Raw genomic sequence first — 59033 nt, forward strand, 5'->3', positions numbered from 1 at the left:
AGAGAAGCAGAAACTCACTGAAATTAATCTAGCTCCAATCCAGATGCGTTTGAATGAAGGAAATGGAAGTAATAGACGGCCAACACCATATATTGCGACAGCAAAGAAATGAAGAACTAAGCTCAATGGGCTTGGCGACTGGCGAATCGGCGACAACGGAGAATGGAGAACCATAGCGGCGGTCGCAGTGCAGTCGCTGTAGTGTCAAACGAAGACTCGAAGAGGAAGGTTGAAGACCGACTTGGGCTCGGCGACTGGCGAATCCACGACACCGGAGAATGAAGAACCACAGCGGTGGTCGCGGCGCAGTCGCCGTAGTGTCAAACGAAGACTCGAAGAGGAAGGTTGAAGACCGACTTGGGCTCGGCGACTGGAGAATCAATGACACCGGAGAATGGAGAACCACAGCGGTGGTCGCGACTAGCGATGCAGTCGCCGCAGTGTCAAACGAAGACTCGAAGAGGAAGGTTGAAGACCAACTTGGGCTTGGCGAGTGGGGAATCGATGACAACGAAGACCACAGTGGTGGCCGCAGCAGTGTTAAACGAAGAGAAAGGTTGAAGACCAAGGGACTAGGGTTTTTGGTTTCTTTGTTTATTTTTTCTTTTTAACTCTTTCATATTGGGGTAAAATAGGTATCTTACAACCGGGCCGGGCCAGGCCGGTGCAAAATAGACCGGTCTCGGTCGGGTATTAATTGGTCGGTCTCGGTCGGGTGCCCGACGGTCCAAGTATCAGGACTGAGACCGATCGTTTATAAATGGGCCGGGCTCAAGCCCGACACGTTTAATAAACGGGCCGGATTGGGCCGGGCTTTAAACGGTCGGTTCTATCGGGTCGGGCCACGAATTGACACCCCTAGGTCTCTTGTTAGCCAACTGAGCAGTTACATTAAATGGGGCTTTCACTTTAGGTGGTGTATGAGAATCACGGGTATGTGGTTGTGATTGGGTATCCATAGCCAACAGCCTTACATTTAGTTCAGTCCACAAAGCTTGCTGTTCAGCCTTCAGTTCAGTTCCCATATTCTGTAGCATCTCCATAATAGAAACTAGGGAGGGGTGTTGTTCTCAGCCATGCTCTAATACCACTTAATGTAGGATTAGATTTGACAAACCAAACTAGACCCAAACTGTAGGAAAATTTAAACCAAAGAACAACCACATAACGTCCACAACAATCCACAACAGACTAATATTAAGCTGATATAACAGAGTAGAATTCTGATAGTTGAAATCAACAGTTGCAGAAACACTATAATGAACTAACAGCCAAGGAAATACTGTCGCAATCCACCAAATTAAGAGGCCAAAAACTAGGTTATATAGTCAACAGATTCCAGCAAAAACAAAACAGAAATCAGAATTCAAATCTGGGCAGAATTCATAATCGGCCAGAACTGAAGAACGGTCCACATCAGCTGAACCAGTGGTCTGATTGGCCTAAAAACTGGATTGAATCCCCTTCTGAGTAAAACTAACCTTCGACCAGAATTATAAGGCCATCGGGTTTGCCAGAACTCCCAAAACAGATAAGCCGACAGAAGAGAAAACAGAGAACCTTAACCCAGAAATTCTGCAGACAGATTAGAGTACTTACCTGACTAGCTGAATGAGATTCAGAACAATAAGAATAGCAAAAAATATGAAGATCCACTTGGACTTCTCGCCACAGAGTGTCGACTGGATCAAACACCAGTCTCTTGTTCTGTGATCAGACACACAGAGAAACCAGTAGAAGCATAGCAGCGACCAACAGCAACTTTTTTTCAATATTCAAAATCGTGGGGCTTAATGGGAGCCCTCTTTTTTATTTATAATACTGATTGAGGGGGGTGATTACAATTTAGTAACTTTAAAGTTACTAAAAAACTGAAATAAAGATTACTAACATCTGGTCACTAAATCTAGAAAAGTAAACTATGAAATAAAACAACTGGAATTAGAAACTAACTTATGACTGAAAATTAGAAACTAACTAAGTACTGAAATTAGAAACTAATTAACCCCACCAAAGCCCAACTAAAAAGGAAACTAATGAAAATAGAAAATTAACTAGTAATTCCGTACTTAATCTTAAAGCCCCTCTTTTAGACCCAAAAAAGTGACCAATACACTCCAAACCACATGGACTGAAGGCCCAACACATATACAGCCCAACCCTATACTTATTCCTAATAAAACAAGCCTAGTTTGGTGAAGAATCTGCATCACACAATGGCTGTCTCTCTAAAGTCAACTTCAGTGCTGACCTTTTAACCACTTTCACTTACTTTTTATTCTTCTAGATTAAATCTTTCCACTTAATAATGTTGAATATCATCAGGAAGATCTCCTATCACTCCTAGAACCAGCCCAATTTGCGTTGTCCTTCATCTTCACGTGGTTGTATTGAGTGACCAAAAGTCTTTTTCTAGTGATGGTAATATACTTGAGAATCTTGTCAGCTGCCTCCAAATGAGAAATTTTTGGAGCATGCATGAACTAGCACACTACACTGTTTTGCATATGCAGTGTGTGGTGGAGTGAGAGATAGAGAAACGGCTCCTAGAAAACCTAAATGAGAGGCTTTCCAAATGCTTCGTTTCAAACATCCATTTTAATCGACTTGGCCATACAGCTACTGACATCAGTTGTACAGCCAGATGACACAGCTAGCTCCTTATTTCTTCAAAATTGAAAAGATCAAGGTCTGCCAAATCATATGATCTAATATTAAGTTAGCTTTAAGATCAGTTAGCCTCCAATGTAAGATGAGAAGCCAGTTGAGGGGGGGGGGGGGGGGGGGGGAGAGAGAAGTAGATGTGAACCTTTGGTGCTTTTTGAAGACAGTGCCCTCAATAAGTGACATGAATGAGCAGAAAATACAAATTCATATTATATGAAATCTACACCCCTCAAATGTGGTAGTATTTTCTCATAAATCAAGTAATCAACACCAAAAAAAAAAAAAAATTTTTCATGAATTTGAAACAGTTTGTCGTTACCCATAAAAAAGAAAAGGATGGGAAGGGGGGAATCAATCTTAATTCACCTGTCAGAAGGAGGAAAATCAGTCCATTGTCACCCAACAGTACCAACTGGACCTGTCTCTCCATTACATAAAGACCTTGTAATCTTAGAATTTTCAATGATGAGTTGGTTAAAATTTTCTTCCAGTTCCCTAGAAAGGAAATGTTTGTTTGTTATAATTTTGCTATCAAATAATTGTCAATTAGCTAGATACCTTTTAAATACTGAAATGTATATCAAGCATCACTATTTTGTTAGGGCTAAAGTACTTATATCTCTCCCCAGACCCTGCAGTGGTTGGAGCCTCACATGCATTGGTTTTATGATTTGTGGCAGTTTCATGTTTTTTCAAGGAAACAATCATGGTTATCAATTCCATGGATGTGCTTGTGAACATTATTTATGTTTATAAAGGACACAAGTATCACTACTACAGAAAACTTTTGAAAAAAATGTTAAATTCTTACATGTTCTTATATTCTTTTCCTCTATTGGATATTGGGGCCTTCTCAGATTTTTCTATATTTGTCCATTTACCAATGTTATGGTGATTGTAGGTAGGACTTGAGGGGAGTTCGATTGGGCAGTCATGGCTTGATGCAATAGGAAAGACCTTAGATGAGGGATCAACTTTTGAACGTGTTGGCTCGAGGCAGTTAGCAGGCTTGATCATAGCTGTGTGGTAAAAATATGAAGCACACAATATATCTTCTTTTCTTTCTTTCTATTTTTTTTTTTTTTTATTAATAGGAATTTGTTTGTGGTTGTTCCTTTTTTTTTTTAAACCTGCTAATTGATATAATGGAACAGTGTTGCTTCCTTTCTCCCTGTAGCAATAAATATAATTTATTCTACAAGTTTTCCAGGGTTGTAATTCTTGTTAGTATTTTGTCTGTGAGTTTGCAATTTTTTTTTTCAGGATCAGAAAAAGACTTAGACCGCATGTTGGGGATGTTGATGCTGCTGCAGTTCCTTGTGGTTTTGGACGTGCTATTGGTAATAAGGTATGGTTTTTTTTAGAACTCATGATTTTGGATAATTGTAGCCAAGCTCATATAGTTGAGACAAAATTTAGTAATGGATTTTAATGCTAATACTCAAAATTTAAATTGGGGTTAATGAATTACACTTTGGGAATCTCTCTTGTAAAATATAGCACATATATACAGAACACTTTTCTGTTATTGGTAGGATAAGTTTTCTGTTATATATATATATATATATATATTTATTTTGGTCTGTTTAAGATAATTAGTTTAATATGGTTGCCATGTTAGACTTCTTGTCTTGTTAGTAAAGTTAGTATGTATAGCTGTCCAAGAATCTAAGTGTCCATCATGTTAGCTAGAACAGTTCTATATCTACTGGTAATTTGTTTTTTAGTTATTTATTTCTTATAATTATACAACCACACCCGCAAAAATGATGGATTGAGCTGAATGGATTTAATTTGAGATTGTTTCCCTGCTGGCCTAGTTACCTCTCTTTAGCCTAAATAACTGTAAATAGTTTTCTTGGACATCTAGACATACTTTTGGACCCACAACTAACCAATAAAATTCCTAATGTGCTCCCCCTTTACACCTAATTTATGGGCTTCGTGTTTCAGCCCATTACTATAAAAAATTCCAAAACTAACACCCAAACAAAACTATTATTAACATCAAGCCCTTTTTTGAGCCAAGACTGCATCATGGCATGATTTACATCGTAAAAGGTTGTTTGAGCAGGGGGCTGTAGCTTTGAGGATGAGAGTTTATGATCGGATAATGTGCTTTGTGAACTGTCACTTCGCAGCGCATTTGGATGCAGTTAATCGCCGCAATGCTGACTTTGATCATGTATATCGAACAATGGTGTTCAATCGACCAAATACTTCAGCTGGTATGGTGATGTTCTTGTTTTTGTGTTTCTCTCTTGCGTGCTCCACATATTTATTTTGGCTGCTTTATTCTTCTGGCTTGCCACTGGTCCTCTCTGTTGCAGCTGGTGTCTCGTCTGCCACTCAGTTGCTTCGAGCTACAAATGTATGTATTGTTTTCTAATTGCTATTATGGAAATATAAAATTTTCAAGGATACTCTTTCAGTGCTTTAATCTCCAGAATCACAAAGAATTGCTGATTTTACAGTTTGTGGGTGCCAACTCTGAAGACGGTAGACCTGAGTTATCTGAAGCAGACATGGTTGTCTTTCTTGGTGATTTCAATTATCGGCTTCATGGAATTTCTTATGATGAGGCAAGAGACTTTGTTTCACAAAGATGCTTTGACTGGCTCAGAGAAAGGGACCAGCTTCGAGCAGAAATGAAAGCTGGGAAAGTCTTTCAAGGAATGCGTGAAGGGATCATCAGATTTCCTCCCACATATAAGTTTGAACGGCACCAAGCTGGTTTAGCAGGTATATGTTAATTAGCATACATGAGCTTTTTGTTAGATTTCTTGTTACTCTGATTTAAAATTAGGGTTTGAGTCCTCTGGTGATTCTCTCATGTATGCATTTTATGAACTGAATGTGCTAAGGACCCTTGTGTAGATCTCATAGGAATATGCTGATGTGTGCATGTGGATTATGTTTGTTGTGTTTTTCATGAAAGTGTTGAATTGTGAAATGTTTTCTAGGGTATGATTCTGGTGAGAAGAAGCGGATACCTGCCTGGTGTGACAGAATTTTGTACCGTGACACCCGTTCAGCTTCAGTATCTGAATGCAGTTTGGAGTGCCCTGTAGTCTCTTCAATTTCACAGTGTGTTGACTTTTTTCTTCTTTTTTTTGGTTTATTTCCTGTTAAACTCTTGTACCCTTTGTATGACTTTGGGTCTCTTTCTTTAATCAGGTATGAGGCTTGCATGGATGTCACTGACAGTGACCACAAGCCCGTACGGTGCATGTTTAATGTTGATATTGCTCGTGTAGATGAGTCAATAAAGAGACAGGAGTTTGGGGAAATCATGGTATCTAATGAGACAATAAGGTCTATGCTTGAAGAATTATATGATGTTCCAGAGACTATTGTTAGCACCAACAACATAATTCTACAAAACCAGGACACATCCATTCTGCGAATCACCAACAAATGCTTGAACGACAAAGCTATGTTTGAAATCATTTGTGAAGGACAGTCAACAGTCAAGGAGGATGGGCAAGCATCTGAACATCATCCTAGAGGTTCCTTAGGCTTTCCCCACTGGCTGGAGGTAACTTCCATTTCTTTCGATATAAATACTGATGCACTTTGTGTTCACTTCTTGTGCACTTTGTTCTTCATTTGCATGCATTTATTTAAGTTGTCTAGTTATTTTGTTCAGTTTCATGCTCATCTCGGATTAGGAGGATGAGTCTTATGTCAGTTTCAAAGCCTCTTGTTTTCATATCTATCTTTCGTGTTTATTGTTGTAATGGTGCTTTTTTTTGCCCCCGACTTTGTTATTAGGTTTCTCTTTTAGTTAGCAAGGATAAAAGTTGTATCAATGTCAGAGAGAAAAGGATGAACATGACAAAGCTTCTCGAGTATTGCAAACTTCATAGATACAACTAATGTCCTTTTAATGATGCATTTGTAATGATTTGCATGCATTGTGCACCATCATGCAGTTGTAAACCATTGACCAATTCACCAAATCAACTGAGTCTTGTTCTTTACAGTGTGTTTTCTTTGGACAAAGGAAGAGTAACTGCAGTAGAATAATGATCCATGGATAAAAAACTCGCCTTGGTAGATCCTTGGGAATAGAGAAAATCTTTGAACATAGTTGACTGGTACAATTTTGGCCTTGCAGTCCTCGAATTGATGGAACTATGTTGGAGGATGCATTCTTGACAGAGTAAGCTTACCATTGGCTATCGAACTTGGGTTGTGTGGAATCCAGGGATGTACTATGATGTAAAGAAAAGATAGAACTTGGTTTATTTAAGTTTTTATAGGAAAATATGTTGCTAACATATATAAATTGTCTACCACAAAAACTAGTAGGGGAAAACGTGTAGAAACGTTAGGATGAGCTTGCCAAGCTTAGGGAAGATGCCCAGAAAAGATAGTGCGATTTTTTTTTTTTTTTGAGGGGGGGTGGTGTGGGGTGGGATGAATAAATAATTAATAAAAGAAGAAAATACAAGGGACCCAGAGGGAAAACAAGACCACACAACCAAAGCAACTAGGGGGGATCAAAATAGAAGAGGGCAAACCCCAGGAGACAACAATAAGCATGTTCCTTGAGGAATCCTTTATAGTGTGATGGGGGAGCATAGCAAGCTTAGACTGACATAATAAAAAATGTATTTCCAAATGTGGTTGACAGGGGTGCAAAAAGCAAGCTTACCAGTGGAGTCACACATAGAGCTACCTACAAAAGTCATGGCGACCCAAATCCACTCTCTTAGTAGGGGAAGAACAAGCCTTCTTAGAAAGCCAAGGCCAATGCCAATGAAGGACATGCTTCTAGACGGAAGAGGCAAAAGGACAAGAAAAGAAAAGGTGATCAGCATTTTCAGTACCATTCCAACAGAGACAACAAGCAGGAGGAACCTACATGTGTCTGTGGATTAAGACTGAGTGGGAAGACAGTTAAAGAGAGCATGCCAAGCAGTGAAGGAGTGGCGCGAGATGTGGCCTTTGAACCAAACAATATTCCTCCACAGGAGTATGGGGCCTCTAGGTCTAACCAGGTCCTAGGCAGAGGAGCTAAAAGTCCAATCCTTAAGGATCTTGTGTTACCTTAACATTTTGATGTTGGAGCAGAATGTGTGCCTGACTCAGGTGGACGCAGTACATGGGGTGGGCATAACTACTACTATTACCACCACCACCATCACTTCTAACTACCCGTCAATGCATAACAAGGCACAGGTGCCCGTACTACTGTTACACAACCAGAGATAACTATTACTTATATAATTATTCATGTGGTATTAAATGTAAATTTGAACCACCGTTAAACTAAGTAAACTATGTAATGGCAATACAAATAACCTAGTTAAGCCCTCACATAATTGTTTTTTTGAGGGTTTTGTTGGGGCTGGGGGGACCAGAGAGAAGTGAAGGAGGGATTCAAGCATTAGACTTTACTAGCAGGACAAACTGGCACCTTTCTTTCATAACTGATCTCTTCTATCACTTACAGAACCTTTTGTATGATATAAAAATATTTCTAGGTCACCTTCTCTAAAGATTTTAAAGACTTCACAGTCACAGATATGAGTTATTGTATTAATTAAACATAAAAAAATAAATTCTTAAATTATTTAAAATAGATTTGACGGATACCCCTCGAGTCACCAAACCTATTTTTGGGTTTTTTGTGGGGTCTACCATCGCATGTCCATTTTTTTATTCTACCACCTGTACCCATATCCATGTAAAATAGGAAGAAACAACCTCTTACTTGAGGCTCCAATGTCCATGAATGAATCCATCCCCAATATAGTTATTTTATTTTTCCAGAGTTCCATCCCATATAAGAAGACCGAAGATGGCAGAAATGAGTGATTCAAATGGAAATGGGGGAGGAAAAAGCTAGATAAGATTTCAATTGAAGTAGTGAACAAAGAATGGAGAACAGGAAAGCATATTGTGTAGAGTGGAAATGCAGGGCAAGTTTTATGTAGCTAATGTTCTCCCCACTCTAGACTGTGTTTTCCAATTAAAATGGTAAAACTAAATTATGTGGTGTATTCTTTACTCCAAGGGTCTCATGCAGGTTATGTTTTCCAATGAAAATGTTAAACTAGTAAACCTGGATTATGTGGTGTACTCATCATGTCAAAGTCTCCTTTTATTAAACAACAGAAAAGAGGTTAAAACAATGCATATAATGAATTGATTAATGGGTCATTGTAAGACTTACTACATATTTATGCAAACTTCTGCATATTTCCAGTATTTTCTTTCATAATGCTTCTCTCATTGTATCAACCCATTGCTTTTAGCTCTGTTTTTGAACAGTAGTGTCGCATCTCTCCCTCTCTCTCTCACTGCATCCCAAACTTCTGCTATTTACAACTTTTGTGGTTCAGGTAACTCCAGCAGCTGGCATAATAAAACCTGGCCAAATTGCTGAAGTATCAGTCCTTCATGAGGAGTTCCATACCCTCGAAGAGTTTGTTGATAGTGTTCCACGGAACTGGTGGTGTGAAGACACAAGAGACAAGGAAGTGATACTAGTTGTGAATGTACGAGGCAGTTGCACCACTGACAGAAGATGCCACCGGATTCGTGTGCGACATTGCTTGTCATCTAAGACTCTACATATTGATTCAAGGTCTGGTGACTCTAGGAGATTTCAAGGAAATGTTCTTCATAGAGCTGACTTCCGACACCTCAGCGGTTCCTCTGATGTGGCTGATGACGTATGCTATTTGCATATCCATGATGTGGCCAAAGACTGAAACTGGGAAAGAAACCCACTCATCAGTTGAGGAGTGACCAAGGCAACCATCCACCCGATGCCGAAGGCATCCTTCTCGAGACTGCATCTATACATGCATCTTGATGTAAATACCAGAGGCCTGATCATGATTTTTATGCATCATGGAGCAGGTTCAATTTGTCTGCAAGCAATTTTATTCAATACTCCTATTTAATTTCATTACGCAGAATCGATTCTTTGACCCAAAATGTTTACTCTTTTTCTTCCTTTTTTGAGTCCAATACATTGTATTCTAGACTGACCAATCATTCAGATTTGTGTAGAAAAGAAATACTGCAGGCTGCAGGAGTGGTTGATTTTAGTGTATTCTTAGTAGAGGTTTTCTGAATAATTGTTGTGTCCATCAGCAGCTATCAGAAGGGGAACATGGAGAGTTGTTTTACATTAGCAATTGGCTTTCAAGAAATATTGTTCTGGTCCTAATTTTGTATATCATCTAGCTTCTTTTTCTTGTGCTCTTTCTTCCAAGGTATTTGCCAGATGATCCCAAATTTCTAGTTTTTGTGCTTTCCTACCAAAAGAAACATCTTCACAATTTTTTTTGATAAGAAATAAACTATTATCAACAGCTAGAAACAGAGCCAAGCAAAATCAGAACTAGACATAGACTTCCTACTTCTGTTTAGATGGGCATAAATAGCTAAATGATGATATCTTATACCTACAGTGTTTAACAGCATTAACAGCCTTATAAGTGCTTTTAAACAGACATCGAATATCTCATACAATTGTAAACTTGACTAAATCTTTGCTAACAGTCCAAATGATTGCAGTTACGAGCTTCGATCGCCATGCTTGTGGTAGACAAATCTGTGAGTTTCGGATTCTTGTGTGTTCCCTGAAAAACCATCGGAGTTAAAGAAAACTCAGTCCTTGCAACAATTCAGTTGCCAATCCATTTCTCTTTCATCGTCACAGAGTCAACTCATATCATCATTGTTTAAAAATCTGCAAAGCTCCCTTAGTGGTAATTTTCCATAGGAAAACTTTGAATTTTGGGTGCATTTTGGATTTCCACAATAATAAACATATGGAGGAAAAGGGAGAGTGGTGGAGAGCATTGATACATGTTGAGAGATGACCAGGCACATTATTGATGAAGAAATGAGTTGTAGCCTTCAGGAAACAGTCTCCATAATGCGGGGGTAAACCTAACCAGCTGGGTACGTTATGACCCTCCCCAATCTCCGTAGTGGTGGGAAACCAAAAAAAATCCTCATTTCTACATGAGGCAAGAGGAATAGAAACAATCCTTGATGCCACATCTTGACTAAAAAGTGACAAAATGAGTGGAACATTCTAAAGTTCTATCAATTATAAGGTTTGAGACTATTATATAAAGAAAGACTGGTTAGAATTTCTTGAATCAATAAAACACCAGGGGGGGATTAGGCAATCAGGGATAATTATCCATGAGTCTCTTTTTTTACTTTAAAGTCTTTCGATAACATATTATTATTGGGGAAATATTTTGCCTTCAAAACTGTAATCCAAAGTCCAAAGTGATGGAGGTCCCTGATTTCAGATCCTGTTGACGACTCCTTAGTCCTTGTCTAATTCGTGTATGACAATTTAGCTCCTTTCCTCTCCGTGGTTGATGGATCCTATAATCTTTCTACTATGTGTACTGCACGATCTAATGAATAGACTCGTTTTCACCACCAAAAAAAAAGAAAAAAAAAAAGAAGAGAGATACCAGATCTTGTTGACAACTCCTTAGTTCGGAAGGCCTTCTCTAATTCGTGTAAGACAATTTAGCAACTTTCCTCTCCTTGGTTGACAAATCCTATAATCTTTCCACTCTGCGTGCACTACACGATCTAATGAATAGACTCGTTTCTACCAAAAAGAAAAAAAGAGAGATACCAGATCCTGTTGACAACTCCTTAGTTTGGATGGCCTTGTCCAATTCGTGGCTTGTTAGGTAGAGCCCAAACTTTAGGCTTAGGCTATGTTGGTAGCCAAGTGAAGAAAAGAAAAGAAAAGAAAAGAAAAAAAGTATTTTTTCCTAAGTTTAAGAATCTCTTATTTGTGTGTGACATGTCCTGATCCAAAAGAAAATTCAGTTTTTTAATTTCAAAATTTCCACTGGGAACTGTGAAGTTTTCTTTTGTTAAAAAAAAAAAAAAAAAAATCTAGATTCAATACAAAAATTGTACTCTTTTCTAGATTCTTTTTTCTTTTCTTTTCTTTTCTTTTATTCTCTTGACTACCCAACATAGCCTTAGGGACATATAGGCCATGCCCAGCCTATATGCCAAGTTTGAGTCCAATCTAACTTTTCAACGTTGATAATGTGAAGAGCCTTAGAAAAACACAAAAAGTTCCTTGTTTGGTTGCATAGTGTATGCTAATGTTTCCTTATGTCTATCTCTCTCCTCTCACAATAGAAGCAAATATGTCATTTCATAAAAGGGAAGAGAGAGAGAGACACATAGAGATGCTAGTGTACGCTATGCAAACTAACATTATTTTTTCTCCTATAATAAATTGGGGAAGGATTGGCTAAGCCTAAGGCAGCACGCATTCCCTATAATATGATGACACATTATATTATGGGCACAAAATGCTACCTACTCGCCTGGCCCCTACACCTGCAATGGGGCCAATGAGAACGTGTTTTTGAGCATCAATATAGATGGGGATTCTTAATTGCAATGGGGAAAGAATGGTAATTTCGTAAACTTCTGTGTCTAGGGATAAGAATCACAACCAGGTAGTGTTCCTTTTACTTTCTTTTTTTTATTAATTTTTTTCTAACTACCAAAAAAATAGTAAAACAATTTAGACCTATGAAATGAGATTTATAATCCCTATTAAAAGAGAGTCCCTTTCTTTTGGTAATAGGGTCCTTTTAGTTCTAACTAATTCCCAAGGAATAGTCGAAGTGCATGTAAGCTGGCCCGAACATCTTTATTAACAAAAAAAAAAAAAAAAAAAGGCTCTAACTAATTATTTCCGAAGGGAAGAGATTCTACTATAAGGGGAACCTACGCAGCAGAGGGTCTGATTCTCCAAACGTGAATGACTTGTTGCAAATGATAACTATGCTGTACAAAAAGATTTCTTGAGTCGTGCACTGAAATCACCGTGTGGATTCAATGGAGGAGACCTCATGTGTGCATTTCTTATCCCTAAACAGCATAATGCTCCATAATAAACGGATTATCATTCACCGTGGATACAAGGAAACTGGATCCTTATGCCCTATCCACGATGGGTCATATATTCGAGCCACCATATCAAGAGTCTCCAGCGCCATATGGTTAATAGGCTAGAATTTTAGAGAAAAAAATAGCCAAAATAGCTCCAAAAGAAACACAGAAGTTCACGTGAAAAGCTAGACAAGCTTAAAAAAAATAAAAAATTAAAGGAATCACCTCTCTCTCTCTCTCTCTCTCTCTCTCTCTCTCTCTAGGCTTCAATTGCTTTCAATGAGCAGTGGAGCATGTTATGGGATGTGTCGCTACTGAAATTAGAATTAACATGACATCCCCCTTCTCACAAAAACGCCAAATTGGATATTGTTGAATTTGGAAGATTCTCACCCCGTGAAGCCTATCAGTAGCGTTGACTTTTATTTGACTTTTTCTGATCTACAAGTACTGAAGAACATGATAGGATAAGGGTTCTGATTGAAGGGACCTAATACAAGGTAACATTAATGACTGCGTAATTGTTGAAAAATGTTTCAAAACAAATTCATGTTTTAAAAAAGTGATTTTTTTTATTTTTTTAAAACAAAATTTTTCTTCACCGCTTTGTGGACTAGGAGAGGGTCCTGATGTGACCCTTCCTCTCTCTCTCTTTCTCTCTCCCTCTCTCTCTCTCTTGCTCTCTACATCTCTCCCTCCTACTGGACATGTAGATGGCTCATGGTAAATGGATGCTTATTCATCGGTATATTTTAGAGAGAGAGAGAGAGAGAGAGAGAGAACCTTGATAGTCTGTTATAAGTAACACCAATGTGCGGGGCCAATGGAAGGCTCGCAAGAGCATCTTTAGCTCATGGGGTTGGGGACATCGTGGTCTTTTCATGCCCGCCTATGTCTAGGCATAAACAACACTAGACTGGCAGAGTTCCTTCTCCCATATAAAGGATGTGGTTCTTTAAGGGTGTAGACCCTTAGCAAGAGAGACTCTCTATTCTCTAGTGTCGAGGTCTGGAGTGCTTTTTCACATGCACTATGCATGTGGGGTGAAAAATTATACTCTTATAAATTTCATTATTATAATAATTTGTCAAATGTTTTTTTCTAAAATGATTAGCATTTAATTTGTCAAATGTTTTTTCCTAAAATGATTAGCATTTTTTTCATATAAGTGATTTTGCAGCAAACAAAAATCTATTATAAATAATTTCCAGGAAAATGAGGGTTCATTTCAACAAAGTTTTCCTTTGTCGGTGGCTGAACAATGGAACAGTCCAGATATGACTCCCTCTCTTCTCACCTCTCTCTCCTTATTGTTTACGGTCGCGATGGGCCACAGTGAATGGATTTCCATTCACCATAACCTTGGGAAAATTCAGTCCGATCATTTAAGATTGATTATTTTTTTATGATGTTTGACAAGAGTGAAAAGAACCATTATGTAGAATAAAATTTACATTGAAGAAAAAAAATTACATTGAACAAGATTATGACAAAAAGGCAAAGCTCTACAGAATCAAAACAAGATCGATCCAAATATGTGACTACTCTAGTTTCTAAATCAGTGGAAGTAATGAAACAATTAGGTTTTGGTTCAATTCCCTTGGAAGGTTAAAAGAGTGAATCATTTCCACAGTAGTTTACCATCAAGGATTGCTAATCTCAACTGGTTGAATTAAGCAGGCCACTCAATTTCTTTAATGATCATGGTTTTTAAAATTGGATCATATTTGCCACTTTGAAGCTTCTACAAATAAATTGGTTTGAAACAAGAATTTGCATCCCCAGTTGGAAGAAAAACTTAAGAAAAATAAAATTTTATAAAAGATTTATCCAGAAAAGAAAAATTGTTACAAGAAAAACCTTTAAGAATAAAGATTTTATCTGGGTAAGCGCAGATTCAGTTGTTAAATGCTCTAGCTAAGCTTCTGTTCTATCTCAGAAAAGTAATGATTTCGTAGAAAAGGAAAATCGTTCAAGTTAGATTCTCGGAAGAGTGGAAATTTTTTCATTGTCAAATCTTTATTGGGTTGGTGTATATATGGTCTCACCGCATATAACCATCAACTTGCTACCTTAAGTTAATATTTATTCGTATGATCTAGAGCATTCTTTTTTCATCAATAACATTTAATTCTGTTGGTGTACGATGTCTTGTATTCTGTCACAGTTTATCTCGAGAGTACTGGGCAAGCACCTCGAAAATACTGAGAGGTGTGAGGGCGAGCGTTATAACCTTATTCTCCATTGATATTGAAGCAGGATCTCATCTCACTGAGGACATAGACAATCTTGTCGTACCTCGTAAATCTGTGTGCATTATCTGTTCTTGTTTTTTCATTATCTTCTGCATCGTTTTAGGGTTGTGTTTCTACACAATTCTTCATATTTTCTCCTAAGCCATTCTGCTTCAAGGATCTGACTTTCCACGAGGACCCTTCGTTAGAAAAATTAAATTCCGAATAAAAAACAAATTTATGTTAAGATCGAAATAAATGAATTGATCCTATAAAAATATGCAAGTAATTAACACTGGGGAGCTATTCTTAAACCAAAATTGATTGCTAAAAAGAACGAATTACTTTGTAATTATACTTATATAAAATTTAAACCAAATGAATTAAATCATATCGCCAATGGGAAAGAGCTTTTAGGTGTAAAAAAAAAAAAAAAAAAGAATTATATTATTTCATATTTGTTTTACCCTAGAATTTAATTTTTTTTTAATGAAATAAATAATTAGGCTGTTCAAAATTTTATTAAATCTAAAAAATGTAAAGAAAATCCAAGAAAACAGTTAGATGGTATTATTTTATTTTGTCAATATTCATATGGTATAATTTTATTTTGTCAATATTCATTTAATGTTGAACATATGAAGTGTACTAACTATTTTTTACTTGGTTATCTAAGCAAGAACCCATAATAGACTTTTGTCATGTCCAAAGAAGAGGATGAACAACCCTGAATTATTATGAAGAAATCATCTGAACAAGAAGATATTTCATCAGCTTAGCAATAGCCTATAAACGTAGAATTGCTACTAAAAAATAAACAAAGAATTTCTAGCCAAGGAATGACTCAAATGATGTGTCAAGATAGGCGAAATCAAACACCCCCCTTCACGGTGGGTTGCTACGCTAGTCTTCTCCAGGATTAGTCGAGGTGCGCAAAAGTTGGCCCGGACACCTTAGTTAACAAAAAAAAAAAAAAAAAACCCTTCACGTGTAGAATGATCTTGATCCAGCTACAAATGGATGTAATTGAAAAGGGGAGGACAGAACCGAAAAGACCCCACTCTGATACCTTGTAAATTTCCTTCTTAAATGACTCATCAGATAAGAGGTGGTGTTCACATGTATACGAGAAAAAGGATTTTTTTCACTCAGAATGAATGTCGGACTAACAAGTTAACAAAAGGAACACTATGCAAAAATTAATATAACTTGAAAAACACATGTTCTTGAAAAGAGAAAGCTTTTCAAACGACATATGGCAAGATTGGCAAAAATACTAGCCCAGTGTGCTATGAAACAAAAGCATTTCAAAAAGCTTGTTTTCTAGTGATCCCTAACAATTTTTTGTTGTGGCCTTGGCTCACTATATCTCATCGTGTTGAACTAGAAGACCTATTATTCAAACCAACTTTTGTTGTAAAAAAATGGTAATGAGTACTCAAGAACGTAGCAGCTAAGGTGTTAACTAAAAAAACTGTGATCATAGACAAGTTTGATGTCCTCAATCATGTAACTAGTTTGTAACTTTTTATTTATTTTCTTCGAAAAAAAAACTTGTTTTCTAAATTATTGTTTTCTTCCATCTAATTCTTAGAATGTTTATGAACCGCTTTCCATCTTTTTCTGTTTCCATGATAGGCATTGTTACTGCCGAAAATCAGTATGAGGCTGAGAGTTGATCCTGCACAAGCACAGAAGGCAGAGGCCCGTAGGTGTCTCCGGGATTAGTCCTCCGACGCCCAAGTTAGAGATCGGCAAAACGGTTTTTTCACAAGAGTAATAGTGTGTGTGTATCAACTTACCTACTCTGTCTTTTAGGGTTCCCTCTTATAGGACTACACCTTTTCCCGGTCCTACTGAAATACGTCTTCCTTCCTTTGCGGGAAATATTCCCTATATGGGTATCTCCTCCTTGGCACGTAGTTAGAGTCCTCGCGGCCTCAATGAGTTGAGGGGGGCTCTAGTCTCCCTCTCCTCCTGGTCTCTGGGGTTATGGTCATAGTGGATACCCCTCGGTCGGGCGCTACGTGTCCTTCCCTTAGATGCTATATGTTCTTACTTCACTGAGTGACTAATTTGAGCATATCAACTGCCCCCTTACTCCCACTAGGAGGCTCTTCCAGTGGAAGTAACCACGTCTTCCATCATTTTTCTTCTCTTTCATATGCTCCTTAGGCCTTCTTCCTTCAGCTTTGGCTTTTCTCTTATCCGAGACAAATACATTCGATCATGTCTACTCGACCTTGACCCGAGCCCCCAATTAAGGTGGGGATCTTCGGTCAGGTTCGCTCAGCCTTGGGCTGAGCTTCCAACAGAGGATTGGACCTTCGGTCAGGTCAGCTCGGCTTTGGCCCGAGCTCCCACTCTGAGGTGGGGACCTTCGGTTAGGTCTATTCTGCCTTGGCCTGAGCCCCCAACCGAGGTTTGGACCTTCGATCAGGTCCACTCGGCCTTGGCCTGAGCTCCCAACCAAGGTAGGGACCTTCGGTCAGGTCTGCTAGACTTTAGCTTGAGCTCCCAACTGAGGTGGGGACCTTTGGTCAGGTCCGCTCGGCTTTGACTTGAGCCCCCAACCGAGGATTAGACCTTCGATCAGGTCTGCTCAGCCTTGTCCTGAGCTCCCAACCGAGGTGGAAACCTTTGATCAGGTCGGCTCAGTTTTGGCCTGAGCTCCCAAATGAGGTGGGGACCTTCAATCAGGTCCGCTCGGCCTTGGCCTGAGCTCCCAACCAAGGTGGGAACCTTTGGTCAGGTCCGCTCGGCCTTGGCATGAGCTCCCAACCGAGGTGGGGACCTTCGATCAGGTCCACTCGGCCTTATCCTGAGCCCCCAACCGAAGATTGGACCTTCGGTTAGGTCTGCTTGGCCTTCCTTAGCTCCAACAGAGGTGGGAACCTTCGGTCAGGTTAGCTCGGCCTTGTCCTGAGCTCCCAACTAGGTTCGGACCTTCGATCAGGTCCTCTAGGCCTTGGCCTGAGCTCCCAACCGAGGTGGGGACCTTTGATCAGGTCCGCTCGGCTTTGGCTTGAGCCCCCAATCTAGGTGGGGATCTTCAACTTAGTTCACGATTGATACAAACCTCAAGAGTAGTTATTGATAAGTGGCGATGCCATTAATGCTAGGGTAGTCGTACCGTATTTCTTCCTTTTATAAGGAGTGGGGGTCTATTTGTGTGCCACTTTTGTTTTTTCCTTCGAAGTGCCTTCCTTTGGTTTCTGTGTACCCTTCCGAGAGCTTCCCCTCGATCCCAGTTTCTTTTTCCTTAGCGTCTCGTCTGGTTCAAAAGTAAGTACCCATGTCCAGTTCATCTGGGTATAGTCCCTCGTCCTCCGAGAGGATAATGTCCAACCAAAGGGGTTGAAGCCCCAGGGGGATCTAGGGGATGTCATCGAGCTCGTCCCCTAACTCGTCCTAGTCCCACGACTCGTCGTCCGTGGCCTCGCCGTCTGGGTCCGAGGGTGGCTCAAATGGTGAGGGGTTCCGAGAGAGGGTGCTTGAGTCCTATGCCCGAACCCAGGACTCCCTTAAGGTGGAAGCTCTCAACATCGTTTCCACTATGGACAAGCTGGAGTTAGGAGAGCTAAGGGCCTTGGATGCCTTCGTGCTCCGACTATCAAAATCGACAGACCGAGCCAGCTATCGGAACCCCGAAGAGCTGTGCTTATACAAGGAGGCTTTTAAGGCAGGCCTTCGGCTTCCTTTTCACCCCTTTTTCACCCCAGTGTTTTGGCACTATGGGATTTGTCCAACCCAGCTGATGCCGAATGGATGGTGGCAGATGCTAAGTTTTGTCGTCCTCTTCTCCAGGCATCAAAGTCCCCTTACCCTCCCCCTCTTCGTCAATTTCTTCCTCCTCCAGGCCAGTAAAGGGCTTTCGGGCTAGTACTACTTCTGCCCTTGGAAAGACCTTTGGCTGCTGAATGGTTACCCCATGTCGATCCACGGTTGGAAGGAAAAATTCTTCTTCGTGAGGTCATACAAGTGGGTGCCCTTCAGCACAGTCTGAGACATCCCCGATCTGAGGATGGTGAACTCTACTCCTGCCCTTCTTGGGATAGACGCAGAGTCGATGGCGATGGCTAGGCGTCAGGATACTTGTCCTCCTGTTGAGTCTGACAGTCTTAAGTCGGACGCCATCTTATTCAGATTTGGGCTTAGCCCGGGTGAGTCTTAGGCCTGTCCAAGTACATTTGGCATCGGAGCTTCGTCCTTTGTACTAACTTTCATTGTGTCCTTTTGCAGTGCAAATCTCTAGGGCCGAAGCTAGGGCCGCTGTAGCAAAGAGGCAGGCCCAAATAAGGGAGGCCAGGGCAAGGGACAAGTAGCAGTAGCAGAAAAGGAAGGAGATGAAGAAGGGGACTCCCACCTCTAAGGCTCTCCCTTCCAAGAAGAGGGCTAGGGTCAAAGGACCCAGCACCGATGTAGTCCAGGCCCTCGTCGCTTCGGGCCATAATGTATCGTCTGCCCAAGATGCTTCTCCGGTGACCAACTTTCAAAGTCCGAGGGTCACCCAGGTCCTAGCCAAGGTTGGATTCGTCCGCCGTTGGTTAGTCAAAGAGGACGACACTCCGTCCATTAGACGTGTAGCCCGGGAGTTGGTACAGAAGGGCAGCCTTCCTCGAGATGCTACTAAAGCTCAACGCCAGGGGATAGCAGCTATGATAACTAGCACCTGCATCATTATGGTGGGGGTAAGCTTTGGCTTTTGGCCTCTCATTTATTATAATTGGGATGTTCTGACCATCGGTGTCTTATGCAGGCTTAGAACTAAGTGGGTTAGCCGACGATCCAGGGTGAGGCCTTGGCCCGAGACCTCAAGGCTTCCAACGTGAGAAGTCTACCCTTGAGAATGAGCATTCGGTCCTCCTCAAGAAGGTGGAGCACCTGGAGGCTGATCTTCTTCACATTCACTAGGAATGCAATCAGAAGCTTACGGAGCTGAAGGTGCAAATAGTTTAGAAGGCCGAGGTCCGAGGGGCTAATAGGTACAAGGCCTCTAAGGACTTTCGGGGGAAGTCAGGCATGCCATCGCTCCCTAGTTTATGATGGGTGCTACCGAGGTCTGAGACTGGGTCCTCGAGCATTACCCAGTTGTCTCCTTTAAGGACAGCGGGCTCATTTTTTAGGAGGAGGGTGGTGAGGCTGCCCCAACTGCTATCGAGGTGGCTGACGATGAGGGCGGTAGCGAGGAAGAAGAGGTTCAGCTACAACGCAAGGTGCCTCTGACTCCTGGCCACGATGGCTTCGATCACTCTCCACCATGTTGAGGACAAGGCTCTGAACTCGACGGACGCCCCATGAGGCTGCCTCTTCTCTGTTCCTTCCAACCTTCGGGCTCAGCTTCATATCTTGGGGCTTCTCCTTTTTGTTCGTGGCCTTCAGGCCTTTTCTTATGTAGTTTTAGCCTTAGGGCTTTTTTGGTGTAATTTCAACCTTCGGGCTTTCTGATATAATCTCAGCCTTTAGGCTTTTTGATGAATGAATGCTCAAACTCCTTCGGTTCCCTTTACTCCTCACCTTGTGTCTTTCTTTTTTCTTTTTGAAGTCCACTAAGGGATCTTTAGCCCACCGGTTGGTGCACGAGGGCCGAGAGCCCTTATGCCAGTATTTTCTTCCAAGTGTAATATGTGCCTAGGCCTGTCTTAGTATAAGGCTTGGTCCTATTGTGTCGGCCGGCCTGAGGGTAGGAGCCTTGGAGGGAAGCCTTACACAAGTAGGATTTCACCAAGTGTTAGTGTTTCCCCTCAGCTCCAATCGAGGGATCTTTCCTTATGTATGGAGATTGGGGGGTGCCGTTGACCTATTCGGCCCTGGGCCGAACTCCCAACCGAGGTAATGACCTTTGGGATAATGGCTTTCGATCATGTTCGCTCGGCTTTGGCCTGAGTCCCCAACCAAGGTGAGTGCCTTCGGTTGGGTTCCTTGACCTTAGCCTGAGTCCCCAACCGAGGTAATGACCTTCAGGGTAATGGCCTTTGATCGTGTTCGACCTTTGATCGTATTCCCCCGGCCTCTACCCTAGTCCACAACCCAGGTATAGACCTTCGATTGGGTCCCCTAGCCTTAGCATGAGCCCCCATCCAAGGAATATTTCTTAGAGACTTGTTTAAAATCAATTACTGTAAACCAGCTTATACAATTTTTGAAATAAAAATCCTCCGAAGCGCTTGGCGGCGGAAAACTACAAACTGAGGCTGTTTTAAGAAGCGAAAACAAAAACTAAGTAAATGTGCATACTACGACTACTAATAAAGTTTCCTCAGGTTCTTCAAGTTCCATAATCGGGGTACCCTTTCGCCCCCCGTAGTCTCCAGGTGATAGAACCCTGATCGTATTATCCTGTTGACTCTGTAAGGTCTTTTCCAATTTGGAGTTAACTTTCCTTAATGCTTCGGGTCTGATATCTTTGCCCTTCTGAGGATGAGGTCACCCATTCTGAACTCGTTTCTTTGAACTTTAGAATTGTAATGCCTCGCAACCTTTCACTGGTAGGCAGTGATCCTTTCTTGTGAGGCTTCTCGTACTTTATTCAGGAGGTCTAAATTAGCTCGAAGCACTTTATCATTTTCCTTTTCATCATAGTACTGAAATCGATGGGTCGTGGCTCCTACCTCCACTGGGAGCACAGCTTCGGTGCTATAAGTTAAATTGAAGGATGTTCTCTGGTGGTAGACCTTTCAGTCGTGCGGTAAGCCCAAAGGATGCTGTGTAGCTCTTCTGCCCATAACCCCTTAGTAACATCTAGCCTTTCTTTATTCCTTGAAGCAAGGTATGATTGGTTACCTCTGTTAATCCATTGGTTGATAGGTAACCGACGGATGTTTTCTTGTGATCGATGCCAAGGGCTTGTTAGGTTAGCGAACTGAGTTCCATTATCCGTTACCACCACCCAGGGGATCTTGAATCGATGACTACCACCCTCTCGAAGAAGTTCCTTATATTCCTTTTGGATATCGTAGCCAGTACTTCGACTTCTGCCCACTTCGTGAAGTAGTCTACCGCCACCACAGCAAACATTTTTTGTCTCGTGGCTAGGGAGAACGGGCCCAGGATGTTCATTCCCTACATGACAAATGGTGTCGGGCTTGACAGGGAGGAAAGCTCAGTAGCATGCTGTCTAGGGACGAGAGCGAACATTTGACACTTAACGCACTTCCTGACGAACTCCTCTGCATGTTTCCTTATTGTCGGCCAAAATAGGCATTGCCTCAGTACTTTGTGGGCCAAAGCCCGGGCTCTCATATGTTAGCCACATATCCCTTCGTGTACTTCTCGGAGTGTATATTCGGTGTCAACAAGATTCAGACACTTAAGGTATGGTGTGATGAACCCTATCTTGTACAAAGTCTCGTCTTTCAGTAGGAACCGTGCTGACCACATTCGTACCTTCCTCGCCTCATCCCTATCTCCGGGGAACACTCCCTCCTTTAAGTACTTGATTATGGCGTCCATCCAGCTAGGGTTGTTCTCACCAATGGGTAATGCCTCTTGGGCACTTTCGGTGCTTGGTTGAGGTAACAATTTAAAATACACCGATCGTCCGAGGTCCATGAAGTCAGAGGTAGCCAACTGCGACAATGCATCTGTGCTGATATTCTCCATCCACGGCACCTGCCTTACCTCGAACTCTTTAAAGGCTGCCACTTTCTCTAGCTCTGTCTTCAAGTATTCGGCCATCCTTTGTTCCTTTGCTTCATAGTCTCCATTCACTTGTTGAACCAAGAGTTACGAGTCATTGTGCACCACTAACTCTTGTACCATCAAAGCCCGTGCCAGATTAATTCTGGCTATCAGTGCTTTATACTTAGCTTCATTGTTGGAGGCACTGAAGTCGAATTGTAGGGTGTACTCGACCTTGAATCCTTTGAGGCTGACTAGTATGATCCTTGCGCTGCTTCTCGCTCGGTTGGATGCACCATCCATATATAATGTCCAAGTCTTCCCTACTCGAGCCATAACAATCTCCTGGGGTTCATCTGGGAGTGTTGTCTCGACTATGAAGTAGGCTAGGGCCTGTGCTTTTATCGTAGTTCTCGATTTGTATTGGATGTCGAATTCTTCCAACTCAATCGCCTAGTTTATCAGGCAGCAAGACATATTCGACCTCCGTAGTATCTTTTTCAGGGGTTGGTTCGTGAGCATGCATGCTGTGTGTAATTGAAAATAGGACCTCAGCTTTCTTGCCGCTATCACCAGTGCGTATGTCACCTTCTTCATTTTTCTATATCTTGTTTCTGCATCCAAAAGGATTCAGCTAACATAGTACATTAGCCGTTGTTATCTTCCTTCTTCCTTTATCAGTATGGCATTTACCGCCACTACCGATATAGCTAGGTATAACCGTAAGGTATCCCCGATGTTTAGCTTTGTCAGTAGCAGGGGCATCGCTAAGTACTCCTTCAACTATTCGAAGGACTTCTCGTATTCCCCCGTCCATTCGAGCTTTTTGGATCCCTTCAAGGCTTTGAAGAAAGGAAGGCACTTTTCAGCTGACCGAGACATAAACCGTCCTAGGGCGATGACCCTACCTGTCCGCTCCTGGACTTGCTCCATATTCTATGGTGACCTCATATCTCGAATGGCCTATATTTTTATTGGGTTGGCTTCGATCCCCCTCTTCGAGACGATGAAGCCAAGGAACTTTCCTGATGCTACTCTGAATGAGCATTTCGTTGGGTTTAGCTTCATGCCGTATTCCCTCAATACTTGGAATGCCATCTCTAGGTCTTGGATATGGTGTTCTGCCTTTAGGCTTTTCACAAGCATGTCATCCATGTACACCTCCATAGTCTTTTCGATCATCCCCTTGAAGATCTTGTTCACTAACCTTTGGTAAGTGGCCCCTGCGTTTTTCAGCCCGTAGGGCATTACTTCATAGCAGTATAGCCCCCCTCTCGATTACGAAGGATGTTTTCAGGACATCAACCTCGTACATCTTAATTTGATTGTACCTTGAGTACACATCCATAAAGCTCAGCGCCTCATATCCTGAAGTGGAATCAATGAGAAGGTCTATCTTCGGGAGGGGGTGGCTATCCTTAGGACAGGACTTGTTTAAATCCATGAAGTCGATGCAGATCCTCCATTTCCTGTTTGCCTTCAGGACCATAACCCCGTTGGATATCCATTCAGGGTATTGGATTTCATGGATGAACTTGGCCTTTAGCAACTTCACTATCTCCTCATCTATCTTCTGCTGCCTCTCGAGGGCGAAGGTCCTCTTCTTTTGCTGTATTGGCTTCTTGGTCGGGTTGACACTCAGACGATTCTCTATTACCTCTCAGGATGTTCCAGGCATGTCCGAGGCTGACCAGGCGAAGACATTAGAGTTGTCTTGGAGGAATGAGATGAGCTTTTCTCATTGTTGCTTTGGCATTAAGGCTCTAACTTGGAATTGGCGAGTGTTATCTCCTTCTTCGACATCAACTTGTACCAACTCTTCCGTCAGTTCCCCCCTCTGTTAACTGGCGTCATCAAGTAGATCTTCTATCGGGAATGCCTCGCCTACCTTTTCTTTTTCCCATAAGGTGGCGACGTAGCACTTTCAAGATGCCTCTTGATCACCTCGACACTTATCGACTCCGTTCTTGGTTGAAAACTTCATCTTGAGGTGTGGTGTGGAGACAACGGCCTTTAGCAGGTTTAAGCCGACTCTCCCCAATATGGCATTGTACGTCGAGGTGATGTCCACTACCAAGAAGTTGATCATGACTGTTACTTGGTGGTCTTTGGTGTCGACCCTTACTGGCAACTCAATCGACCCCTCTACTTTGAACGGGGCACTCGAGAACCCTTGCAACGGGTGTTCGACCTTTTTCAAATTTTTTTTGTCTAGGCCCATCTTCTGAAAAGCTTCGAGGAACAGGATATCAGATGAGCTGCTGTTATCCACCAAGATCCTTTTTACTTTGCAATCAACTAGGGTCATGGTGACTACCAGGGCATCATCATGTGGTGTCTGCACCCCTTCCAGATCATCATCCGAGAAGGAGATAACCGTCCACGCCTTTGCCTTCTTGTTTGACCATTCGGCCATGTGTACGCTTCTCGCATAGGCCTTCATTTTCCTGGTCGAGATGAAACTTCCTCTAGAGGCTAAGCCTCCACTGATAGTTGCTATGACCCTGGTTGGGCTTTTATAATCATCCTGGGGACGATGGTCAGCTTCCTCGGGTGTCCAGTACCTTTGCCATTCCTAGTTGCCTCTGCGGGCTGGCCCCCTTCTTTCATGATAGCTTCTGCTATCCCTTTGGCGGTTGTCCCTACAGTCGTTGTTGTCTTGGGTATCTTCCTTCTCGTGGTCTACAAATCGGCCCAGGTATCCTCTTTGGATCATTCCTTCTATTTCTCCCTTCAGGTGCCAATAATCTTCAGTGTCGTGGCCATGGTCTCTGTGGAAGTGGTAAGAATTTGTCCATGTTGTGCCTCTTGGGATGTCATCCCATCTTCCCTGGCCACTTCATGGCCTTGGCATCCAGGGTGTCTTTTATCTGCATTAGCATGTTCGTCCATCTCCGGTTTAGGGGGCATACCTTTCAAACTTCTTTGGTAGGCTGGATGCTCGATCACATTCAGACTTGTCTTTTACCTTCGGGAGGCTTATCATCACCTCTTGAGGTCCTTTTTCTCCCTGCCTTCCCTTAAGCTTCTTCGTCAGCCTAGAGGGTTTCTTCTATCTGAATGTACTTATCACACCAAGCCCTTAACTCACAGCTAGGTTCCTCGGTGTATGCTTCGCCAAAGACCTTTTTAGCTCTTTCATCTTGATGCCTCCCAATAGGGCCGTGAACTCTTCTTTCGGGTCCAGACCTCTAATCTTGATCTTCTCCTACTAGAAGCACTTCATGTAGTTTTGCAGTGACTCTCCTTCATGCTGTTTGACATTGAACAGATTCAATGTGGTCTTCTAAAGGGGTTGGCTACTGGAGAATCCCTTCACGAAGAAGTAACTCAAATCATTGAAGCTATGAATTGATTTTGTCGGTAGGCGGTTGTACCATAGCCTTGCTGCTCCTCTAAACATCAAAGGCAAGGTGTTACACATGATGTTTTTTGAGACTCGGTGGAACTGCATCACTACCTTGAAGCCTTCCAGATGATCGATGGGGTCCCCAGACCCGTCGTAGGTTTCGTATTTGGGCAGATGAAAATCGACCAGGAGCGGATCCCTCATGACCTCATTAGCTAGAGCCGTATCATTAGTGAGGTCCGGCTCGCAAGTTCCTATCTAGTTTTCTACTACCTTCCTCGTCCTTCAGGTCTAGGATCATTTGCTTCAACCTTGAGTCTTCATGTCCCTGACCGTCTCCTTAGCACGGTTCTTTATACCTAGCCCCTGTGGCGAGCCACATCCTCTCTTTGGGTGCAAGGCTTTCCCTAGTTGCTCGATTTCGAGGATTTTGATCGGACCTTATTGACCCTGAGCTACTTTGGTCCTCGTCTTGAACTCGTTTTGGCTGGACATGGGAGCCCGACGCTGCCCCACCGATCTTCTGAGAGACAACCTTGGAGACCTCCTTCATTATCTCGGCCATTTGGTCATATTTTTTCTGAAGGGTGTCGAACTGCTCCCTAGTCACATAATCCTACGCCCTAGGAGAGGGTGGAGGATTACTGTCTCTACGCACCGAATGTTCGATCGAGCACTGGTCCCTCGTGGATCCTTCCCGATCATTATTTCCCCTTTCTTCACCGATACCCACCGGGGGGAGAGAGTCCAAAGGTTCCCCCTTATTCATATTCATACTGGATGCTGCTTTTGTTTTCTTATGATTGTAAGTTTTCCCCACCATTACTCTTTCGTTCCCACGGACGGTGCCAATCTGTTAATGTCAAAAATATGTATGAGGTTGAGCACCGATCCTGCACAAGCACAGAAGGCAGAGGCTTGGAGGTATCTCTGGGATTAGTCCTACGATGCCCAATTTAGAGATCGACAGAACAGTTTTTTCACAAGAGTAATGGTGTAAGCGTATCAACTTACCTGCTCTGTCTTTTAGGGTTCCCTCTTATAGGACTACCCTTTTTCCTAGTCCTACTGGGATACGTCTTTCTTCCTTCACAGGGAATATTCCCTATCCGGGTATCCCCTCCTTCGCACGTAGTTAGAGTTTTTGTGGCCTCTATCAGTTGAGGGGGGCTCTAGTCTCCCTCTCCTCCTAGTCTCCGGGGTTATGGTCATTGTGGATACCCCTCGGTTGGGCGCTACGTGTCCTTCCCTTAGATGCCACGTGTTCTTACTTCACTGAGTGACTAACTTGAGCGTATCAGGCATGATAGGGGTTGTGGCGACCGGCTGTCAGTGCTCATGGTGTCAATTAGATTTTGTTAAAATTAAATAGGCACTGCCCAAATTATGGGCCACCCCATTAAGAAGAGTCTGGATGCTTTCTCCTGGAGGTAACCATCCCACTTCATCTCACACCATTTATGGGATGTGGAGACCACCTTTGAAATGGAGGGATCATGTCCCATGGACGGTGTGAGATAGTGTGGGATGGTTACCAAACGCAAAATCAAATGGATAATGAACAACAAGCAAGATTGATATCCAACCCATTTTCCCATGCCAATGATACCCCCTGAATGGACCTCATAGACTATCTTTTGTGTGGGAGTCATTGGTCAGACTCATACAACTTCTGCTTGGATTTATTGTTCAACAAATGTGCAAAACTCGACCTTAATTAATGTTGATTATATCATGAGTGGAAACACAAATGAAGTTTACCTACGGGGGTTGCTCCTAGGAGTGAAGAAGGCAGTTAAGGATGTCGGGAGGCAAGGAGACATTCAGACAGATTCTCGCTTTTTGTAAAAAAATTTGACTTACTATAGTAATAGTTTTTTATCTCTCTATAACATGCCTCTATGACAGTAAACCATTTTTGGGATTAAGTATATATCTAAAGGCTCTTGGTACCTCTAGAGAACCTCATTTCCCTACCGCTTGGAATTTCATACTGTAAACCCCCTTCTTTCTTAATTCCATGTTCTTCTTTTATCATTAAAAAAAATAATAAAAATAAAAAATGATGAACTATCAATGTTATGGTGCTATGCATCAATTTAGCTTGGATAATTGAGTTTGTTTTTCAAACCATTAAATGGATAATTGACTTGGTTTATGTATAAATTAGGTCAACCTATGGCCAATTAATTGTAAATATTTGCCAATATGACCTAGTGATGTGGAGCGAGAGAATAAAACCCCTTTCATAAGTACTTAAGCTAGCCCACTTTGAACTAGACTTGCAAATCTCATGACAAAAGAAGGAATTAATTTCTTTATCCATGGGATACTGAAAGTATTTCGGATCTTCAATAATAAGGAGGAGGAGTTAATGATTAATAAAAAAGAAGGGTAAACGAGTTAACGATGATATTCATTCTTCCCAAAGTCCAATTATAACATCAAATTGCTATTTTTCGCGTAAGCTAGGTGGCGAAAAACTAGATCCTAGATTTAAAACTAGTATGACTGAAAACATAAAAAGTATCCCCCACCCCCCCAACCAAAAAAAAAAAAAAAAAACTAAAACCCTATTTCATTATATCAATCATGGTTTCAAATATCAATGAATCATATCAAGAATCGACCAATTCACCTAAGAATCGACATCGATCAATCGAACCAATTGACACCGATTCACTCTAATTTCTGAGAGATATTGACTGTTTTGAATTGGGAATCATCTCTGACTGATTCAGATGCTAATTCTGGGTTTCATAACCCTGATACTAATCCAATACTAAAGTTTTTTGAATTTACAAATCTAAGATTAGTGTGGATACTTTCATTATTTTCATGGTTGAAGATACAAAACCAATACCAATAGATATTCCAACGAAGAAACTAAAGACTTAGTGAGATGTTCACAATATTTATATCTTCTTGGTAGGGATGCAAATGGATAGTCGAAATCCTAATTCAAATTCGCATTCGTATTCGTTTAGGGGTATCCGCATCCAGTTAAAGTGTATCTGGATTAAAATCTGAATTATTAGAAAAATAATTATCCAATCTGATTAAATAATCAATTAATGATTTTGAGGATTCTTGAAGTTTAAACAAGTTCTAGAGAATAAAGAAAAGAGTTAAACAAATTAGAAGATTAATTAAGAGCAAATTATGTTTATTATGGGGAGGAAGGTCCAGATTACACAAGTCAGAGAGTAAACAAATAGTTGAAAATCCAAATTCGATCCACATCTGTATTCAATTAAGGGTATTTATATTTGATTAGAAAATATCCGAATCCAAACACATCCAATCCAAATTCATATCCAATCCGTTAATATCCCAACTTCTTGGTGGCCATAGCCCGTTTTCTTGTCCTCAATTTTTTTTTTCTTTTTTTTTTTCTTATTATCATTTTATATGAATTGTTCTGGCATATTTGTGGTTTCAATTGGAGATTACTTTCAATATATGCTAATCAAACCGGCTTGATTACCATCCTGACCTTAGCTATGCTTCAACCCCCAAGTTCCCAAAGTAGTGAAATTGGTTGAAAAACAGCAAAAAATTCTCATCCACAATCACTGTTAAAGCAAGTAGAATAGAAAATAAAATTGGTCGCAGAGGGTTAATAATGTATGCAGTCTCATCCCTGTTTCGTAGAGTCTTATCCCTGTTTCGTAGAGGGACTGTTTTCTGACTCGAACCCATGACCACCACTTGGTCACAATGGAGAAACGCTAAAATAGATCTATTTCTTCCCAGAAATACACCCATGTTATGTGATATAAATCAAAATGATCTATCAATGAGTGGTCAACATATGGCATAAGATAGTTATTAACAATCAATCCAAAAGGAAACCAAAGAGGCCTACAAGGAAATCCCCTCAGGTCACCGGATCACATCAAGATTCCACCTTCCCTCTTTGGTAGATTCATACTCGGGGTCAATGTCCCAAAGAAATAATCTGATTCCCAAAATGTGAAGGATTCTCCACTTTCAAAAAGGAAAATCGGCTGGAATACATGATCGCATAACCGACCTTCACAAGGAAACCGTCTCCAAGCAAGACTCCAACCCAGCCACTCCATGCTATAAAGAGAGGGTAGCAAGGGATAGCACATCTTGGCTTACCACTACTCTTTCTTTATCCCATTATCACACTGGTGTTGCACGGAATACTAACCAACGATTTAGGAGATGGTATTGGTATCGATTCGGATCACATCGGATCGATGGGTATCGGTCGATTTTGCCCTTACTTTTTATAAAAGGTACTAATTTTTGACTATTTTACCCCTGAAATGATATGAATAATCGATCTAGATCGGTCAGTGATCAAGGATCGATCTCAGCCGATACTGATCCTATACAGCCGATACGAGACTGATACTTGAAACCATGATAGTAACTCAGATGTCAATGAGCCCCCCCCCCCCGCCCCCACTGGGAACATAAGATAGATTATTTATTTATTTATTTTACTCTTCCTCTGAGTATTTTTGGTTTGAACTTAGCTGGAAATTAGGAGAAGAAAACTGGAGAACATTTGGAGGTCTAGAAAGATTTAGATTATGTTGGCTTTTAATACAATATGGATCTATAGTTATCCCACACTCCCACTAAATCACATACAATCTAAGTTTAGAACCAGTTCCCTACTCCAACCATACAGTGTTACCAACAAAATTTTAGTAGCAGTATAGAATAAAACCGATGGAAGAATATAATTTGTGTCCTATCTTGTATAAATGATAGAAAATGGTGAATCTGGCCTAAACAAAAAACACTTTTTCTAGGAGAAAAATATTTTCTCTATTGGAAGGTGGTTTAACTATAGATTTTTTTTTTTTTTCCATCTGTTTATTTTATTCCTAATCTTTCTATGAATCCTTATTTGTTGCATAGTTGAAATCAGGTTTTCACTTGGCGAGTCACCGAAATCAAGAAGAAAAAAAACATGAAAATTGGTCAATAGTTATAAAGAATCAGCTAAGTTTAAGAAATTATCAGATTAGGTTCGAATCAGTTTGAGTTTTTATTGATTCGATATTTTTTCTGAGTCATGCGAAACTCATTAAGTCTATTTTTTATTGTACCATATGTTATTCAGACCATAAGTTTAATCTACAATTAAACAAAACCTTAGAATGTTGTTCGCTATCTTCAATATTGGCCCCTCTTTTTTTCACTTTTGAGCCACCATGGAACTCCTCACTCAAAGAAGATGTTAGATATAAAAAAAATGATTTACCCTGGCTAGGTTTGACTCGTCCTGACTCATCAGATTTTGAAAATGACAAGTTGAGCCAAAAAAACCTGATTTTCCGAACATAATCCATTGGCAAATTATGTGACTTAGGACTTTAAGTTCTTTTCTCTTCTTTTAGTGGGGATGTGTCCGTCAACAAGAATAATAGTTGGGACATGCCATAAAGTGGGACCTCTTTTTATAGTTCAGACTTTTTCTTTCTCTCCCCGACATTCTCCTTTGTGTCATATTTCCCGAGAGCGGATCAGGTTCATGTACGAGAATTTACGAGAACGACTCTGATTCGTGGATTTAGAATCAATTTTCTATTTCTTCATTTAATAGATTCTAAATCCACGGATCAAGTTCACGTACCCGTACCTAGTCTTCAATATATAATTTCTACCTAAGACTTAGTTCTATAAACTCCAAAAAAATAATTGTGTGGAGGTATTAATTTGTTAGACATCCATCATTGATGTTCACTCAAAGTATTATCATGGTTTAAAGTATCTCCGATACCGATACGATACCCCTGATATGTATATTTAATTTAGCCGATCGATACGATACATAACATTTTTAAAATCCTTTCATATCAATATATATACTATGATACATACATATATGCATCAATACATTATCGATACGTACTAATACTCTATGGAAAATATAGAATCGAGGTGAAACATACGTTTTGGTATGTGTCGATCCATATCGGTGAGTATCTGTATGTATCGATGAGTATCAGAATGTATCGATCAGTACGTAGCGGTGAGTATCGGTATATACCGATACAGTGAACTACGGTCATATAATGGCCAAGATGGGTATTTTTTTAGAAAACACGATTTTTTGAGGGGCTTTTATTCCAAAGTTGCTGTCAGCCATATTTATCTCTGACTAAAGTGGAAATCAAGGTTGAAAACAAGGATTTTACATTTATGGGATAACTACAAACCTTGAATTCTTAGTGTGATACCCTCAATTTAATATTTATGCATAATATATGTTATCAATAGCTTTTTTTTAATAAATTTTTTATACAAAAATGTTTAAAAAGATGTTTCATATCCATTTATTTGTGTATCTTAGCGTATCTCCTATACGATACGATACCCTCCAATACGTATCTTAATTTTGGTTGACCGATACGACGATCGATAGTGATACTTTAATTCTTGAGTATTATATCTTTTTTTTTTTCCCTTTTGATCTCATATATTCTGATATATGGGGACATGCTCCAAAATAAACTATGGGTGGTTCCCTTTACTATGTGATCTTTGTTGATGATTACATGTTCACGTGAATATATCTGTTGATATACCATTCTGAAATTTTGTATGTTTACAAACCGTTTGTATCCATGATTTTTCAATAAAATTAAAGTTATTAGGTTAGACCCATTTTAGGGATTTGCTTCTAAATCATGACATTTTATCATATATTTTCTTTTCCGACACACCCCAACAAAATAGTGTTAATAAGCGTTGTTGCGTTAAGAATCGTGCTTAGGCGGTTTTCGTATTTTGCACAGAAGAAAAGACATGAGAGAGTGAGCATCGGGCTGATCCGGCGGTGAACTCTCCGATGCCTGAGTTAGATTCTTCATAAACAAATTTTTCAGTGAGAATGGAAAAATATCAATCCTATGGAAAGAGGTTTACCTGTGTTCTTGTAGCTTTAGATGGCGGTCATCAATTGAGAGTCCCACTTTGGTAGCTTCCTATTACAAGTAGGAGTCTAAATATAGTAAAAGTTGTAGTAGGTAAGTGAATATGGGGGATGTTGTCATTATAGAAACTCCTCGTATTGGCCATATTTAGGAGAATATGGCAAGATTCTCTTCTTTCGAGGGAAAAGTCGACTTTCCAGTGAGAGTCCCACTAGGATCCATGCCGTAACTTACAACCTGTGAGTTAGGTTTTTCCAGTCTCCTTTTTGGGACATACTTCGATGGTGATCTATCAAGGTCTCAGGCCGAGCTGCCAAGGGTAAGTGGCATGGCTGCCGAGCTACTCGCCTTGAGTGATAGATTGTGCACCTGTCATCCAGCAGGTAGAGTTCTTGGATTCTTGTCATTTAGTCGAGGGCCATGTAGTGGGGCCCATTCAATGATTTGGGCAGCCACGTGAGTGTCCCGCACATGATGTCCTTCTACCCTGGTACTAGCCTAGTTGTTCGGTTGTTGGTGCTCTCTCTTTATATGATTACAGCCAATCGGCTTCTATCTTGGGCGCTTGCCCATGTTGAGTGAACCATGGACGACCTCATTGGCCTTATGCTGTTTGGCCATCCTTAACATCGCTTGGTAGATGTCATGTTACTGCTGGTCGTATATTTTTTTTCCACAACAAGTGCAAACATACACACATTGCTAAAACGACTCCTGCATTACTATTATATAACTAATCTAGACATTGATGTACTCAGATACTAATGTATGATACAACTAATTTGCCATGGTTAATATTTTATTTATTTATTTATTCTTTTGGGTACAACCATCTGGTTAATATCGATAGCACATCTTTACAATCTCAAAATTGAAGAACTATTTCTTTCTCTTCTATTTATTAGAAAATGAGAGAATAATTTACATATATATATATTACCAATAAGTATACATGTCTTCTTATACTCTTTCTCATCCTTGACACTAATTGACACCTTTTCTTCTCAGCTCATGTGGACCTTTCGTATATGAATCGTGAAACACTCTCTCTTATGCACCATTGGCTTGGTGTGAGAGATGTCAATAAACATGGGTTGAGGATAGATCCCTTCCCCAAACCTCCACTACTCATCCACCCAAAATTAGCATATTTTTAATTTTTGTTTACCATATGTTGTTTTAGGGAGTAAGAAAATGTAAATATATAAAAATCTTCCCACGAAACTAATGTATCAAGTACCTATGTACCATACACTTATTTAAATGTTTTTTTTTTCAAAAGAAGTGTCTCTTGTAGGAAGAGTGCAGTTCTACCATGTAGGTGGGCTAATGAGAATGCATGAAAGAAGAAATCACAGGTGTCACACTTCTCTCCAACTTTTTTATGCATTTTTTTATATTATTATTATTTTTCTCTCTTTACCCTAACCATGTCCCATAGAGACCAGATGCCACTTCTTGTTTCACATGTTTCACCTAAAAAAAATTGTCTCGTTTCACATGCCCAAAATGGTCCTAAGAAGACAGTAAATTCATATAAATCCAATGTAAGAAAAAAATTATATAAAGCCAAATGAATGCAGAGAACCGGAAATGTATGTTACAAAGAATAAAGCATTAAAGGCGCCTAGGCTTCTTGACTTTCAGAGGCTATCACCGCAACAAAGACAAAATTTCTTTTTCATAATTTTTCATTCTAAAAGCTCCTCTTTAAAATTTACATCGCTTCTGTGATTCCTTATTTTTTATAATCGACCGGAATCTGATGGCAGACACAAGGGGGGTTGGCGCAGGAGCTACACTTTTGGAGACAAATTATTTTCTCAAAAATTAATTATGGAGAAATGAATAATTCTTGGTCATGTGCACTATTAGTAAAAACGGTAACGGCAAAAAAACAGAAATGGATGGTACGGGTTTTAAATAATAAAATTTTTTGAATGATATGGTTAAATAAGCGGTTAAAAAACAGAGAACGGTAAAAAAAGGAAAATGGACGGTACGGATTTTAAACGTGTAGATTTTAAACAAACGGGACCAAAAAAACGGTACTACACTCGTATAAATTAAAGAATTATTACATTATATATATACATCATGTCCATTATAAGTTTTATGACATATAATTGAATATCATCCACTACCAATTCTAAATTCATACACCACACATGTTCAAGATTTATTTAACAATATGACTTGTTCATTGTTGTCAACTTAATCAACACACTCTTGAAGTAATGTATGTTCAGTTTGAGTTAGTAGTCATCACTTTAGAAACATTTTTCAGCAAATGGATCAGTTTGTATCTCAATTTCGGGATTCGTACATTGATATTGAGTTGAAGGTGTATCATGAGAAATATATGACATTGAGTTAGCTTCAAGTCGGCGAAAGAATCAGGTGGATTAGAATTCGGGTGAGAGATATGGTCAATTAAGTAGACATTATATTCAACAAATTAAGTCTTAAAAAATGTCAAAAAACGGGAACGTATTTAAATGTGTTTTAAACGTGCTTAGAACGGAAATGCTTACCGTTTGCTATTTTTCTAAATATCTTTGAGAAGTATACGGGAAAACATGTTTTAAACGGTAAAAAATGAGAACGTGTTTAAAACAAAGTTTTAAACGCGTTTTTTCTAATAGTGGTCATGTGTCCTTAGGTTATTCCTATACATGGAGAATTACAAAATTATATCTCACCTCTTGTTGATGCCCATTTATGTCTCTTTTGGCCTCAACATTAAGCTCTTGCACTAGCGTAGGGGCCGCATGAGCAAAGAGTATTATTTTCCCTAATAATTATGGGAAAACAAAGCATATAAGGTAGCGTTGTCTCTACACCTAGACACAAGGAGGGGCAAAATGGCCAAATCCAACCCCTCCCCCTCTGATAAGTAGAAATTCACTCGTTGTTGATGCTTTTGCGTGTGTTCCCATTGGTCCTAAACTGGTGCATGGGTAATACTACCTTTTAGGGAACACTCTTCCCAATAATTACTGAAGAAGAGAATACTACCAATATGCCCTTGTGTATGGGAACATCAGTGCACAACTAGGTAACGTTCTCTTCATTTTTTTTTTTTTTAAGAGAATATCAAATGCTGAATATGGGGAAAATAATGATTACCTTGTCATGTGGACTCTCTGCATCTAGACATCGAAGGGTGTGAAATAAATGCTTTATCCCCTATAAAATCAAAAAATCCCATCTTTGTTGATGCCTCGCCCTGCTCTCATTAACCCCATGGTAACGTAGAGGCTATTCTATTGCCTATAAATAAAATGGGATGTGATTTTCTATCGAAAGTGTGGTCTCTCTCTCTCTCTCTCTCTCTCTCTCTCTCTCTCTCTCTCTCTCTCTCTCTCTCTCTCTCTCTCTCTCTCTCTCTCCAAAATAGAGGATAAAGATGTCTTCATAGGGAGGAGATAGATATATTCAGACATATGGGGGCAATAGCATAGATCACGCTTTGAGACATAATTCAAGATATAATTCTTTTTCCCAAAATTATATGGGTCAAAGTTCTCTGTCCGTGAGTGACCCTTACACCACAATATGACTGCATAATAACCACAATGCCCCTCTTAGGGTACACGCCTTATGTGTGTTTGATTTATCGATCTATATATCTTGATTGATTGTTCTATTCTGCCTCATATGCTTTGATATATAATGAGCATCATTCATGATGGTCTGTAGGTATATCATATAGTTTCCCTTAATGTGTGATGAGTGTCTATATAAACAAAATTTTCTTTTACCTCTCTCTTGCAGACACTTCCTTGTACTCTCTCTCTCTCTCTCTTTTTCTTTGCGGATCTCCTGGTTTCATTCAATTATAGCCGGAGATGCACGAGCTGTGTGATCTCAAAATCCATGTTAATGGGCAGTGCACTTTTTTTCTAAATGAGGTAATCTTGCATTACACTTCTCCTCTCTCAATTTTTCTTATTCTATGGTAACATCAGCTCTTACTGTTTCTTGAATTCTTCTTCAGAGGGTGGTTTCAAAATTCTCAGGAAGGTTGAAGAAGATGATAAAGCAAGAAAAGAGGAAATCCCAGATCAGAAAATCAGAAATTGAGGTTGAAGATTTCCCAGGAGGCCCAGATGGATTTGAACTGGTCTTAAGATTCTGCTACAATAATGGAAGAATCACAATAACCCCATCAAATGTCTCTCTCCTTCATTGTTCTGCAATCTTTCTTGAAATGACAGAGAATGTCTCAACCTACAATCTTCTGCAGCAAACAAAGATATTTCTTGAAGGGCTATTCTACTGGACATGGAATGATTTATTGATTTGCGTAAAGAGCTGTGAGTCATTCTTCTCCTATGCAGATTCATCTGGTCTTCTTGAGAAGCTTATATGTTCGCTTGTTGCTAAGATTACACAGAACTCAGGTTTAAGCCTCATTGCTTCGTCATCTTCTTCTTCATCATCTCCTGAAACAACATCTGGGTTTAGATTCTCTTCGTCGGTAAAAACTACCCCAGAATCCATTAAGCCACTTTCTTCAAGCAAGCTTTGGTGGTTCGATGATCTAACCATTTTACCCCCAAATATAATAGAAAGGGTTATCAGGACCATGGATGCCTATGGAATAGAGAACGACTGCTTAATCCTCACTAAATTCCTCTTATACTACCTCAAAGCTGCTGTTCAGATCAAAGGTGGATTAGGATCCAAGTCTGATTATAGTGGGCTTGCAGATACTGCAGTTTATGGTGTGGTCTTAATGGGGAAAACCAGTTTTTCCTGTAGAGGGCTGTTTTGGGTATTGAGAGTGGTTTCTGGTTTTGGTCTTAGCAGAGAATACAGAGCTCAACTGGAGGGATTGATTGGTGAGATGCTTGATCAAGCAACACTGGATGATTTGTTGGTCTCTGGTCATGGTGGAGGTGTTTATGATGTTAATTTGGTCTTAAGATTAGTTAGGGTGTTTGTAAGTGATGATGCAGTGACTATACAGAGGATGAAGAAAGTGGGGAAATTAATTGACAAGTACATGAGAGAAATTTCTCCTGATCATAACCTGAAGATCACAAAATTTCTTGCAATTGCAGAGAGCTTGCCAGATTCTGCCAGGGACTGCTTTGATGGGGTCTACAGAGCAATTGACATCTATCTTGAGGTAAACATGATAAACCCACTTTCTTTTTTCATCTGCTCCCATCCACAAATAGTTCTTACACACAAAAAAGCTTTTTTTTTTTTTTTCTTAGCTCAAACTTACAGATACTTTGAGAATTCCATGTATTTTTGTGTTCTTTTTTCTCTAATTTTGTCTGAAAATCTTCCTACCCCAACCCACACTTCCCTATATTTTTGGTAACTGGATTCAAGTTTAATTGTGGAAGATATTAATATTCCATGGTTGTGTCATTTAATGCTTGCCTGTAATGCCTATGATTGGTTGGGTGGCAGTTGTACTGTTTTCTTGATGCTTCCCTTCCCTACCTATAGTTGCATTAAATTCAGTTTTCCACAATTAAGTTTTCCTTTGTTTTTTGGAAAGTATCTTCCCTTCCTAGTTCTTTATACAATGCTATATTGATACTTAGCTATGCCAGTCCCCTCTCCACAGACACATATAAACACAGATAACCTATCTGATAGTGGGTTAGTTTCTACTTTGATATGATAAATTTGCAGAACTGGTATGGGACATTGGGTTAATTCCTGATTAAATTGTAACAATGGCTAATTATTGTAACAATGGCTAATTTGTGCAGTCTCACCCATCACTCTCTTTTGAGGAGCGATCGAGATTATGTAGATGCCTAAACTACGAAAAGCTCACGCTAGGAGCCTGTAAAGATCTGGCAAAGAATCCTCAAATACCCCCAAGGATCTCCATTGAAGCACTCATTGCTCAACAATCCAAGATCCAAAGTAATGTTACAGACATTGACATTCCAAGCCCAAGCAATACCCAATTGGATTTAGATGATCATGGGTCTGAAGATGATGAAACATTTTCAGAAGAGAGTATAGAGATGAAGTTGAATTTACAGAAGATGCAATATAGGGTGGTGAAGTTGGAGAAGGTATGTGAGGAGATGAAGAATCAGATGTCAAAGATGGTGAAGCATGGTAATAAACTCATGGGCACTCCTACACATAATAAAGCAGTGCCAAGACTATGTTGATCAAGATGCTCTTATTTGTTCAATTGTAAAAGCATTATAATTTTTCTGAGTTTTGAAATAAAATATGTAATTTGGGGGGCTTGATTGGTGTAAACAGTAATGTTGGGAAACAAGTTCAGGTAAGTGTATATTTAATTACCAGTTAAGCTTCTTTATGGGTCCATATGGATTTATTAAGAAAAAAGCCTATTATTCATGAGAGTTATTGATTTCCTAGATTCTCTGGAAGTAATGTGTGGTGGTGGGACTGATAGGTTGGAAACATGAGGGACCAGGGATAACTGTGGAATGATCAAGAAAGAATTGATAATGACACAAATAGTATACTGCTTGGAATTTGGAGCACTATTAATGTCTTGGAAAAGTTGTATCCTTTCTTTGTATAAAATGTCATCTACAAGGGCACAAGGGCCCTCCTGCCTGTCCAAGCCATTGTTTTAAGAACCAGGCCAATTGGTCAAGATGGGACACTGACCCTTTAGTTATCTGCCCCTGTTCTTAAAATTACAGTAGAAGCCTCTTATTTTGATGGGTCAGTTTGCCAGTTGAAATCCCTTGGTCCGACATGGCTAGCATGCCAAGAAACTGACCCTTAACGCTCAGCCTGGACCAACCCAACCAAAATATGGCTTGGTTGGACCGGGTCTTGGCCACATAATCCAACCCAAAATACCCAAACCAAAAAATTGTGGGAAAGAAAAAAAAAATCATTTAAAAGTGGTGATTGTTGTGACTCTTGTGAGTCTTCCATCTCTTGAGTGCTTCGGAGGAACCCCCAAGGCGAAGGCGAAGGGGATACCAAACCACTTGGGCCATTCCTATTTCCAGCATACGAAATGGGGGATTTCACTAAGAGCCAGCCAATGGGGAATGGAGAACATGATGAAAGTAGAGATCTCTAGTGTAGCCCACATCTCTGAGAGTTTGTTCTCATTTCTAAAGGATTGGGTTTTCCTACAACCACAGTGAATGAAAATAGGAGAGTGATAGGGGTGAATCTAGACCATTTCATCATTCAGCCACCGAAGAAGGAAAATTTTGTCATATTCTAAACCATGCCCTAAGATTGCAAGTCTTGGTCCAACCAATCAACTCTTTAAACCGGTTCAAAACTGGTTCTCATTTGGCATTTTTAATCTTGTCAATCTAGTCCTACTTACTTGCAGTCTGCCAAAGAACCTCTAACCAGTAACTCCAAATCTGTAAGATCAAATTCAGGTTGGACCTCAATTCCTTAAATATGTGATCATAGCGACTCGAATCGGACCCAAACCTGACCCATTGCTAGTACTAACCCATTTTACTTGGGAGACCACTTATGTATAATTTATGATTATGTATCGACCTATTACTTAATCATGATTATTTTGTTAATTAAATTATCTTAAGTAAAATATGCCTGGTTCTTTATTTAAATTAATGAAGATTCTTTGGGGGAGGGGTGAAGGAAGACAGGCCCAAGTCAGGTTAGGACCAATTTGATGCTGTCGATTAGCCAAATGCAATAAGCTATTAGTATTTAATTAGTTTATTTAATGATAAGGACAGAATTTTATTTGGATCTGTGATTAGTAGCAGTAATCCCTAAGTGGGATTAGTGAAACAGGACAACTTTGGTTTGCTAAACAAATTTTTCTATGAAGTTTAACATAGACTTGTCAGGTCCTACTGGCCCAATGGATTCATCAGGCCCAATGGATTCATCAGCCCCGTCAGACTGCTGGAAGGCGCGACATGTGGTTGTAATAAAAATTCCTCATGTACATGGTGTTTTATATCAAACTCAATGGTCAAGTTTCAGGCCGAAATTATAAATGAAATTATCTCAAAAGTGACTTCAAAACAATAAAAAATTAAAGAAAAGGCTGGACACACCACCGTTGCACCGTAAGCTAGTACCCTTTGTGTCTATCTCTCTCTCCTCCCCCTCTTTAGAAATTCTCCCTTGCCCCTCTTGTCTATTGCTCTGCCGTGCGCCTCCATTGGTGTCGCCCCGCTAGCTTATTGCACACGGGCAGTGTGTCTATCTCTCTCACTATAATAATAATAATAATAATATCATTAAATTTTAAGGAAAAAGAAGCCTAGAAGACAACGTGACCTCTACATACAGACACAGGGAGAGGTAAAACGACCATCCCGCCCCAATGATAAATGAAAATCTGTTGATGCATCAATGTGTGCTCCCATTGGTCCCCGTGTTGGTGCAGGGATCACGCTACTTTTTAGGGAGCCCTCTTCTTAGATTTTATTGCATTGAAATGTAGTAATGCATATAGAGGGCCTAGCTAACTTGTCATGGGTAGATATCTGGAGAAGTGTACGTAGGCCATCACCAGGTGGGTTCTACTATGAAATCTTTATAATGTGAAAAGATGATTCCATTTCAAATTATAGCAAGCGGAAAAAGAGAAAATAGTAACTTGGTCCTGGGCATCTACCATATAACAAGAATGATCGACCGTACAATTGCTATTGGCGACGAGAATCGACTATATCAATGATACTCAATGGAGGATTGAGGGGTTTTGACCAATTGTTCATGTCAGCCTAGTGGTAAACAGACTCATGGCGATGGGGCTAATAAGTCTCACAAGTCTAAAGCCAGAAAAATTGTCACTTTCGACATAAATAAGGCAAGTTGCGAAGTAATAGGATTGAATTACTCTACAGTAGAAAAAAAAAATTTCAATGTGGTTATTGATGAATTGCTAGCTTGATTAGAGATCTTCTGAATGATTCTTTGTGGCTGGATATGTCCCAATTGGTACGCCTTTCTAGTTTGTATTTACTTTGTTTAATTTTAATATTTAAGAAAATTATCTTGTATCACCCTTAATTTTAAACCTCATAATCTATACCATCCTAGTTTTTTATAATATTAACCATACTCTTGAAGCATAACACCGTTATTTTAGAAATGGAAAAGACCGTTTTGACCCTGTTTTATCTATCTATATTAATGCCTATTCCTATCATATTCCTACTTTTACTCTACACTTACCGTTGTACCCTAGAAGGAAGAAGAAGCAACTATAGCGTCTATTGAAGAATGGAGCAATCATTGGAGGGCCTATTGAAGGAAGGAACAGCCATTGAGAGAACCCATATGGGATGACGCGTTTCGCGGTAATCACTATTAAGAACTAATACAAAACAAAAATTCAAATCACGCCCATATACAAATAGAGATGAAACAACCCATAAACCAAAGGTAATTAATTATCATAACTGACTTTGAAGATGATGAGATTGATTAGCTGAGAATGAGGCCTCCTTTACAATCTTGCTTTGGAACCTCTATTACAGTAATGTTACTCTCCTCCGTATTCGACGGTCCAAAAATCATGGAAAACATCCGCCCATCTCAAATCGAAACCCAAGAAAAAATAAAAGGAATAGGAACAAAAGCAACCAAAAACTTCGATCTTCTTCAACAATCACTCCTTATTTTCTCACAATCAATCTAAGACATTTTTTAGGTGAGCTTTTTCTGGTGGGGAAGATCGGTTGATTCACAGATTAATCAGAATATTTTTCCTCTCCACGGTTGTAGATTAAATCAAGAACCCTAAACCTTCGATCAAATTGGAGAAGATCAGTTCATTTGGGGATTTTTACATAGAACGGCAAAACAATAAGGCACCGTTTGACGACGTTCCTGCCGTTTTTGTAACATAAATTCATGTTTCTAGGAACAGAAACGGAGTTTTGGGTGTTTGATAAATATGTTTCTTGAAACATTTTTTGCACACATTACTGTTTGATAACTGCCATTTTTGAAAATGTTTCTTACATTTCCTCAAGGGTAAACTTGCCATTTACGAAATATCAATTACACTATATTGTCCTTCGCAATCCTTGTTAAAAACCCTTGCCTTCACCTCATGGGCACATCCCGATGTGCCAAAATCCATAAAAGCCCAGATAAATCCATTATGACGAACAAGTGCATGGGTTATAGGTTCCAGGAAGAATCAAGTTGGAAATATCTTGTTTGATGGAAGAGGTGATAAAGACTGGGAAATACTATTAGTTTTTCATTTTTCAGCTTTTTCTCACGGTCCATGAATCTGCTAAATATTGAACTAGGTGAAGATATCCATGGAGGCATGTGTTGCATGCGTCAAAAACTGCACCTAGACTATCCTTGGATCCTGCACTGGAGAACAAATACAAGAGAGTGACGGCTGATCCGACAAAGGACTCTCCGATGACTGAGTTAGATTCTTCATAAACATATAGTTCTAATAAGAATAGAAAAAGATTGATCCTCTGGAAAGAGGTTTACCTGAGTTTTTATAGCTGGAGATGGCGGTTACCCATGGAGAGCCCCGATTTAGTAGTTGTCCATTGTGGGTAGGAGTCTGGATTTGATAAAAGTTACAGTAGGAAAGCAAATATAGAGATCGTTCCAGTTATGGGAGCTTCGTGTATTTTCCATTACCCGGGGGATCTGATCAGTATATCCCTTAAGGAGAAGATTCGTGATTCTTTCGGTGTTCCTTTCCACATTATGACTGATCCGTATCTTGTGAGCCACATGCCGAGCCTGATAGGCTCCTTCGAGGTTCACATACCGATCGGTTCGAGCCAAGTAACCTAATCACTGAGCCACTCGCTGAGGGTAGTTGTTCATGTGCATTGTTTGATGCATACATGGGACTTACTACCCATTTGGCAAACTGACGCAGTTAGGTTTACACAGCTCGAATGGTCAATCGGTGAGACTCGTACTATTCTTGCTTATTGGTGCCTATCCAACTGTTTACTCGTCACTAGCTCTTTTGACGTGATCGGCTGACTGGCTCCCTTTTCTAGTTTCTTCTATTTGGCCTTGTTTCGGCTCTCCCAAGATGGCTGTATATATTTTCCATAACAGTTGGACCCCACTCCCACCGGAAAAAAATCCTCTGTTTTTCTCATCCCTGTTTTTCCTTATTTTGCTACCTGCAGAACACGACACGTGGACAACTTTAAGACCAATGCACCGGATGTAATAATTCTCATCCAACTTTGACCATTGATCTTAAAGTTGTCCACATATTGTGTTCTACAGATAGCAAAATAAGAAAAAATAAAGATGAGAAAAACAGAGAATTTCCATCCACTCCCACCAATCTAATGGTTGTTGGAGGGAGTACCTCATGACCATTCACTTTTTAATGTTTTTTTTATGCATTAATGCGCCGCAGTCTTCCTTGGAAAGCATGTTGGTGTGATAATATCTTTCGCAACTGAAGAAGCGCCTCTCTTATCGATTGAAAAATAAGGAGGTGCCACATCAGTTTCCCTACCCTTATCATGATATCGGAGGGGTGGAAGCACTGCGTTGGTTGATTCGTGTAGCGCTCTTTCCCACGATGCATAGTGCCTGACTTGTACTCATTAATTCCTCTCACCTTGTCCCGGATATACTTTTATATTGAGCCTTTTTCTGTTTGTCTCCTTCCTTGCATTTTCTTTATCTTTCTTGAAAGTTCTTCTGTCTCTTCTTGCGGCTTTGTTCAAGCCATCAATGGTCCATGTTTCTTCCTACGAGCTACTTATGCCTTCGACGCGGTTTCTTCGTCTGTTGGACCCCATTCTCTCATCAGTAAGCCTTCTTCTACCTCTTCTTTGTTTCTTCCTGTCTCCTCCATTAAACATGGCTAGCAATCTCCACCACGAATAGGACTACTTCCGCGCCTTCTGTTTTCTGAATTAGCAGCTTGTCATTCATAGATAAGGAATCAAGTTTTGCACGTACACTTTTCTGATTTCTAAATATAAATCTCTAAAGTTTGATCAATGATTCTTAAAGTTTCCAGGACAGTGATCTAAATACCATAATTAGTGTTCGTCTCCATGATTCTTTAAGCTCACAGGACAGGAGTTGATAGGTTCAACATAACAAGTTAAAAAATCCTTAATGTGGGATCCAATCCAATAGCAGGGGCACCTTTCGATGAAGCCGTTGATGCAGCCGAAGCAGGGGTGGTAGAAACAACATTGACAGCTCAAATGAGCCTGAAGGTGCTAGAACCTCATGTTCTGGCCAGGGATGGATATCTAATTGGGGGGGACAATATTAACATAGCACCTTCAATTGAATTGTGGGAATGAGTTTGCTTGAGCTTATGAGAAGAGTCACGCTAACCTAAGGTCCTTAACCAGCGGGAGTATAAGGAGGGAAATGTAAAGTAATTAATCGTCCCACTTTTTCAATTTCTGTAATATTGGGGAAAGCGAGCTCCCTTATTGAAAGATTGGATTGATAAAATTGCGCCCATAGGTGTCGTACTGGGCCGGTCCACGTCTGGCATAAGATCCAATCTCTAGCTGAACAAAGAAATCTATAACTTGAGAGTTCAATGAGAAGGGTGGATAACGCTTTTATAATACAAAAAAGGCACCTTCTTTACTTCTTTTATTTTTGTGAGTGGATTTAGCATAGGTCTCATTTTTATTCCATAGATCTATAAATAGGATTTCTTCATTTAATCATCAAAATTCATTTACTTGTTATATACAAAATAAGGCCTTCGTTGTCATAACTTTTCCATTATTTTTTCAGAGTAGAGAAGCTTGAGCTTAAAGGATCTAATAAATCAGGGAGAACTATACTAAGAAATAAAGCATTGAAAGACATTCACTAAGTCCTTCTATAAAGGAAAGAACTCAGCTTACTCACCAGGAATGCACCCTAAGGGAAAGTTCCTCAGTTCAATTCAAATCAATGACAGTACAATCATAAAATAAGAGCACTATACGCTCCCTACATGCTCCCTATGCACACCCCCATACAGTGAAAAGAAATCGTATTCCACATAGGAGACGCCTTTTGAAGACTATTTGTTTGTCCTTTTGGAAAGGGTTTGAAGAGGGGTCTGGTTGCTAGCTAGGAAGTAGAGTCAGGGAGGAAGGCGTTGTACTATTGGGCAAATAGCGGCTGTAGTATCGTCTTTCTTGTAGCTTTGGGTATTTTTTTAATGCTACTTTAGGAGTAAAACAAAATGCTTCAAGCTCAAGTGGAGCTGAATAAACTTGTTTAGTGACTTTCATAAGTACGATTGCTCTTTTCCATCAAATGGAAAGTTAGTTCATATGACAAGCTGAACTAGCTGTTTTCTTTCTCTTCACAAGGGTACTTCGCTTGTGATGCTTCCCGAGCTTATGTTAACTCACACTTCTTTCCTTCTTTCTTTTTTCTTCAATTTTTTGTGAATAAAATTTTATAATTTTTTGAAGTGTTCGCTCGGTTATAATCATTTTTACATCAGATGAGAAATTTTAATTAGTAGCTTAGCATTGATGGATGAGGAATCAAGTCGTAAATTTTGTCTTTTTTTTTTTCTTAGTGAATAAAACTTCTTAATCATTGAAATTTAATCAGTGTTTGTCCCTGTGATTCTTTAAGTTTATAGGACAATGATCATATTGTTCATCCCTGTAGTTCTTCAAATTCACAGGACTAGAGTTGATATATTCGCTCATCTCTTCTATTCTGTTTCTTTATTTTTCAAAAATTATTATGAATAAAATATTGTAAATCTTTGAAATTTCACTAGGTTATATAGGCTTCCAGCCATTTTCACATCTGGTGAAAATTTTGAATTAATATCTTAGCATTATGGATGAGAAATCAAGTCTTGCTCATACATTTTGTTGGTTTATTTTAGTACTTAAAATTTATGAACCTTTGAAGTTTGATCATTGTTTAACAGTGATTGTCCAAGTTTACAGGATAGTGATCCAGAAACCATGATTAGTGTTTTTCTTTGTGGTTTTTCAAGTTCACAGGACATGAGCTGATATATTCATTCAGCTCTTCCATTTTATATCTTTATTTCCTCAAATTCTTAAAGAAAATATTGTAAATCTGTAAAGTGTTCGCTAGGTTACAACCATTTCAAATCCAATGATAAATTTGATTTAGTAGCTTAGCATTCATAGATGAGGAATCAAGTCTTTCTTATACATTTTGCTGGTTATTTTTTAGTGAATAAAACTTTTAATGAAGTTCAATCAGTGTTCGTATTAATGATTCTTCAAGTTTACAGATCAATGATCCAAAAACCACAATTAGTGTTTTGCCTCTATGATTCTTCAAGTTTGCAGGGAAGGAACTGATATATTCATTCAAGTATTCTATTTTCTTTCTTTTTTTCTTTAAATTCTTGCGATTTACAACATAATGACAGGATTTGAAATCAGTTTTTATAAATGATTTTGATTGGTTGGAGAAAGAAGTTCCAAAGACACCTAGTCTAATGCCGAAGAGGACCTCAGAGTTTGAGGTCTCTTTGATGAATGTGTAGCTAAAATAGTTGAACAAACAAAGATGATTCCAAGTCATCAGGATTTGATCCATCTAACTGAAGGAAGAATCCCAAAATATAGTATGAAGACAATGTTGTTTTCTGGTTGTCCTTGTTATCAACCTCGGTCACATGGCAATGATAACATCGCCAATTGGGTTGAGATAGCCACCAGTGATGACGTGGTAGCATACGATCTCTCTGATGAGATGGAAATATTGTATGTATGATGTGTTTGAGTGATTTGGTTCATCCATGGTAGGTGGTGCAGATTTTTGGGCTCAAAACTAACAATTTTGGCCTATTTTCACTCAGAAAAATTTTTGCATTGAAGATGAAGTTTTTGGAAGACAGGTCCTCATGTTCCAATGCGAGCATAAAAAATTCTTTTTAACGCACCCAGTTTTGTACTGTTTCAATATCGGATGAAGAAGTTATGACTTCTACAATGTTCAAGGGTATTTTGGTCTTGTTATATGGCCTAGCCTGTTGATGGGATCTTCTGGAAGAACTTTGAGTCATGGTCCATACCCTTTTCGTTTTGACTTACTATGAATCCATATGAGAGATTTACGAGGTTTTCGTTGAAATCGGTTCGAAATCCTAAAACTTATATTGGAATTTGCTCTCGATGTAAAAAGGCTTTTCAGCATTTTTCTTGAAAAAAAGAGGGGATGTCACACCCCGTTCACACCGAACCGGACCAGTGACCGGGTTAACACTGGTTAACCCAAACCTGCCAGGATCATCTGATACAGTATTCCACCACAGCATACACACAACTAATAAAAGCTTATCAGTTCAGCGGAAGACTTGGTTTACCTGTGAATATTCCCATAATACTTGATACCCGAATTGTGATACAATAGTTATATACATGTGGGCCCGAAGACATGATATTTACACAATAAGAGTACAATTCACATATCAAGTACATAAAAGAAATCATAAAAAATCAGAGTATACAGCTCGGCTCGGTATCAGAACCTAGAGCTTAGCTCGGTATCAAAGGTTGAGCCCAGCTTGGCTTCACCAGGTAGAGCTCAGCTCGGCATCAAAAGTGGAGCTCAGCTCGGCCTCAGAACTGTGATCCCGCAGCACAACTCTCTCACGAGCAATCAGTGTCGTGCCCTGACTCCTCAAGGGCCCACCAGTCCTCTTCAGGGAACACAACCATGGGACCCGCCCCGTACTCTTTTGCTGGATGACCTACAAAATCATCTAAAAGAGGTGCACACGTGGGATGAGCTCACTAGCTCAGTAAGTGGAAAGATGGATCACACAACAGTCCACACAACAATTCACAACCATATGCACTACATGCTATGCAATACATTTTAAATCACATCCACCTAAGCAACATTACTAAGACTTTGGTTTAGTGCTACTACAACCACAGTGCGCGTATGCTCCAGATACGAGCCACGAAGTCCATCCCGCGATACGCCCATAGGGTTGTCGGAGAAGGCCCACCGTGAGTACTCGAAAAAGTATAAACATGCCGACCATCGACTCTCAACAGAAAAGTAAATGACTAAAATTAAAGGTGCTGACTCTAGTAATTTAAAAGCAGTACGATTGGCCCTCTTGAATATACCACCAGGGTTGTCAACCGTCCTAATGACCTGCCAGGCGTTATGTCTAACCGCCACAGTGACCCAACAACCGCGACCACTGCTTCCCCTCAAATGGTAACCCAACACCTTAACCCCTGTGGGAAGGGTCGTAGCACGGGAATGTGAAAATCCTAAACCGCATGCTCCTATATGACAATAGTACGATTGCATAGTGCCACCGCGTCCCATACCACGGGCCACCAATGCACTCGTTTCCAAGCCGACTATGGCATCTAGTCTATTTATGCATCATGCACAATGATGTCAACATTCATCACATAAGCATATCATCACTTGGCATTTAGAAGGTAAACATAACACCCATACATAACAATGTGAGGATGACTAATCTACATAGCATTTTCATGATGACATGGCTAGACTAGATATGATTAAATGAATGCCAAACAATGCCTTGAGACAAGACCAAACGTCCTCTCCCCACTTACCTGTAGTGTACAAAGACTCCCGTTCAGTACGGGTGAGATCTGGTGCGAGAAGCATGAGATTTGGTGAACCTATCATGAGTGAGCGGGGTTAGTATTTCATCATTTTGGAATCAAGATTAACACGATCCAATGACACGATCATGTTTAGAATCCTAAAAGAATGTCACATGTTCGATTTGGGTCCAATCGGACGTAAAATTCACATTCGGAGCCTCTCGGGTGGGTCAGACAGCCCACCTATCTGACCCACCGGTCTGGACCGATGGGTAGGTTAGCCCGCCGATTGGCCCGCCTGTCTGGCCCGCCGATTGGCCCGCCTGTCTGGCCCGCCGATTGGCCGGCCTGTCTGGCCCGCCGATTGGGCCAAAGGGTTTGCTAAGACCGGCGGGAAGGGTGGCCCGCCGGTTGGCCCATCGGTCTGGCCCACCGGTTGTTCCCGAGGGCCCTGCCCTCTCAGGCGGGTGCCCACAGGCAGGCAAGATGGCCCACCGGTTTGGCCCACCGGTCTTGGCGGGAAACCTACTATTTCATCCCAACTTTCCCTAATCTTTGGGGATTCAAATGGGGCTTTTCCAAACCCATTCTTCACACATTCAAGGTCTTATAGGATGGTTCTAACCTAGATCTAGGTTAGATTTAAGGGATGGGAAGCCATCTTACCTTCTTTGCTCAAGAACACCTTCAAAACCTCAAAATCACTTCAAATCCACAATGCTTCTCCAACCTTGTAAATACTTCTTCAAATCCTTCAAGATCAACACATAAATCATCTATTAAACCTTAGATTCATCATTTTAAAGGGGATTTACAAGATCTCGAGAATCCCTACCCAAATCAAGGGTTTTACTTGCGTATGGTGAAAATTTAAGGAACCCAACCTTTGCTCACCTCTAAACGTAGATCTAGTGTTGGAGATCACTCTTCCGGCGTCGGAATAGGAAGGTCAAGCCTCGGCGCCGCTAAAATCTATCTCTTCTTCCTCTTCCTTCTCTTCTCTTCTTCTTCCCTTTTCTTTTCTCTCTCCTCTTTACTCTTCTCACCAACATACGAGGGTCATAAATGAAAAAAAGAAAAAGGGAAATAAATGCTATATATACTTCTTAAAATAACTAAGTATTCACATAGGTGGGTCACTCAGGTGGGTGGATGCGCCCACCTGTCCGCCCACCTGAGGGCCAAAACTTGGGATTTTGACAGAATTCGGCCCTCGGCATGAATCCCACTCTTGGCATACGATGTGATATACGTATGCACCCTAATATACGGCTACATACCTACTTTATCATACATGGCCTTATGATAAGGTGCATGTACACGGCTTGGGTATTCCCGTCTCTTCTGGCACTGGCTTGGACTTGTCGGGCCAGCCGGTGTTTAAGGTCACCCTTGCCATCATAGTCCATAAGGAACCTGCTCTAATTCTCTCCGGTTTGGGTCCTGTATGGTTAAACCGGGTCAACCATGAAATCAAATCAGGTTTAAGAAGTAGGGTATTACATTTACCCCCCTTCTGAAAAATTTCGTCTTCAAAATTGCGTACCTGGTTGATCAAAAAGATGAGGGTACTTGGCTTGCATTTCATTCTCTTTCTCCCAAGATGTTTCTTCAAGTGAATGATTAGCCCATCGCACCTTTACATAGGAAATGGGGCGGTTGCGAAGGGTCTTCACCTTTCGGTCCAGAATTTCAGCTGGCTGCTCTGTATAGGTTATATCAACTTCTAGGTACTCTGGTTCCATGGGTAATACATGAGATGGATCATGCACATATCTCTTCAGCATGGATACATGGAACACGTTATGAACATCTCCGAGTGAAGGTGGCAGAGCAAGCATGTAGGCTACTGAGCTAACCCGGGCTAAGATCTCAAATGGTCCAATGTATCTTGGGCTCAACTTCCCCTTTCTGTGAAACCTTTGCAACCCTTTAGTAGGAGAGATCTTGAGAAATACCTTTTCTCCTGGATAAAGTTCAATATCTTTTCTGCGGGTGTCCGCATAGCTCTTTTGACGGGACTGAGCTACTTTAATCCGTTCTCGAATAACGTTGACCTTGTCACAAGTCATTTGTATCATTTCAGGTCCTAACATTCGACGTTCACCTACCTCATCCCAATACAAAGGAGTTCTGCACTTCCTACCAGATAACGCCTCATACGGAGCCATCCCAATTGTAGCTTAGTAACTGTTGTTATAGGCAAACTCCATAAGGGGTATATATTCTTCCCAACTACCACACATTTCCATTGTACATGCCCTGAGCATGTCTTCTAATGTCTGTATGGTTCGCTCCGACTGACCATCAGTCTGTGGGTGAAAAGCAGTACTCAAATTCACTGTGATCCCAAGACATGCTGGAAGCTTTTTCAAAATCTAGAAGTGAACCTCGGGTCCCTATCTGATACAATGCTCACTGGCACTCCATGTAAGCGCACTATGTTGTTCATGTAAAGTTGTGCTAGTTTGGCCATAGAGAACTTGGTCTTGATGGGAATGAAATGAGCAGTCTTAGTAAGCCGATCAACGATCACCCATATTGCGTCCATCCCCTTAGGTGTACATGGTAATCCTGTGACGAAGTCCATTGTAATCCTTTCCCACTTCCATTCTGGTACTGTGAGTGGCTGAAGAGTACCATAAGGTCGATGCCTTGCAGCTTTTACTTTTTGGCATATGAGACAAGTCGCCACATACAGAGCTATTGTGACTTTCATGCTTGGCCACCAGTAATTTTGTTTGAGGTCTTTGTACATCTTTGTACTTCCTGGGTGGAGTGAGTACTCGGAGCTATGTGCCTCTCGCACTATCTTGTCTTGTATATCCAAATCATCGGATACACACAATCTGCCTCGAAACATCAATGCCCCATCACTGGCTGAAACAAAATCTGGATCGTTCATTGTTTGATCTTGAACCTTAACTCTGATCCGCTGCAATTCAGGAGTCCAAAGATTGTTTCATTATTACCTCTTGCCTAATAGCCGGATGCACCTGTAGAGCCGTCAAGGATACAGTCAACCATTTAAGGTTTTCTAGTTGACGTTCCAATTCTAAGGTTGCTCCTTCATATAAGAGAGCTTCATCCATTAGCGTCACCTCTTGTATGAGTGGTGGGCTGATTGCTAAGCACGAGAGTGACACAGTCTGTGCCTTCTGACTCAACGCATCTGCTACTACATTAGCTTTGCCGGGATGATACTGAATGTCACAGTCATAATCCTTCATGAGCTCAAGCCATCTCCTCTGCCTCATGTTCAAATCCTTCTGGGTGAAAAAGTACTTAAGGCTCTTGTGATCACTGTATACCTCACACTTCTCCCCATACAAATAATGTTGCCAAATCTTAAGGGCAAAAATGACTGCGGCTAGTTCCAAGTCATGAGTGGGGTAGTTCTTCTCATACTCCTTTAGTTGTCGGGATGCATACGCTATTACCTTACCGCATTGCATGAGAACACAACCCAAACCAACTTTTGAAGCATCAGTGTATACTGTCATTCCACCTGTGCCCTTAGGGATGGTCAACACAGGGGCCGACACCAACCTCTTCTTCAATTCCTGGAAACTCTTCTCACATTCCTCTACCTAGTCGAATTTCACCTTTTTTGGTTAATTTAGTTATTGGTGCTGAGATTCGGGCAAAATTCTCAATGAAGCACCGATAGTATCCAGCCAAACCCAAGAAGCTTCTAATTTCAGTGACATTCTTAGGGCTTTCCCATTCTACTACTGCTTTCACCTTATCAGGATCCACTTCAATTCCGGCCTTAGACACTACGTGCCCCAGGAATCCAACTTGCTCAAGCCAGAATTCACATTTGCTGTATTTGGCAAACAACTGTTGTTCTCTCAACCTCTGTAACACCATTCTCAAGTGTTGAGTGTACTCCTCTTCTGTCTTGGAGTAGATCAAGATGTCATCAATAAAAATAATTACCCATTTATCGAGTACATCATGAAATACTCGATTCATTAAATCCATGAATGCTGCCGGTGCATTGGTTAACCCAAAAGATAACACTAGGACTCATAGTGACCATACCGAGTCCTAAATGCTGTCTTGGGTATGTCGCTGCTCTTTATCTTGAGCTGATAATAGCTTGATCGAAGGTCTATCTTTGAAAATACTTTGGCTCCCTGCAATTGGTCAAATAAATCATCAATGCGTGGCAACGGATACCGGTTCTTAATGGTTAGCTTATTTAATTCCCGGTAGTCGATGCACATGCGCAAGCTGCCATCCTTCTTCTTGACAAACAATACTGGGGCACCCCAAGGTGAAACACTTGGGCAAATAAACCCATTTTCCAATAATTCCTGCAACTGCATCTGCAACTCCTTCAATTCAGCTGGTGCCATCCTGTACGGAGCCTTAGATACTGGAGCTGCTCCGGGAGTCAAATCTATGGCAAACTCCAACTCTCTATCAGGTGGTACATGCATTAGATCATCTGGGAAGACGTCGGGAAACTCTTTAACCACCTTTACCTCTTCTAGAGGTGTAATCCTTGCATCAACATCAAGTACCGATGCTAAGTAGCCCTGACATCCATTCTCCAACAATTTTACCGCTTGAAGGGCGGTGACGAGGACCTTTCTCACCCGTTTCATTTTATCTGCTCGGTATACCAATTCTTTCCCTTCGTCATTTGTCACCCTAATCAGCTTTTCAGCACACATCACATTTGCTTGATGAGGTGACAACCAATCCATGCCCAGTATAACATCAAAATTCTGCATATTGAACTTAATGAGTTGTGCATTAAGGTTCTTCCCACAAATTTCCACTGGGCACCGCCCATACACCTCCTTCAACTGTGTAACTTTACCAGTAGGCATACTAGCAATCATTCTGTGATCTAGGATCCTGGGTGGCATCCCAAGTTTCTCGGTAAATCTCTTAGATGCGAATGAATGAGTAGCTCCTGAATCGAATAAAACATAGGCTGGTATGCCTAATATGGGTAGGACACCTAGTGTAACAATGCATATAATTTCAGCAAGTCATCAATATTTAACATAAGGAAATTCTTAATTTAAAATGTACCTGCTACTACTTCTGTACTGGCCTCAGCTTCTTCAGCTGATAGAGCATACATCCTTCCCTGCGGTTGACTTCCCCGAGTTAAGGGAGATCAGTACGCCGAGGGCTGACTGGAGGGCAAGGCTGGTCTGACCCGATAGTCTTTTGTATAGTGCCCATAGGAATGGCAGTTGAAGTAATGGATCTGAGATGTCAGAACTGGGGCGGGGCCCCTCTGCACTTGACCGGTTGAAGATGGAGGTCGGGGGCAGCCTTAGAACTGTAGGTGCCGCACTAGTGTTCGGGCAAAAAGATGTGGAGCCCGAACCACCAGCTGGTCTAGGAGGGTAGCCAGATGGCCTATAAGGTTGCCTATATGTAGGCCCAGAACTGTACGATCCACGGTATACCTTGGAGGAGTTACCCATATCCGAAAATGGGTTTGTTCTCTTCCACTGTCTAGGTGTGAGGGACTGTTCTCCCTTCTGCTTATCCACCATGGTCTTGGCCTTCTGCACAATCTGGCCATAATCGGTCAAATCCAAGACCTCAAGTACAGACCCAATGGATGCCTTTAGGCCCTTTAGAAATCTCACAGCCTTCTCTTCAGCTGTCCTCATATGCCTTGGGGCAAAATGGAATAAGCTCTCAAATTGCTGTTGGTACTCAAGGATAGTCTTACCTCCTTGAGTTAAAGCTATAAACTCAGTCTCCTTACGGTCTTTGAAGCTGTGTGGGTTATGATTTTCCAAGAACAACTCCTTGAACTGTTCCCAGGTGGGTTCTGGATGGGTAGCCAACAATATGGGCTTAGAGGCTTGCCACCAAGAGTTTGCCTCCTTCTTGAGTTGCAACCCCGCACAAATGAGTTTTTGTGCATCTGTGCACTCAATCACCTCAAATATTTTTCTCTAGCTCCTGGATCCACTGGTCCAGCTCCAGAGGATCACTCCCCACCTTAGCGAATATAGGGGGCAAGTTCCTCTTGAATGACTCCACTACCTTTGACGTATTATTCGTCGGTGGGAAGTTAGGCGCATAAGCCAGATAGTAAGAGTATGGAGGGGGCACCCCATACTGAGGAATATTGAATGGTGGAATTGGAGGTGTACCTCCCACTTATGGCCCCGTACCAGACCCTACAGGCGGGTCCTGTGGAGTAAGTATTCGGGGAGGTTGACCTGATTGAGAAAGGTCCAATTGTTGCTAAATAGCAGTCCTAAATGCTTGCTATTGCTGAAGCATTTGTTGCTGGAAAGCTTGTTGGGACTGCTGAATTATGGTAGCAACATCCCCCAGAGTAATAACCGGTGGAGGGTGCGGAAGTGTAGTCATAGGTGGGTCCCCATGTGCCCCACCCTGATCAAGGGTCTCTGGAGGTGGTGGAGGTGAGGTTTGCCCCACAGAATGGGACCTCCTGGGATTCGGTGGTCGATGGACCAGACGAGGACCACACGGGGTACCTCGGGCATTGCTACCGGATCTAGTACGTACCATCGTATTACCGTACCAACGCATAGGGTATTATAGTGTATGATAGTCTGCAACTAACCGCAACTTGATTCCAAAAATACAGGGTTAGTGCTTCAACAAGTATGTTAATGGTCTCACTCGACCACAACATATTATTATAGGAATAATAATAACAATAATAGTAATAATATTAATAATAATCATAATCATATCAATAACCCCATTTTTTTTTAGGTTTTCACACAACCGGTGGGCTGCACCGGCGGGCAGGGTGGCCCACCGATCGGCCTGTCGGTCCAAAACTTCAACCGGCGGGCAAGGTGGCCTGCCGGTCCTAACCGAGTGAAAAACTCGAACAGGGCCCTTTTAAGCTCTGTTTTCTTATTTCCTTCATTTCCTCTCTCTCTCTCTCTCTCTCTCTCTCTCTCTCTCTCTCTCTCTCTCTCTCTCCCTCGGGTGATCTTGGAGGTCTCCTTGACGCTTCCACTTGCGATTCCACTCAACAACCCGGCGCTTTTTGAGAAGATTCAACTCCTCCACTTCCAAGTAAGTTTCTTCCTCTTTTCTTCTCAGAACTTGCATTTTGGGGTAGAAACTCATGAGTTGTCTCAATTCTCACTTCCTTTCCATGATTCTTTCCATAGAATAGTGATTTCATGTGATTTTGATGTTCTCTATGTGATTTATTTCTAGTTTCTAGGATTTACTTCTCCATTTTGAGAAAAAACCCCAACCGTGCCCTAGTTTTTCTCAATTTGGGGATTTCTTCATTTCTTGCTCTTTTTCCCCAATTAATGACTCAATTGCGATGCATTATGCTTGATTTGTACTTAACATACTGTAGAGATCATAGAAAGTACCTTATGTGTGAAATCCCATTTCTTCCCATGAAAATCCATCTTTTGTGTTAGGTTTTTTTTTGATTTTCTTTACATTCTTTGGTATTTGGGGACCTCAATAGCATGGTAGTAGATGTTTTTGTATATTCTAATTGGTAGATTGATGGCATTTCATCCATGAACATGTAAGCTTCATGCTTTCTTTGTTGTGAGTCTTTTGCACTTTTTCTTAGCTTAGGCTTTCACCTTGAGAATTGGGGTTTTCTCCTTCCTTAATTGTCATGCCTTATATTCCTCTTGTTACCTTGCTGTTTTGCCCTACTCTCTGTCTTGTCACTTTTCTGTTTTGTGAAAATTAAGTGTTTTTTTTTTGGGGGGGGGGGGGGCTTCCTCTTATTGCTCACCCCTCTTTCTATTCTCTTTTTTTTTTTCTTTTCTTTACTCACCCTGCTTTCTCTTTTCTTGCCAGGATGTCATCTCGCAAAGGCATGGAGCCCGCATCCTCTGGCACTCAGTGTAAGACCACACCTTCTAAGCAGAAGAGTGTGGGGACTAGTTCTCCAGCACCCCGCACAGGGAGACCCGGACCTGCCCAGTTTGATCCTTCTGACTACGATGAGGAGCTCTTCCACAGTTCAGAGGCAGCAGCCAACTGGTCGGCCTTCCCGAAGAGGTCGGTGATGATGGAGAAGACCGTGGTAGTCGACGACTTCCATAAGGTTCAGCTCCGGGAGAGGTTTACAGCACTGGGCTGGCAGTCCATCCTCTAGGTAGACCATCCATGCTACGAGCAGTTGGTTCGTAGATTCTACTGTAACCTGGAGGTTTCCTATCGGTACGGGGAGTATGCTATAGTCAGCATGGTGAAGGGGGTGGACATCCAGCTGATCGTGGACACCCTGGCTGGTATTTTGGGTATCTTTGCAGCCGGGCACCGTTACTACAGTCCTCCCAGGAGCAAGCCCCTGGGCCCATTCATGAGTTTGGAGACACTGGACTACATCTACGAGACCATCTGTGGCAGCAGAGCCCGTCCGGAGTCCGAGACATCCTTTTTCTCGGAGGTTCGACTATTTGCCCGACTAGTCCAGTTCAACTTGCTCCCTAAAGGAGGTCACCGGAACCAGGTGGGCTTCATGGCAACCTTTTTAGCCTTCTGCATCTATAAGGCTTTATAGGGAGGTGACGAGCACTTGTGCTTACCCTATGTCATCCTCAAGACCATGGAGCACCACACTTCTCACCCCAAGGATGGAGGATTCCCATATGGCAGGATCCTCACTAGGATCTTCGAGTTCTTCAGAGTGGACCTGAGTGGCGAGGAGGGGAAGACTCCGACGGACAAGTTCGACAGGGGTAACCTCTTGAGGATGGGTCTCCACACCCTTATGGATACACCTCAGAGAGCAGGGGCTCAGAGAGGTAGGGATAGGAGAGCTGCCCCTATGGAGGATGTTCCCATGGAGGAGGAGTCCAGTGACGAGGATGAGGACTATGTTCCTCACGATGAGGAGGATGATTTCGTGGATGAGGACATCCCTGAGGAGTTGCCTCAGGAGTCGAGAGGTAGCGATCTTGGCTTCACCAAAGCTGCGGCCCCACAGCATAGAGCCCCACCACCTGAGAGTGGTGCATATGATTTTGAGGGCATATTGTCCACCATGAGGGCTTTGAAGGATGGCCAAGATCAGCTGCTAAGAAGGTTGGACGAGAGTGCTTCCAGGGAGGAACGCATCCTGGAGAGGCAGGCTACCTTGGAGGATTCCTTCTTCAGACTGGGCCAGGACTTGGACACCACAGCCAATGCCATCTCAGCAGATTTCTTCAGAGGGAGGTACGGATGGTGAACTCGAGGTTTGACTACTACGACCATCGTCTCAACGTCAACTCTAGACCTCCGACGAACATAGTAATCATAGACGATGACGACGATGATCAGTGAGGACTTAGCTCGTCCACACCAGCTTCTCATCTATTCCATGTTATCTATCCTATTGTATTTTTTATTATTTTATTTATTTTTCCCTTTCTTTTCTCATTCTTTGTACTTGCTCTATAACTGGACTTATTTGTGGGATAATGTACTTTGATAGTGGTTTTTTGTGGTGAATTCGTATGTGTGATGACTTGTGTAGTTTAGTTGTGGTGTCTTTGTAAATTTTTTATCATTGTTATACTATATATATCTTTTGTTTATCAAGTGTTTGTGTGAAAATTTTTGGAAATCACATTTTACGCCGTTATGCTGTCGAAATTTTGTTAAACTCTGTACTCAATGGGTTATAACACCAATTTAATTTACCTTTTATCTACTCTCACGCATGCCATGAATGTAATATCTAAATGCAACTACCTTTATTCCTTTCTTTCTTTGGCTTTTAACTCTTTAAAGCTTTTACATTAACCCAATCCCATTTTCCTATTATAGATTCTACGGGATTCTAATGGTATGCTGTGAGTGGAGC

At 40.9% G+C, this 59033-nt stretch overlaps 2 protein-coding genes across 2 annotated transcripts; both read left to right on the top strand.

Annotated features, from left to right (window-relative positions):
- Positions 1 to 278: 278 nt before the first annotated feature.
- Positions 279 to 9863, top strand: LOC122066776 (type II inositol polyphosphate 5-phosphatase 15-like). Its single transcript, XM_042630609.1, has 9 exons — positions 279 to 584; positions 3569 to 3693; positions 3931 to 4015; positions 4742 to 4895; positions 4998 to 5038; positions 5142 to 5409; positions 5631 to 5754; positions 5845 to 6205; positions 9021 to 9863. The coding sequence occupies exons 1-9, from the start codon at positions 279 to 281 to the stop codon at positions 9390 to 9392; spliced, it is 1836 nt and encodes a 611-aa protein (XP_042486543.1). The 3' UTR covers positions 9393 to 9863.
- Positions 9864 to 36469: 26606 nt separating this feature from the next.
- Positions 36470 to 39046, top strand: LOC122066778 (BTB/POZ domain-containing protein At3g19850). Its single transcript, XM_042630610.1, has 3 exons — positions 36470 to 36628; positions 36715 to 37851; positions 38453 to 39046. The coding sequence occupies exons 1-3, from the start codon at positions 36566 to 36568 to the stop codon at positions 38867 to 38869; spliced, it is 1617 nt and encodes a 538-aa protein (XP_042486544.1). The 5' UTR covers positions 36470 to 36565; the 3' UTR covers positions 38870 to 39046.
- Positions 39047 to 59033: the final 19987 nt, after the last annotated feature.

This window comes from Macadamia integrifolia, unplaced genomic scaffold, assembly GCF_013358625.1.
Source record: "Macadamia integrifolia cultivar HAES 741 unplaced genomic scaffold, SCU_Mint_v3 scaffold2577, whole genome shotgun sequence".
NCBI lineage: Eukaryota > Viridiplantae > Streptophyta > Magnoliopsida > Proteales > Proteaceae > Macadamia > Macadamia integrifolia.

Bases quoted from the DNA above. Each gene is read 5' to 3' on its own strand.
- LOC122066776 (XM_042630609.1), top strand. From the start codon at position 279: ATGAAGAACCACAGCGGTGGTCGCGGCGCAGTCGCCGTAGTGTCAAAC. The intron at 585-3,568 runs GTTTCTTTGTTT...TGGTGATTGTAG, and splicing joins CCAAGGGACTAGGGTTTTTG to GTAGGACTTGAGGGGAGTTC. The intron at 5,039-5,141 runs GTATGTATTGTT...CTGATTTTACAG, and splicing joins AGTTGCTTCGAGCTACAAAT to TTTGTGGGTGCCAACTCTGA.
- LOC122066778 (XM_042630610.1), top strand. From the start codon at position 36,566: ATGCACGAGCTGTGTGATCTCAAAATCCATGTTAATGGGCAGTGCACT. The intron at 36,629-36,714 runs GTAATCTTGCAT...ATTCTTCTTCAG, and splicing joins GCACTTTTTTTCTAAATGAG to AGGGTGGTTTCAAAATTCTC. The intron at 37,852-38,452 runs GTAAACATGATA...TAATTTGTGCAG, and splicing joins CAATTGACATCTATCTTGAG to TCTCACCCATCACTCTCTTT.